At 35.0% G+C, this 72,089-nt stretch overlaps 4 protein-coding genes and 4 pseudogenes across 4 annotated transcripts; 6 read left to right on the top strand and 2 right to left on the bottom strand.

Annotated features, from left to right (window-relative positions):
• Nucleotides 1-19,664: 19,664 nt before the first annotated feature.
• On the top strand, nt 19,665-21,125 carry LOC120141438 (annotated as a pseudogene).
• Nucleotides 21,126-25,006: 3,881 nt separating this feature from the next.
• On the top strand, nt 25,007-27,591 carry LOC120141439 (calcineurin B-like protein 3). Its single transcript, XM_039156303.1, has 9 exons — nt 25,007-25,073; nt 25,602-25,827; nt 26,005-26,087; nt 26,210-26,269; nt 26,426-26,534; nt 26,722-26,774; nt 26,862-26,942; nt 27,039-27,151; nt 27,266-27,591. Exons 2-9 carry the CDS (start codon nt 25,704-25,706, stop codon nt 27,321-27,323), a joined length of 681 nt encoding a protein of 226 aa, XP_039012234.1. The 5' UTR covers nt 25,007-25,073; nt 25,602-25,703; the 3' UTR covers nt 27,324-27,591.
• A 1,533-nt stretch (nt 27,592-29,124) lies between these two features.
• On the bottom strand, nt 29,125-29,707 carry LOC120141421 (heat shock protein 90-2-like). Its single transcript, XM_039156298.1, has 2 exons — nt 29,694-29,707; nt 29,125-29,639 (listed from the first exon to the last, which is right to left on the bottom strand). Exons 1-2 carry the CDS (start codon nt 29,705-29,707, stop codon nt 29,243-29,245), a joined length of 411 nt encoding a protein of 136 aa, XP_039012229.1. The 3' UTR covers nt 29,125-29,242.
• Nucleotides 29,708-51,040: 21,333 nt separating this feature from the next.
• On the top strand, nt 51,041-54,042 carry LOC120141454 (annotated as a pseudogene).
• Nucleotides 54,043-54,091: 49 nt separating this feature from the next.
• Nucleotides 54,092-54,613, top strand: LOC120141422 (oleosin S1-2-like). Its single transcript, XM_039156299.1, has one exon. It carries the CDS (start codon nt 54,242-54,244, stop codon nt 54,611-54,613), a length of 372 nt encoding a protein of 123 aa, XP_039012230.1. The 5' UTR covers nt 54,092-54,241.
• Nucleotides 54,614-56,219: 1,606 nt separating this feature from the next.
• On the top strand, nt 56,220-58,181 carry LOC120141455 (annotated as a pseudogene).
• A 1,127-nt stretch (nt 58,182-59,308) lies between these two features.
• Nucleotides 59,309-61,405, top strand: LOC120141457 (annotated as a pseudogene).
• Nucleotides 61,406-64,644: 3,239 nt separating this feature from the next.
• LOC120141453 (cell division control protein 48 homolog C-like) lies at nt 64,645-69,381 on the bottom strand. The gene is made up of 10 exons (XM_039156316.1): nt 68,336-69,381; nt 67,550-68,166; nt 66,657-66,809; nt 66,261-66,377; nt 66,031-66,135; nt 65,869-65,934; nt 65,690-65,754; nt 65,414-65,615; nt 65,119-65,250; nt 64,645-65,021 (listed from the first exon to the last, which is right to left on the bottom strand). The coding sequence occupies exons 1-10, from the start codon at nt 69,315-69,317 to the stop codon at nt 64,974-64,976; spliced, it is 2,487 nt and encodes an 828-aa protein (XP_039012247.1). The 5' UTR covers nt 69,318-69,381; the 3' UTR covers nt 64,645-64,973.
• Between the last annotated feature and the right edge of the window lie 2,708 nt (nt 69,382-72,089).

Consider the following 72,089-nt stretch of genomic DNA (forward strand, 5'->3'; position numbering starts at 1 on the left):
GTTGTCCCTTTTAAGTGGGAGTGAAAGCGATGTCTTCGTGAGAATTTATTCTCCGTGTCAGACCTAGCAAGTAACTTTCGGGGTTCATATGCTTTATGTCTTCGTGAGAATTTATTCTCCGTGTCAGGCATAGAGAAATGTATTCCCTCGAATTGAACTCGATCCATTTTAGTCTGTGATGGACTAGGGTTGAGGGTTAGCAACCCAAGGGGGCACTAACAAGGATAATTCGGGTACCTTTATTCTTAGATCTGAAACCTTGCATATAAAAAACCTTAGAAACTCTTCCGATCCGAAGTCATGCCAAAATTTTGTCTAAAATAGGTGTACACACAGGAGAAATTAATTCTAACTTTCTTGTTTATTTATTTTCTTTACTGATTAAATTACATGTATATTTAAATTATTTAAATTTAGAAAAAGCATGTTTAAATAAAAATATTTATGTAAATGTTATTATTAAATTTCTTTATTATGTAAACTAATTTATTTTCTTTTTGTGTGTTCTTTATTTTTCTGTTTGCATAGCATCATACAGGATAAAAGGCATTGATCCTTGTGTTAATTGTCTCATTGGAAAGCCTTCATCTATGGATAAAAAGTGTTCAAATCAAATAATTCTAAACTCAGAAGTAAGACAGTGGGCTGAGGACTTACAAAGACAAGAAGGAGACAGTCTGCAGGATGATTATGTATCTGACTTGGCCAGTTATGCTCCAGTTTCGCTAAAAAGAAATGATATGCAAGATTTGCGAAGTATTTGGGAAAGTTGGGATTCAAATAAAAAATTGCAGTTTTATCAGACTTACGGAGACATCCCATATTTGCTATATGTTGAAGTTGATGATGAATTGCTCAGAGCCCTAATTCAATTCTGGAATCCAGGGTACAATTGCTTCACTCTCAATAAAGAAGATTTGGTCCCTACTATTGAAGAGTATACAACTTTGTTACATATCGAAGGGGCTTTGGAGAATCGAATCTATTCAAAGTCAATTAAAACTCAACCCTTTCGAGTTAAATTAGCAAAGATTGCCGGGGTACGAGAAGAATGGGTGGCATCCCGTACAAAACAAAAAGGAGAAAGCGAAGGCATTGCTTGGACCAACATTAAAGAACTTATTCAGATTCATCCAGATATTAAGGTACGGTTCGATTTATTTGCTCTGGGTATGTATGGTATGGTCATCTTCCCAAAAGTATTGGGATATGTTGAAGCTGCAGTGGTAGATTTGTTTGAACAGTTACCGAAAAAGATTAATCCTGCCTCTGCAATCCTAGCAGAGACCTTCAGATCGTTAAATGCTTGTAGAAAGATAGGAGGTGGACGATTTTCAGGGTGTACCCAGTTGTTATATGTTTGGATCCGTAGTCATTTCTGGAGGACAGAAAAAGTTTCATACCGACGCTTTAATACGGATTATTCACCATTAAAAGAATTTCTGGAGCAGGAATGGCCGAAAGAAATTAAGAAAGATATGTGGATTAATGCCTTTCGAAATCTGCAAAGCAATGACATTGTTTGGCGAGCCCCGTGGCAAATCCAAAGGGAATTCTTTTACAGATGTGGTGATTACAATTGGATAATGCTGCTCGGATTATGGGGAGGAATTGGATATGCACCACTTCTGGTTATAAGACAGTATGAAGGTCGCCAATTTGTACATGTCACTGCTGGATTACAATCATCTGAGTTCGCATTCCATAGCAAAAATTATAAAAGAAGTATCATGGAAGCCGTTACAGCTTGGAAAACAACTTTTTGTATCCGAGCTAAAGCAGCAAAAGAAATGCTAACTCCTGATTATGAAGAATGGAGATCTGTCAGAAAAAACGAAAATATTCCTCTACCAGATCAAAATGAGGATATCTCTATGGAAGATCGCATTAAGGTGGTTCCGTCAGAGATTGAAATCTTGAGAGCTGAGTTTGAAGCAGAAAGAGAAGGTTGGTCGAAAGAATTAGAGCAAATGAGACAAGATAAAGCTATGTTGGGGTTTGACATTGACTTTCATTCATCACAATGTGCAATGTTGAGAAAAGATAAAGAAAAAGGTGATGATGAATTCAGAGCATTACAGAAAAATTACCAGGAGTTATATAAATCCCGGAAAACATCAGGATCAAGCCAAGCAACAATACAGATGACCAGAGAATTGAACATCGAGAAAAGACGAGTTGAAGATCTGAAAGGAAAGAATAGCCGTCTACTCAAAAGCCTTGAGAAGGGAAAGCAAAAAATGGAAGATTTTGAGGTCGACAGAAGAGAGCGAATTATAAAACACAAGGCTGAACACCGCGAGATCATGAATGAAATGCAAAGAGAAAGAGATCGAGCCAAAGATTTAGAAGAAATGAAGAATGACATCTTTAATAAATTTGAAGGTGAGAAAAATATCATGTTCAAGGGATTTGAATCTGAAATGAACCAGTTGATTGCTGAACTTGAAGTCAGAGGCCAAAAGATGGAAGAATCCAATATTGAAAAAGAAAAATGGGAGCTGGAAAGGAAAAATTTCAACACCAGACTTGAGGTAGAACAGGAAGTGGCTAGAAATTGGATGCAAAGATGCAGAAACAAGGATGTTAAAATCCAGAAGCTTAATCAAAGAACGTAAGAAGCACGAACAAAACTCGAAGAAGATCTGGATCAGTCTAGAAACAAAAACTCAGAGTTTAATGCTTACATTTTGCAACTTGAAGAATCGTTGTTTCAAGAAAAGGTTCGTCTAGGACCTAATGATCTCAAAGAAAGTAATGAGGAAAGTGCTTCACTGCGAAGACGCATTAGAGATCTTGAAAAAATTCTGCACAATTGTCAAGTCAGAATCACTGAGTTAGAGCAAACTCTTGAAGGAATGAATGAACAATGGCAAAAGTCAACTGATTTCTATGTGGAAAGAAGTGAAGAAAGAAGTAATATGGTGTTCGAGGCCATGGTTCAAATGAGCGAAGTTGCTAGATATGTTGGGGAACTAGCTGTTGAAGCCAAAATAATTGAGCATCAAGTTGATCCAGTTTCTAAGTGCGGAAAGAAGGTGTCATGGTTAATGAAAGAAGTTATAGAGCTTAATAGGAAAGCTATGCCTTATCTGTAGTTATGAACTATTATAAAGAAACTTTTGTATGCCGATGAAAGTTGTTCTATGACAGTTAACTTTTTGGGATCAATACCTTTTTGCATACATACATTTTGCATACATTCATCATTCATTTCATAATTTTCTTTATGAATAATTTTATTATTTTATTATTAAGATAAAATTCATTAATTAAAATTTGGAAAAAATAATATTAAAATTTTTTTTAATCGCAGTTATTCTGGCCAAAAGAGAAATACAACATCACTACGGTACTAGACAAGCTACTAAGAGAATTATGGAGGATAAAATACAGCGTATTGAAGAACAACATCATAAAGAACAAGAAGAAATGAGAATGAAGCTGGAAAAAATTGAAGCCAGTATTGCAAATTCACAAGACAGTATGATGCAGAAAATAGAGGACATGTTTAAAAGGCAGGCTATCATTGGAAAAATGCATGAAAATCATGTATCTTTTGATCAAGAACCCATATATCCTCTAGGTTTTCCACCAGAACCAATTTATCACTCTGGTACTACACCTATACAAATTAATGCTTGTACATCTGCATTACAAGAAGCCAAACCACATGAAGATCAACAAGTGAATCCTGCATCTTCAAGCAAAAATCCGCTTATATCAGATGTGAAAATAGGGGATCTTAATACTGAGCATTTAATCCCAGATTTGAATGAGCTGAATGAGAAACAAAAAGTAAATGAAGAACTGACCAGACAGATCAAGAGCTTAGAAGAACGAATGAAATCCGTGGAAATAACTGAATCATTCTATGGGTTTGATGCTAGTGAGTTGAGTTTGGTTCCAGACTTAATCCTCCCCATCAAGTTCAAAGCTCCTGAATTTGATAAATATGATGGTACTACATGCCCTTCATCCCACATTACAATGTTTTGTCGCAGAATGGCAGGATATGTGAAAGACGAGAAATTGCTAATTCATTGCTTTCAGGATAGTTTGACAGGACCGGCTTTAAAGTGGTATACTCAATTGACCAAAGCCAACATTAGATCCTGGAAAGATCTGGCTAAAGCATTTTTAGCGCAGTACCGCCATGTAACAGACATGGTTCCTGATAGATGGACTCTCCAAAATTTGGAGAAAAAGAATAATGAAACATTCAGACAGTATGCCCAGAGATGGCGTGACACTGCGGCCCAAGTTCAACCACCTTTGTCAGAAAAAGAGGCCACAGTAATATTTGTTCATACATTGAAGGCTCCTTATTTAAATCATCTAATGGGGAATGCAACCAGAAATTTTGCAGATTTGGTCATTTCTGGAGAACTCATTGAAAATGTCTTGAAAAGTGGCAAAATTGAATCAAATGAATGGTCTAGTTCCAAAAGACCTACGTACCGTAAAAAGGAGAATGAAGTCAACAATGCAAATTCTTACAACAAGGATTCATCGAAAAGTGTTACAATAACCCAGCCAAGGGTTAAGAAAGAGGAAACAAACACTAATCGAGCAGATTCCAGAGGATCTCGAAAGGAAAATGAAAGGTTGTCTTTTACACCTTTACCAGTACCATATGCTGAGATCTATGATTCACTGTTAAAAGCAGATGTCATACGGCCCTATCCTTTGGTTCCCATGCAACCACCATTCCCTCCTTGGTATGATACAAAGGCACACTGTGTTTATCATGAAGGAATCACGGGTCATTCTATTGAAAACTGTTTGGCATTCAAAAGGGTGGTTCAAAATTTGATCAACACTGGGAAGTTGGAATTCAATACACCATCTGCATCAAATCATCCATTGCCAAATCATGGAGATAAAAACGTGAATGCAATTCAGGAAGAGAACAGAAAGAAAGCAAAAACTGACATTTATGAAATTAAATCTCCGCTTGTTTGGGTATTCCAACAGCTCTCTTTAGCCGGTATAATTCCACAACAATTCAGGCCAAAGCAGAATGAAGGCAAGAATTATTGTGAATATCATCAGGAGAAAGGGCATAAAATCCAACTATGTCCTGAATTTAGGGATTTGGTGCAAAAATTGATGAATAACCGAGAAATAGAATTCTTTGAAGAAGAACCAGGGAAAAAAGAAGATGATGTTTGCTCATCAGAGGATTCTAAACCTAGTCAAAGAATAAATGATCCTGTGATCATTAATGTGAAATCATCTACGGCGATTCCTGCACCAATAAAGCCAAAAGTAGTTATCACCACTCCTCTACCATTTCCATACAAAGATACCCGCAGGGTACCTTGGAATTATACTACCAATGTTTCAATGGTAGGAGGATCTGTTTCTCTAGAAAAAACAGAAGAGAAAATACAGAGTTTGGGTATAACATCGACGTCTGAAGCAGTAAGCGAAGTTGGTTTCTTTACGAGAAGTGGGAGATGTTACTCTCCCGAAACATCCAATGCTTCAGAACAAGTGAAAGCAAAAGGAAAAGCCATGGTAATACCTCAGAAGGTATTTGAGGATGAATCCCTTCCAGCATTTAATGAGCCTGTGACAGAAAAACAAGCTCAAGAATTTTTGAAATTTTTGAAACATAGTGAGTATAGTGTGGTTGAACAACTACACAAACAACAAGCGAGAATTTATATTCTTGATCTATTGATGAATTCAGAAGCACATAGAAATGCTTTGATGAAAATTCTCAATCAAACATTCATCCCTGAAGATATATCCCTCAATAAACTTGACAGAATTGTGGGACATATAGCCGCTGACAATTACATAACGTTCACGGATGATGAAATACCGGAAGGCGGAATGGGGTCAGTAAAAGCTTTGAACATCACGACACATTGTCATGGTCATGTGTTGCCAGGAGTATTGATTGACAATGGATCCGCTCTCAACTTGATGCCTCTAGTCACACTTCAAAGAATGCATGTGGATCAATTACACATGAAGAGTTATCAGAATGTAGTACGAGCATTTGATGGTACTCAAAAAGAGGTGCTTGGGAAAATGGAAATACCGTTGTTAATTGGTCCAGTCGTGTATAATATTGACTTTGTGGTGATGGACATCCACCCTACATATAATTGTCTATTAGGGAGGCCATGGATTCATTCAGCAGGAGCCGTTCCTTCTTCATTACATCAGAAATTAAAATTTGTTGTTGATGGACAACTAATATGCGTAGGAGCTGAAGAAGAAATCATTGCGTCGGTAACAAGTGATGTTCCATATATCGACACCAATGATGATGCTCTTGAATGCTCTTTCCGAGCTCTTGAATTTGTAAATGCAACCTTTATTGTAGAAGGAAGCAAAATTCCATATCCCAGATTGTCTGATTGCACAAAGATGACGGTACAACAAACTTTAGGCATCGGAGCTAAAGCTGGGAAAGGTTTAGGAAAGAATCTTCAAGGGATTTCAGTTCCTGTCAGTATACAGATGAAGAAGGATCGTTTTGGGCTTGGATTTAAGCCCAATTTTCAGCAAAAGAATAAAGAGATGAAAAGAAGATGTGAAGACAGAAAGGCAAAATTGAAAGGGGGAGAAATCCTTTGGGAACACATGTCATTCCCACAGTTGAAGACCATATTCAGATCAGGGGGAACAATTAATGTAGAACAACAGCTTGTTGAAGCCTTTAAAGAAGAAAAGTTGACGAAAGACCAAGACATAGTTGAAGAAGCTATGAATGGATTATTTATCAACATGATCATGAATGACAACAAGACTGGCAAATACTTGGATAAGATTCGCCCATGCTTTCCTGGAGAAACACTCAACAATTGGACTACTGAAGATCTTCCTATAGTTTTTAATATTAAAGCAGAGTAATATTCAGAACTAATCTTTATGTTTAGCTCAAAAATATGAAAACTTTTTGTTATCTTGTAAAAGAAATTATGTTAAATATAAGGAATTTTCTTTAAAATTTTCATATGGCAATCATTCTTTACATTTTCTTACATTTTTACATTTATTTCATAAATTTACTATATTCTTTCGGAAATATGTCCGACTTAAATTTGCAGGTGTCACCATGTTAATAGCATGTTTATTCCTAAATTTAATCCAGTGATAAATTTATAGCAGCATATATGTCTGGAAGAAATCAATGGGTGTGAGGATGAACTGGAATGTGATGTTCCTACTGAACTATTAAGATTGGTAGAAAAAGAAGACAAACAAATTCTACCCCACAAGGAAGAGGTTGAGACTGTGAATTTGGGAACAGATGAAGAAATAAAAGAGGTGAAAATTGGTACTACTCTAACCATCCAGATAAAACAAGAATTGATAAATCTCCTTCAAGAGTTCAAAGATATCTTTGCCTGGTCTTATCAAGATATGCCTGGTTTAAGCCCAGATATAGTGATACACAAGCTTCCAATCAATCCAGAATATAAACCGATCCAACAAAAGCTCAGACGAATGAGGCCAGAAATGTTGTTGCAAATCAAAGAAGAAGTGATGAAACAGATCAATGCAGGTTTCCTACAGGCATCTAAGTACCCAGAATGGGTAGCCAACATTGTTCCCGTACCAAAGAAAAATGGAAAAGTTCGAATGTGTGTGGATTACAGAGATCTCAACAAAGCTAGTCCGAAAGATAGCTTTCCATTACCCCACATAGACACATTGGTGGACAATACTGCAGGGCACGCATGGTTTTCATTTATGGATGGCTTTTCAGGATATAATCAGATAAAAATGAATCCTGAAGACATGGAAAAAACAACATTTGTAACCATGTGGGGCACATTCTGTTATAAAGTGATGCCATTTGGATTGAAAAATGCAGGGGCAACATATCAAAGAGCCATGGTAACTTTGTTTCATGACATGATGCACAAAGAGATTGAAGTGTATGTAGATGACATGATTGCCAAATCCCGAACTGAAGAAGAACATATTCAAAATTTGAGGAAGCTTTTCCAGAGATTGAGGAAGTATCAATTAAAGCTCAACCCCGCTAAATGCACTTTTGGAGTAACTTCTGGGAAACTTTTGGGTTTTGTAGTCAGCAAAAAAGGAATCGAGATTGATCCAGATAAAGTCAAAGCAATTCAAGATCTTCCACCACCCAATACAAAAAAAGAAGTTCGAGGCTTTTTGGGAAGATTAAATTATATATCTCGGTTCATTTCTCAATTAACTGACAAATGTGATCCAGTGTTCAAATTACTTCGAAAGAACAATCCTGAAGTCTGGAATGAAGAATGTCAAGAAACTTTGGATATTATTAAGAAATATTTATCCAATGCCCCAATTTTAGTATCACCAATGCCTGATAGACCATTAATTCTCTACTTGACGGTCTTCGAAAATTCAATGGGATGTGTACTGGGACAGCATGATGAATCTGGAAGAAAAGAAAAAGCTATTTATTATCTGAGCAAGAAATTTACTGATTGTGAAATTCGATATCCACCAATACAAAAATTATGTTGTGCTTTGGTGTGGACTACTCGAAGACTCAGACAATATATGTTATACCATACTACTTGGTTGATATCCAAACTTGATCCTTTGAAATTCTTAATGGAATCACCAGCTTTGACAGGCAGAATGGCTAGATGGCAGATGTTATTATCTGAGTTTGATATTGTATATGTCAACCAAAAAGCAATAAAAGGAAGTGTAATAGCTGATTTTCTGGCCAGTCGTGTATCAAATGATTATCAGCCTTTGAACTTCAATTTTCCTGATGAAGATTTGTTGTGCATATCCATGAATGAAGAAGTCAAAACAAATGATGCATTTGTAACTTGGAAGCTTTACTTTGACGGAGCATCTAATGCTTTGGGACGAGGAATTGGGGCAGTATTAATTTCTCCAGAAAATATTTATTATCCCTTTACAAGTAGACTGGAGTTCTTTTGCACCAATAACATGGCGGAATATGAAGCTTGTGTCATGGGATTGAAAGCAGCTATAGAAAGAAAAATCAAATGTCTCAAGATATATGGAGATTCATCGTTAGTGGTGTATCAATTGAGAGGAGAATGGGAAACAAAAGATCCCAAATTGTTGGAATACCGAAATTTTACCCTCGAATTAGTGAAAGAATTTGAGAGAGTTACATTCAATTATCTCCCTCGAGAAGAAAATCAAATGGCAGATGCTTTGGCTACATTAGCTGCTATGTTTCAAGCAACTAAGAAAGTTGATATGATGCCAATCAAAATGCAAGTTTATGAAATTCCTGCACATTGTTATAGTGTGGAAGAAGAGGTTGATGGTAAACCATGGTATCATGATATACTGCAATATATCAAAAATCAAAGTTATCCACCAAATGCATCAGAAATTGATAAAAGAACCTTGAGAAGAATGGTTGCTGGATATTTTCTTGATGGTGAGATTATGTATAGAAGAAGCAATGATCAAATGCTATTGAGATGTTTAAATACCAGCGAAGCTCGAAACGTCATTGAAGAAGTACACAGTGGAATATGTGGAACGCATGCAAATGGTCTTTCCATGGCCAGAAAAATAATGAGATATGGATACTACTGGGCTACCATGTACACAGATTGCATTGATTATGCAAGGAAATGTCATAAATGCCAGATATATGCAGATAAAATTCATGTACCCCCATCTCCTTTATATGTAATGACAGCACCCTGGCCATTTTCTATGTGGGGAATAGATGTCATTGGGGCAATCACACCAAAAGCATCGAATGGACATTGCTTCATCCTTGTGGCAATTGATTATTTTACCAAATGGGTTGAAGCTGCTTCATATACCAATATTAAGAGGTCCACAGTCTGCAAATTCATAAAGAATGAGATAGTTTGCCGGTATTGCTTACCAGAAAGGATCATTACAGATAATGCTCTGAACTTGAACAACAAAATGATGACCGAACTTTGTGCACAATTTAAGATCAAACATGCAAACTCAGTAGCATATCGTCCAAAGATGAATGGGGCAGTTGAAGCAGCAAATAAGAACATCAAGAGAATCATTACAAAGACCACTGAAACTTACAAAGATTGGCACGAGAAGTTACCTTTTGCTTTATATGCATACCGAACTACTGTTCGAACATCTACTGGGGCAACACCGTTTTCTTTAGTCTACGGGATGGAAGCAGTCTTACCAATTGAAGTTGAGATTCCATCGCTTCGAATATTGAGAGAAACAAAATTGGATGAATCTGAATGAATCCAATCTAGAGTTGATCAATTGAACCTTATTGAGGAGAAAAGATTGAAAGCTATTTGCCATGGACAGATGTATCAGAAACGGATGATGAAGTCTCATGACAAAAAAGTACATCCAAGAGAATTCCAAGAGGGTGATCTAGTACTAAAAAAGATCTTGCCTATACATAAAGATTTCCGTGGGAAATGGATGCCTAATTGAGAAGGGCCATACGTTGTAAAAAAGGCCTTTTCCGGAGGAGCATTAATCTTGGCAGAAATGGATGGAAAAATTCTGAGAAATCCAATAAACTCGGATTCTGTCAAGAAATATTATGCTTGAAGAAAAAAGGAAAAGAAAAAAAAAGAAAAAAAAAGAAGAGAAAAAAGAAAAAAGGGGGGTCAAGGTGAAAACTCGCAAAGAGCATCTTGTAACCAAAAGAAGGATTTGAGTTGAAAACCTGAAAAGGCGGCTCAAATGCAGGTTGATATTAGGCATCTGGCAATTGAACTCTCTTAAGATTTTGACAGTTTGGAAGAAATTTCACATCTATAAGCATTTCGACAACGTTTGAGATCTTCCAGACAAAAGCTTACATCATTACTCTAAATTGTGTCAACTTGATTAATTTAGAAATACTTATGCTTATAATTTGTTGAGACATTTGAATTTTTATCATTCTTATGCTTGCCATAACTTTGAATACAATTCTATATATTTCAAGTTCAATTTATTTGAGATTCAATTTATTTTTGGAAATTCAATTTATTCTTCTATGAATTAACATAATTTTGAAATAATTTAAAGATTTCTGAATATCACTTTATGTTAATACTTTTAAATACATGGAATACAAAGTAAGCAAATCATCACCATCTTGAACAAGGTCGAATTTGACAATTCTACTCATCAATTGCTCCAATCGATCACCATTCAGTTCTTGCATCTTTGTTTTCAAAGATATACTAAGACAGTAGAAGGCGATCTTTGCAGCACTGATTCCAGCAAAAAGAAACAAGACATTGATATCACTGGGAAACATGTCTCTATACAGATCCTTGTGTATGGTTTTTAAGGAAACCTAGAAGTATTTCCACCACATCAGGTTCAAGTGGAACAACTTTATTCCTTCCAACCCATACTAGATTCCATTTTCAGCACTCATCAAGAACATACTTCTGGACACTTGAAGGTGGCTCATTGTCATAAGCTTCAAGAGCCTTACAGATCCTTTCTGTCAATTTGGCACTTCCTGTACATGTTTATAAACAGTTCAACTTTGTTCTTGGATCCCATGAAAGCCATCATTTCTTTGTCAATGGAAAAGCATCAGCACATGGAAGAAGCAGAATAAGAGAAAATCTGTTCTTAATTGACAGAATTATGAATATAGCCCTTTTCAGTATAGTAGCATGGAAATGCTTCGAATCTACAAATTCTGGCTCTACATCGAATAAGCATTGTGATATCTTAGTCCAAACATTAACTGGAAGATGAATTTGCCAATAGCATCTTTTGGAAGTGTTCTTTGAGTTATCTGATCTGGTTTGGCAGAACCAATCATTGAATTGGGAAGATGAATGTGCTAATAGCATCTTCTGGAAGTATTCTTTGAGTTATCTGATCTGGTTTGGCAGAACCAATCATTGAATTGGGCTGGAAGTGTTCTTTGAGTTATCTGATCTGGTTGAACAGAACCAATCATTGAATTTAAAAGATGAATTTGCTAATAGCATCTTCTGGAAGTGTTCTTTGAGTTATCTGATCTGGTTGAACAGAACCAATCATTGAATTTAAAAGATGAATTTGCCAATAGCATCTTCTGGAAGTGTTCTTTGAGTTATCTGATCTGGTTGAACAGAACCAATCATTGGAATTAAAAGATGAACTGCATGATCGTCTTCATTAAGAAGTTTCTAATCAAGCTTCTTTTGCTTATTCCTTTCCCAAAAATCATAGCCCAAGTTTCGCCTTTGCTTATAACTGGGATCATTGCATAATGGATTCCCATCTCTTACTGGAAGAATTGTGTCAGTAACATTAGCCATTTGAGCAGCACATATAAAATTTGCCAATTTTGCAATTAATGAATATGGACCACATTTCTACAGGGCTATTTGAAGTTTCAGCCTCTGAGAATCCCATTTCTGTCAAGTATAACAGTTTATTCTCCTCATCAGAATCAGAATTCAAGATTTCTCGGTATTAGAAGAACTATCGATATCTGTGAAATTATCTTGAAAGGTCACTTCATAATCAGATGAGTTGTTATCAGAATCAACATGTTGTCTGAATGTAAGCTTTTCAAGAGCCTATACTATTGAGTTTTATTCTCAAGAGGTTTTGTGACATTATATCTACATCTACATTTGTCAAAGATGATAGATTCTTTGTTTTGAAGAAGAAAGATCTATTGGGTTTTTACAATTGAAGAAATACTCAATTCACCAATCTGAAATCAAACAACTTAACATTCATGCATCATATTTAGGCATTTGCAAAAATAGATGCATTTTCATTCATTTTTATTCTTGTTGAAATTTTAACAGGAATTTCAAAGATTTTAGCAAAGATTTAAATTCATCAATTGATGGATCAGCTTTTCCAGAGCAAGTTCATAATGAGAAGAACTCATCTGAAGAAGGAAGAAGAAGTTCATAATGAGAAGAGCTTGTTCAACCTTTTGCTCAAATCCATCATTTGATGGATCAGTATTTCCAGAGAAAGTTCATAATGAGAAGAACTCATCTGAAGAAGGAAGAAGAAGTTCATAATGAGAAGAACTTGTTCAACCTTTTACATGAATTCATCAATTGATGGATCAGCTTTTCCAGAGAAAGTCATAATGAGAAGAACTCATCTGAAGAAGGAAGAAGAAGTTCATAATGAGAAGAGCTTGTTCAACCTTTTGCTCAAATCCATCATTTGATGGATCAGTATTTCCAGAGAAAGTTCATAATGAGAAGAACTCATCTGAAGAAGGAAGAAGAAGTTCATAATGAGAAGAACTTGTTCAACCTTTTACATGAATTCATCAATTGATGGATCAGTATTTCCAGAGAAGTTCATAATGAGAAGAACTCATCTGAAGAAGGAAGAAGAAGTTCATAATGAGAAGAGCTTGTTCAACCTTTTGCTCAAATCCATCATTTGATGGATCAACTTTTCCAGAGAAAGTTCATAATGAGAAGAACTCATCTGAAGAAGGAAGAAGAAGTTCATAATGAGAAGAACTTGTTCAACCTTTTACATGAATTCATCAATTGATGGATCAGCTTTTCCAGAGAAAGTTCATAATGAGAAGAACTCATCTGAATAAGGAAGAAGAAGTTCATAATGAGAAGAATTTGTTCAACCTTTTACATGAATTCATCAATTGATGGATCAGTATTTCCAGAGAAGTTCATAATGAGAATAACTCATCTGAAGAAGGAAGAAGAAATTCACAATGAGAAGAATTTGTTCAACCTTTTGCTCAAATCCATCACTTGATGGATCAGCTTTTCCAGAGAAGTTCATAATGAGAAGAACTCATTTGAAGAAGAAAGAAGAAGTTCATAATAAGAAGAACTTGTTCAATAATTCTATCACAGAAGGAGATAGATTATCATCAGCCTTTCTGGAGAAAGTTCATAATGAGAAGAACTCATCAAGAGTTTATTCAACCTTTTGAATGACTCTATCACAGAAAGAAAGAGGTCAGCATCATCCCCAGCAGAAAGTTCATAATGAGAAGAACTCATCTGAAGAAAGAGAAGAATTTATTCAATATCTCCATTATGATCAAGTGAAGCCAAATGGATAAAAAATTTTATTATCTTTTCATCTTTGCCCTATTCTTGTTAACACAAGAATGAGCAAAGAGGGGCAGCTGAAGATACTAATTTTTTTACCCATATTATTATTATTATTATTATTATTATTATTATTATTATTATCATTATTATTATTATTATTATTATTATTATTATCATTATTATTATTATTATTAAATATATATTAAATACATATATAAATAATTAATTACAGGCCCAATTACAACTGGACCGGCCCAGTTACAACAACCAGAACCGGCCCAGACCCAAAAGGAAACCCTAAACCAATTTAGGGTTTCAGTTAGGGTTTCCTAACCCTAATCCCATGCCAGCCGCCTCTAGCCAGCCGCCTCAGACTGACCGTTGGATCTGGCAAGATCCAACGGTCCAGATGGCTCCAGATGGAAACCCTAGGGTATGATACCCTAGGGCCACACGGCCGCCGCTGCTGCTCTCGCCGCCTCCGCCGCTGCCACGTCCCAACCGAAGGCTCCAGAAGCTCCAACTCCAGCCGTCCACGCCATGGCTACGTGGTGAGTCACCACTGGTAGTCCGGTGACTCACCGAAATCCCCTCTCCGGACCGGTCCGATGGCCACACCGGTGGTGGCTATAAAAGCCACCACCCGAACCTGAAAAAAAAAGGAAAGGAAGAAGACAGAGAACAGATCCCAGAGATACAAAACAAAAAAAAATATACAAAATACTACCAACGATCTCAGCAGCAAAGAAACAGAAAAGAAAGAAAAAGGAAGAAAAGAAACTTACCGAGGAAGCCCCGACCACCGGATCTCACCGGAACCTTCAAAACACCGAAGGTACTTTTGTAGATTCGCTCTAATTAGGAGCTTTTTAAGGAAAAAGAACACCGGAAACGTCCTTAGGACGTCCCGATCTATCTAATGGTATAAAAATAAAATTTTCCGGCCACCGGATGCGGTGGCCGGCGATGACGGTCACGGCGGCAGACGGTTGCCGTCCGGTGACCGACTTCCTTCCGATGAGGGAATCTAGAGAGAGGTCAGAGCTCTCTCGGCTTGAGAGAGAAAGAAAAAAATGAAATGAAGGCTGGCCCTTCGGGCCAGCCGGTTTTGACCTTATATAGGCCTTCCCGAACGGCGTCGTTTTGGGAAGGACTATGCGCGTAATTAGACAATAGTTAAACCCTGCCTGCCGTCCTCCTAACTTGTAAACTTTACATTTTAGTCACTAAATCGAATTTATAATATTTTTAATTCAGTCTTCAAATTTCAATTTTATTCATTTTAGTCCTTTATATTAAAATAATATATTTAGGATAAATAACAGATTTAATCCCTTAATTTTAATAAATAATATTTTAATCCTTAGTTTATATTTTTAATTTATTTTATTCTAATATCCGAATTTTAGATAATTTTATTTTAGTCACTAAATAAATAAAATAAAGAAATAGCATGTTTAATCCCTATAATTTTGATTAATTATAAATTAGATTTTTAATTTTATTTTTACTGTAATTTAGTAATTTATTTTATATGTTTTCATTTGTTTTTCTGTTTTTTTAAAATATATTGTTTTAGTGGTATTTTTATTTTATTTGTTTATATTTTTAAATATTTTCATGTATTCATAAATATATATATAATAAATAGTAATTTTTAAATATTTATTTTTAATATTGAAGAAAAGGACAGTCTTAATACAACTGGATGTCCTATTCTGATATTTTAAAATTAAAAATTAAACAATATTATTTAAATTAATATTTATCAATATCAAAGAAAAGAGCTGTCTTAAGGCACCTAGAAGTTCTTTTCTGATATTTTTAAATAAATAAATATTTTTTATATAATTTTGAAATAATAGGATTATAAATTAAATATATTTTTGAATTTTTAAATTTTAATAATCGAGACAATTTATAATTAAAAAGTACCAATTTTGGGCGTTGTAGGGGTGCTAATCCTTCCCTAAACGTAACCGACCACGAATCCCTTTTTATTATTAAAAAGAACGAATTTTTGGTTATAAAACGCAGATCAGTTCATTTTTTTTAATTGATGTTTTCTTAAAACTCTTTTAAAGAAAATAATTTTTAGGTATTCGACCTACCTAATCCAAAAGGCCGATGGCGACTCACAAATTATTTTCAAAATTATTTATTTATATTAATTTCCCTGCCAAGTATAATATTTCGTGTCCGGACGAAATCCGGTTACGACACACTCTATGGCTGTAAAATCAAGAGGATATCTAACGGCATAAGAGCTCTAAAATTATAAGGCAGTGAAACCGGGGAATGAAGTTTACTTGACGGAGTTGCTCTTCAGCCTTCTCCTTCCTTATTCGTTCCAGCTCAGCCATAAGAACTTCTCCGTCATCCTCATCGTCGTTGTCACTTAAGAGTTAAGAAAAAAATTAAGATCTTTAAAAAGTGTAGAAAAACAGCATTATCAAGAAGTTACCAACAATAACAGGGATAATAAATTGATTTTGAAAATGGCTATTCTCCGTCCCTTGAACTCATGGCCATTATAAAATTCTCATGTTGTTATTAATTGGTCAAATGGTCAAATTCACGTTAAAATAAAAGGACCAATTTTTTTTAATCCATCTATTCTTTGTGACAATGTAAATTAAAGATGCTGAGCTTCACATATTCTTAAATACATTGCAATTTCCAATCATTTGGAATGAATTGCAATTAGAAAAAACATATTAATGTTTCTTAGAGGTCATGGGTTCGAGCACCAACGATTGTAGTAGGATAATTGAGTGTTTATTGTCAAATTGTTGAGAATATTTATAACATATAATACTTTGTAATCGCCTAAGCTTAATCAAAAAGAAAGTTAACCTATGGTGAGAAAAAATGACTATTTTATATGATTGGAGGCTAAGTCATGAATAATCAGTTATAAGTTAATTTAAAAAAATAATAAATTAGAATTCATTTTGTTATGTTAGTAGTTAAAAAAGAACATTATTTTCTATTGAGATTTTGAGTTCAAACAGTTAATTTCACAGAGTGTATAATATATATACCTTATAATTAACCTAGACTATTCCAAAAAAAACTAATAAATTAAATGATAAATGTTCTTTTAAGGCCTGAGTTATAGGGAGTGAAACAAATTGATTATCTATTATTAATTTATTTCCTATAATATAAAAAGTTACAAATATTTCACCATTTTAATAAAAATATAATAATAAATGGCTCTCAATGTTTATATTTTTTTATAAATATGATCTTTATTATCCTTTAAACAAAATTTCAATATCCTTCGTGTTTTTAAACTTTTTTATAGCGTAGGGACTAAATTGATATATTTAATAATAGAGGGATCAATTTAATCCATTTTATATAATACAGGGCGTCACAAGTACATTAGACCCGATTAAAACGTGTAAAGTATGTGTTTAAGCTTGTTTGAGATAACAAAATAAGTGGAAGCATGAAAATTTTCTTGCACCAACGAGAAAGATTGTGTAGCAAAATACATTTCTCATGATCACCCAATCCCAACAATTTAGATATAATTTGTTTATTTTTAAATAATAACTCCAAAAGACACTCAATGCCTCTAAAACGATAAATTTGTTTATTTTTAAGGAGCCATCGACATATTATTAAAAAAAATTAATGAAATATAATTTAGTTTTTTATGGGTTGACTCATTTATGTTTGTGTTTTGTCCACTTTTGGTCACCGATTTCAAAAAACATAAAATCTGATCACTTTCGTTTTTAATTAATTAAGATATTGTCACTTTCGTTCTTATTTAATTAATATGTGGTCATCACGGTTAACTGTTGTTAACAATTAAAAAAATATGTGACGTGATAGTTGGTATAATCACACATTTGGTCCTGTTATTTACATATTTTCTCAATTTAGTCATACTTTTAAATAAATTTTAACATAAAAAATATATCTTTAAATGAAAATAAAAATAAAGTATTTTTAAATTCAGTTAATACCAAAATATATTTAATAATTTAATATAAAAAATATTTTTTAAGTTAATATATATAAAATATTATGAATTTAAGTATTTTATATACTAAGATACAAAATATATACACTATGTTATCCATTTTAGACTAACCAATGGTCTTGGCTTATTGGTTGGATACATGCTTAGTTTCCTAAGTGACCAAGGTTTAATTTTTTTTGCCCCAATTTGTTTTCCTTTGTTTCTTTCAACTAGAGGGTAACACATGCCACTCTTTGATTAGTGGAAATAAATATATTAAATTAAAATAAAGTTAGTCCTCCAACCGAATGGTGAGACGTGACATGACATGTGGTATCATTCAATTGGATGATTAAATTTATTTTAATTTATTAAAAATATGAGTGAATTGAGAGAATATATAAATAACAGAGATCAAATGTGTGATTATATCAAAATATTTAACTACTATTAACGACAGTTAGCTCGGGGTGACCACATCTTAATTAAATAAAAACAAAAGTGATCATATCTTATGGTTTTTAAAATCAATGACCAAAAGTGGACAAAAAATAAACATATGTGATCATCCATGTAGTTAACCTTTTTTAATTCATATTTATGAGATTTTTAACATCTTGGAAATAATAATATTTCATTTAAATACTAGAATTCAAATAAATTCAAACTAACAATAAATTCATTTATAAATTTAAACTCTAATAATTTAAAATTTATAAATATAAAACTCATTTAATGGTTTCAATAATAAAGAAAAGTATCATTCTTCTTAGAGATACAAATTTTAACAAATACATCCATAAATTATATGCACCATAAATAAACTAAAAAAGCCTAAATAAACAATTATCTTATAATGATTGTAAATTATGCAAAGAAATTATAAATACCAAACCGTTGAGGTTAAACTGGAACTGTATTCCTTTATTTGTTTATTTAAAAAAAACGCCCCCGAATTACCGGACAATACGAACCTCGTTTGCGCCAAATGATCCCTGTCACCTGAAATAATTATATCGTGTGGGAACGACTTGGTGGGATTTGGACCTGGTGGCCACGCCAAAAAGGGTAAAAAATTGTTCTCAACTACTGTTCCCGCCAAGATTCAATATATTTTTCATGAATATATTATTGAAAAACAAAACAAAAAATCTGTTTACCGCTTTGATAATTAAAGCTTCTAGTTATGATTAACTCAAAGTTGAAAATATCTTTTGCCTTTATAAGGAAACAAAAGAGGGAAGGAAGAAGATTTGCTGTTGAAGAAGCAGTGCTTTGCTTTGCTTACAGAAGACACAAGAACCCTCAGGGAAGTTAGGCCAAAGGTTAGCTTTCCTCCTGGTTCGCCTCTTTCTTTTCACTTGAAATCAAAGCAAAGGTTCTTTTTTTCTTCTTCTTTCAGTTGATTTCACTTTTCATCTCCCCTTTGTATCCTTCTATATATATCCTTCAATACCCACCTGATTTTTATAGTTTTTGTTTATGTTTGTTGCTTTTTTTTTTTGGGGGGTGGGGTTAGAATTATTTGTAAAAGTGAGGGTCTTTGTTAGTTTTTGTGGGTTCCTTTGCTCTCTGGAGATGGGTTTTTTTATTAGTCTTGATTTGGTGGGTTAAGAGTTTGGTTAGTGCCTCCAGATATGCTAGCCCACCTGGTATTTGTTTTCTGAACTAGCTTCATATATTGATGTTCATCAGTTCCATATGATTTGTTCTCAAGGATTACGCCTAAGTGTTGGTACCATATAAATTTTGTTTGAGAGTTAGAAATTTGGAATCATGAATACCAGATACTCTCTTCAACCAGATCCATTGTGTAATTCAAGCACAGCAATTCCATTTTCATCAAATCCTCCTGGGGAAGAACATAGGATTGTTTTAGGTACACGTAATAGGTTTCCTCGTGCCCCGTCTTCTTCAATCTTGTTAAGAACGGCGATGAGGATATCTAGGGCGAGGTGGTTTAACTTCTTGAGAAGAGTTTTTCATTACCAAAATGGATCAAGGTCTGATCTTGGTTCCAACCCTTTTAATTCCAGTACTTGGATGATGCTGCAGTTCTTGGCTTTGGTTATTCAAATAAGCATCATTTCATTCACCTTGGCTATTTCAAAGGAAGAGAGGCCTATTTGGCCTATGAGAATATGGATTGTTGGATATGATATTGGTTGTCTCCTTAGTTTGTTACTTCTTTATAGGAGTTATCATCGTCTTCACCTATCTCAAGCAGATCGTTTTGGCCTTTCCGACATCGAACAACAAAGAACAAATGAAGAATCAAGGTAAGCTTCTTATCACTTGATCCAATCTTGCTGTTATCCTTCATGGTTTCATAACATAATGTAAGGTTTAATGTTGTCAAAATAATGAGTTGATCAATAGAAAATTTGAGACAAACCAAGATTAGGGAAAGTAAAACTTCTTTGTTGTCTATTAATGGAGATTATAGTATGCTCACGAGCTCACATTTGATGAATAGATGCCGGACTTCACTAGAGCTGTTCTTTGCAATATGGTTTGTAATAGGAAATGTCTGGGTGTTCGATTCTCGATTTCGATCCTTCCATCGAGCTCCGAATCTCCACGTACTTTGTATCTCATTGTTAGGTTGGAATGCTCTGAGCTACTCTTTCCCATTCCTGTTGTTCCTACTCCTATGTTGTTGTGTACCACTTATCAGCAGCCTCGTTACAACATGAACATGGGTTCCATTGACAGAGGAGCATCTGATGATCAGATCTCCAGGCTGCCTAGTTGGAGATATAAAGAATTCAACTCCAGCCTAGAGCTCGATCATGATTCGGACTGCAACACAAGCCGGGCAAATGAAGATCTGGTAAGTCATATACATGTACCATAAATCATGCTCAGTTCTAGCTTTTCTTTCATCACAAGGAGTTGTTTCAAAGAAAATTAGGTTAATCTTGCAGGCCAATGAGTCTTTTTCTTTGTTTATTGTGGTTGAATATGAAAAAGGAGTGCTGCATTTGCCTAGCCAATTATAAAGACAAAGAAGAAGTGAGGCAGTTGCCATGTTCCCACATATTTCACCTCAAGTGTGTGGATCAATGGCTCCGAATTACATCTTGCTGTCCTCTCTGCAAACAAGAACTGTACACATAGACAAAGAAACATATAAACAATATTACTTCAAATACAAGTACGTGTCCAACATAGTAATGTTTAATTTTTAATGAGTTTTCTCAGTATACTCTACCATATTCTGAAATGGGTCGGATGTGGACATTCTAAGAAGAACCAAGAGTTGGAGCAACGTAAGAGATCACACCAAAAAAAAAAACTTCTTTTTGGCAATATTTACCGAAGGTTACTTGAGTGAGTTATTTGTACAGTGTTCCTCACCAGTAACCAGAAACTTACTCATGTATCATATATACTCTGGATGAGAACATTGAAACAGAGTTTTACCTCTATTTAATTACATTCAAGATTTGATATCAGCAATTTTATACATATGAAGGGTTAGAAATTGAAGTTCATGCATATTTTTACCCTGTCAACCATGCTAGTTTTTACTTGAACAATCAATAATTATTCTAATACTAAAACACAAAATAATAACAACGGTAGAACTTGCCCCCACTAAATAATAGTAACAATAATATGATTTGTTGTAATAGTATAAATTACTACATGTTATGTAATTTAAGCTTCGTTTGTACTGTGACAAAACTTTTCAAAGCAAAATTTATTCTCCTTGTTAATTTTTTAACGATGACTAATCAAAATAAAATTAAAACTAAACTTAGATATAGTTTCGGAAAAAAAAATAATTGCACAACCAAAATGAGATAAAAGTATAGTTGAATACTAAACATATAGTTTACCTAAAATCTATTTTAAAATTAATTGATTAGCCTTGTCAATTTATGTTAAGATAAATAAATTTAAAATGAGAAAATAACCTCAGTGACCAAAAATCCCAGATAATATACGATTTTGACCAACTTTTTTTGGATTTGCGAAAATGACCAACAAAATCGCAATGCGATCTCTAATTCGCATTGCGATTTTCCATTTCGCATTGCGATAGTCTACAGTTGTCGTTGCGATTTTGATTTTGTTTCTTAAGAATTTTCTCTAAAAAGATAGTATCCGCGCGGACGTGTCAAAGACACGTATTTCCACGTCCACGTCCACGTCCACGTCCACGTCCACGACCACGACCACGACCACGACCCGAGACGGACGGACAGCGGCGGCGGCGCGCGAGAGTCCCCCTTGTTCTCTATCACTCAACAAGGAAGTGGGAAAGCCAAGCCTTAAATACCATTCCCAATAGTGTTTCCAATACTATGTGGGATTTGAGCATTACCAACACTTGTTCCCAATACTATGTGGGATTGAGCCTTAAATAGTGATATTATTTTTGACTGTTTTGCTTAAAATTGCAATAATCGCGATTGATTGTAGATTGACTTTTAATTATGACATATTTAATCGTATAATACTAATGCAATTGGTTGTTGATTCAGTTGTTTTAAGGTGCATGATTGTTAATTGTTTCCTGAATAATCACATTGTATTGAAAACAATTGTTGGTAATGCTCAATCCCACATAGTATTGGAAACACTATTGAGAATGGTATTTAAGGCTTGGCTTTCCCACTTCCTTGTTGAGTGATAGAGAACAAGGGGGACTTTCGCGCGCCGCCGCCGCAGTCCGTCTCGGGTCGGGTCGGGTCGGGGTCGGGGTCGTGGTCGTAGTAATACGTGTCTTCGACACGTCCGCGCGGATACTATCTTTTTAGAGAAAATTCTTAAGAAACAAAATTTTTTTTTTTAACTATCATAACGAATTTGGAAAATCGCAACGATAACTGTAGACTATCGCAACGCGAACTGGAAAATCGCAACGCGAAATGGAAAATCGCAACGACAACTATAGACTTTCGCAACAACAACTGTAGACTATCGCAACGACAACTGTAGACTATCGCAACACGAACTGGAAAATCGCAACGCGAAATGAAAAATCGCAACGCGATTTTCAACTATCGCAACGCGAAATGGAAAATCGCAACGCGGTTTTCAACTATCGCAACGCGATTTTCAATTATCGCAACGCGAAATGCAACGCGAATTTGCGATAGTGGAGATCGCAATGCGAATTAGAGATCGCATTGCGATTTTGTTGGTCATTTTCGCAAATCCAAAAAAAGTTGTTCAAAATCGTATATTATCTGGGATTTTTGGTCACTGAGGTTATTTTCTCATTTTAAATTTATTTATTTTTATTCAAACCTTTAATATGTATGAGTGTAAATGAACATAGCGATCGGTGAACTGTTCGTGAATCATTCATTTATGTTCGTTTGTTAAGCTAAATAAACGAGTATGGACAAAATTTTTTATGTTTACCTAATAAATGAACGAACGCAATCAGAGATGTGTTCGATTCGTTTATGTTCATGAACGAGCTCGTTTAAAGCTTGTTTATGAGCTCATTTATAAGTTCGTTTATCGACTTGTTTATTTATGTTCATGAACAAGCTCCTTTATCCAGTTTTTCTTTTATTTTTTTACATTTTAAATATTGATGATGGTTGTGACTAAATTGAACACATGATAACAATTGAAATTTAAATTGTGAATTTTAAAGAATTTAAGCACTAATGGCGTAATTTTACCATTTTCTTTAGTTTGAAAGGGAAAAACTAAAAATTGAACATATAAACAAACGCTAAACAAACACTAAACAAATATTAAACGAACATGTTTGTGAACGTTAAATGAACATGTTCGTAGAGATGGAAAACGGACGGGACGAGTGATGATACCTCTTCTCTCATCCCTATACCCACTTAATATTTTCGTATCTACCATCTGCCCACCAGCCACGATGGGTAAAATATTTAAATCCACTCCTGCCCACGCGGATACATTCTCAAATTCATCCCCACACCCACCACCTAACTGGATACTCACCACCCATTATGTGACCGTTTATATCCACCCATACCCACTAATTTGATATAGAAAAAACGATATTATACCTTAACATTTGGTTAAATTACATGTTATGTCCAATAAAATCTTAAGATTTACAAAATAATCTCTAAAATCTTACCTAAATTCATAATGGTCTAAAATTTATATGGTGGGTAGTTAGTGGGCAAGCAGATCTGGGACGAGCGTTACAGTGCGGGTGGATGTGGGACGGATAATGTCTCAAACCCATCACCTACTCAATACCCACTAAATTTATACCAATCCATGCCCTAATTGGAGTGCGTATGGTGCGAAATCCACGAAATAGTACATGTTTGTAATCTCTACATGTTCGCGAACATATAAACGAGCTCGTTCACGAACATTAAGCGAATATGTTCGCGAACAATAAATAAACGAATACGAACACCTTCAAAAATAAATAAACGAATACGATACTAAAAATTTAAACGAACATGAACACCTTCAAAAATAAATAAACAAATATAATACTAAAAATTTAAACGAACATGAATCGAGCATAAATATTTTAAAAAATAAGTAAACGAACACGAATATAAACTTACACTCCCTATAATTATGTTCTTTGTTTACTTTCAAAAGAATATATATATATATATATAATATTTTATATTTTAATATTAATTAAGATTAAAACTATGATATAACATAAATTTGATTGATTTTACATTTTTTTATTAAATATGAAAAAAAATATTTTGATATGAAAAAAATTAAAATTGAATCTGACTAATTAAATTACAAATTACCATGATACCGATAAAGAATTCATTGGTGAATCAATAATACAATACGGCGCCGTAGTAGGTTCCCTTGTCCTGACGAGTGATGAAGCTGCTCTTGTCAAACGAAAAAAGCAACCTCCCTATCAAAGTATCAGCATCAGTTGCCACGTATTGTCAAATTTTGGTAAGTATCTATTTTTTATTTTATTTTATTTATATATACATTTTTATTTTCAATTAATTAATTAAAAATATTCTAATTTTTTTCCATGTCTGCGTATATATAAATCATTAAAATCTCCAGCTCACTCAATCGCCATCTCTATTTTAAGTCACTGCTGGTTTCACAGATTTCCCACTATACCCATTCACTCTCCCCAAGAAGAGGTAATAATTAACATATTTTTGGTTTCATAAATTCGTTTATTCCCTCTGTTTGTTTTTCGAGAAATTTGAGAAGAACGTATTTTGAAATCTTTGTTAGCTGAAAGAAAATAGTTTAATTTATAATTTTCCATGCTTTCGGTAGATCTTGATCAGGTTTGGTTAGATTGGATCCTGGTCATGTTCAATTTGTTATGAAGGCGTGATTTTTTAGGTTTGAATTGGGCTTCTTGATATATTTTTTTCTTTTCTTTATTGGAATCATCTGTTCGATATATATGCATATCTTTCCAAGTTCTAACTGTTGCAATTTCTTGAGAAAAATAAATCTTACTGATTTGTGATCAACCTGGACGTATGCGAAATTATTTAATTGTATGATTATTCTTATTTTTTCTCTCGTGTTCTGTATTTCTTGGTTTTTGAATTTGCTGTATGCATTGTCTGATTGTATTGATTATATGTAATGAGTGAAAAAGGGAGCATTACATAATTTTCCTCGGATATTTCATGGTTTCATTTGTGCAACAGATATTGTTTTGAGTTTGAGGACGCTAAGCACACTGATTTTCACAAATCAGGCTCGGACTTTTCGGTTTGAAGCATACAGATTTTGGTTGAAATCTTGGTTTCATGTTGCAGTGCTTAGACGGATTGAAGCATTTATTTGCTTCTGTATTACACTGTTGTGATATTGATTTGTACAAGCAACCCAAAGGTCTCGGGGATCCTGAACTTCTCGCAAGGGAGACAGTTTGTATGTTGTCAATTTTCATTTTCTTTTCTTTTTAGGTTATACTGTTAAGCTTTTACTCTATTGTTAGAATTTTAGCGTCTATGCTTTTCCATAATTTAACTTCTTCTTCGGATTTTGCCTATATTATTTTGGTAATTCATTTTACTGGAATTTGTTGTTTTGCTCACCCTGATGCAGTTAGTGTAAGTGAAATAGAAGCACTTTATGAACTCTTCAAGAAGATAAGCAGTGAGGTGATAGATGATGGGCTGATTAACAAGGTTTCTTTAATTACCTTTTTTGTACATTTTATTGTGAATCAATGCATTTTGTTATGTTTGTCGAGTTTTTGAACTTGGATGGTCCTTTTAGTATTTGCTTTTGTTTATATTCTATTTGGCAGGAGGAGTTTCAACTGGCCTTATTCAAAACAAACAAAAAGGAGAGCTTGTTTGCTGATCGGGTAATTTTTTTATTTCATGTTAGTTATTATTTTCTTTTCATTATTGAGAAAAGAATTCTTGTCAATCTCATCATGCCAGTTATTCGTAGTATTTTAGCACAAATTATTAGCTTCTTGTCTTGAGCTACATTCGACGTATTTCTGATTTCACTGCAGGTGTTTGACTTGTTTGATACAAAGCACAATGGAATTCTAGGTTTTGAAGAGTTTGCTCGTGCTCTTTCTGTCTTCCATCCAAATGCTCCTATTGACGATAAGATTGAGTGTATGTGCACAATATTTTAAGTTGTCTGCAACAAGTCCTCTATTTGCCTATTTGGCCATCACACTAATCGTTTTAACTTGTTGGTTGTATCTAGATAACTAGAAATAAAATTATGAACTTAAGCATGTCAGCTTGCAGTAACTAGGTGCTTTGTCTTCTCTCAATTATTATATTTTTTCATATGCAGTCTCTTTTCAACTATACGATCTCAAGCAGCAAGGTTACATTGAGAGACAGGAGGTGCGTGCTGTGATTTTGATTTGATCATTTTTGTTTGTTGTTTTCTTTTTCTCTATTTGTCTCTTTATATATATTTTTCATTTATAGGTTAAGCAAATGGTAGTGGCTACACTTGCCGAGTCTGGCATGAACCTTTCAGATGATGTTATAGAAAGTATAATTGACAAGGTAATAACTCAATCTAATTTAACTGAAGTTGTATTTCTTGTAATTTTTTTTCTTCTGTCTAGTTTCTACATGTTAAGTTTCGGATCCTTTTGACAGACTTTTGAGGAAGCTGATACAAAACATGATGGGAGGATTGATAAGGAAGAGTGGCGAAGTCTAGTTTTGCGACATCCATCCCTTCTGAAAAATATGACCCTGCAATACCTCAAGTAAGTTCCAAATATACTCTGTAGTGAGCGAAGTTATCAGCTGTGTTATCGTAAGACTTACGGAAAGTGATGTGTGCTCAACTTCAACTGTTATTTGATTGTTTCGTTGAACAGAGATATCACCACGACATTCCCGAGCTTTGTTTTCCACTCACAAGTCGATGATACCTGAAATCAGCAATTGGGATAAAGCTTTCATTTGGACTTATTTCATACGAGGCTTTGGTGGCAGATTCAAATATATGAATTGGAGAAGAGTGAGTCTCTGTGATGTTCTGGTTCATTGGTTAATTTTTTTTTCTTCTTCTTGTGTGCATCCATATTCAACCATTGAATATTCTGTTGGTTCTTCTTCTTAGTGATTTTGGTTAATTCCAGATGGTCTTAATGTAAAAAAGAATTGTGGGGCCATTTGAAAAGAATTTTTCAATTTCTATTCTGGAAATGGAAATCTTTGTTTGAGAATGTAAAAGTTGAATAAGGCAAATAAACAAATCAGTAGTAGTTTTAGTGAGATATCAAAATTGGTGGTTCTGATAAGTAACATTTTGAGGTTTTATTATGTTTCCAAAAAATTATGAGCTCGACTTTGGTCTTTTCCAAATATGAGCTCGATTTTGGATATATCTAGAATCGATCTTCTAATTTGCCAACCGGGAGCAGTTTCATGGTTTTTGTTGAATAGATCCATTGATTTAGCGGTATGTCTATTAGCCATGTACTCATAAACTAAAAGCCTATTGGATTTTTCAGTTAAAATCCGATCAAGCTTTCCAGATTGAAATAATGAATGCTCCCAATTGTCTAAACTCCAGTCATGAAGAACTTGTTAACCAAACCAAAGCCGACGAAATGCTTCACCACAACTTCAGAACCTGAATGTAAGTTTCCATGAAAAACAGACCCGAATCCATCTTCACCGAGCTTGATGCTAGAACTCTTTGTAACATTCTTCAACTATTCTCAAGAGAATCTAGTTGGCATTCCCCGGATGCTGTCTGGATAATCTTCCTCAACTTCTTGAAACCCTTTTCTAAATCCGAGGGGGGAAAAAGAAAGCGCAGATCAGGAACTCAGAAAACATAGCCCCGAGAGTTGAGCCCACAATAGTAGCGTATACTGAATAATCATTTGCTTGCGAGTGAAAACGTCTACAATAGAATTGGGAAGGATCTGAACCCATATAGACAGCGGATTCACCATCACCGTTATTTGCAAATGCATACATACCTTCTCTCGATTCATGTAGCAATCTACTGGCTCTCAGTTTCTGCCATGACACTAACCTTCGGCCACGGACTGAAATGTCTGTCAGCTGGTCGAATGACTGCCGAACAATGTGGTTGGTTTTTCAAGTGGCAAGAGGTTTCCCTCCGTGCTCAAGGTTAACCTCGATACGGACTTGCCTGTAGACCAAACCCAAGTATTGTTAGCATCTTTCAAGACAAATTTACCTTCAGAAGTGAGCTCCAACAGTGCCTGACCCTCGACTGGATTGTTCCTACGTACGAGAGGACCATACCAGTTGGGGTCGGGGAGATATCATACCCTAATTGATCACTACAGCTGGTGTTGAAGATGGAGACAGCTAGTAGGCAATTTTCAGCGTTACTGTCTGTGCAAAGTTAGATGAGGGAGCGTTTCGCCACGAATTCGGGCCAATCACAAACGATGGATAGGGTATGGTTTTAGCGTCATCCAAATTTGACGAGGGAATGATTAGTAAAATCAAATGCGAGCTCATTATAAAGTTGCTACAGGCATTCATGATCACAGTTCCTCTAAAGAGGCAATAGCTTTCCGTGGAGGAGTAAATTAGCTGCAACAATGGCGTCAAGCTTGACCGAACTTAAACTGCAAACTTCTCTTGATGGCAAAGATGATAATTTACTAAAATTTAGCAACTACTCCAGGCAGTTCACCTTATTAAAACTTGATTGCCAATAACAAAAGCACAATGAGCATTATGAAGAACTAAGAATCTATAATATTCCAAAATATAAGAACATTCAAAGTTCTACAGAATTCCCATGAAACATTAGAGCCAAAAGATGTTATCAGAATAAAATAAAACCATAACATTTTATAATATTAGTCGACTTCCTCCATCTTGGAGCCCTCGGCATCAACATAATCCAATGGAGGCATCTCAGAATCAACCTCAGCATCCCCTGCATCCTCATCAATGCTCAACCCGAGCTTCAACATCCTATGGATTCTGTTTCCAAAGGTGTTCAGGTCATCGAGACTGAACCCAAATGTGAGGAGAGCAGTCCCAAAGAGCAGAAGAACAAGGTCTTTCACAGACTTGTCGTTCTTATAAGTATCAGCTCTCTTTCTCAGCTCTTCCATGATTGGGTTCTCAGGATTGATCTCCATTGTCATGTTGCTCGACATATATCCAGCCATACTGTCATCTCTCAAAGCTTGGGCTTTCATAATTCTCTCCATGTTGGCAGTCCAACCGTGCTCACCTGTTACCAAACAGCTAATGAATAAAGAAATGCAATCCCTTCAAAAGAATCAGACGTATAAAACTAACAGAGTTATACACATAGTAATTGGATCTGTCCAATATATATATATATATATATATATATATATATTCCCATCATTTTTTTCTTTCTAGATATATTACAAAATGGAAGAAAAAAAGAATATTTAATTGATTTCCTAATTTCTTTCTTTCTAGATATATTACACAGTGGAAAATTAATTTCATGTTATTGCTTTAGTTAGACTAAATAAAGATACGCAAAGCACATTTTTAGGATCATTGGATAAGAGAAATTAAATGTTGAAATGAAATCCCTTCAAAAGTTTAGAACATAAAAAGTGGAGGATCACCATGAATGAAGAAATACAATCCCTTCAAAAGAATCAGACGTGGAAACTAACTAGTCTTCCGAAGGGAAAGAAGACAATTAGGTGCAAGTGGGTATATGCAAAGAAAGATGGATTTCCTGACAAGAATAACATCCGCTACAAAGCAAGATTGGTGGTTAAAGGCTACGCTCAAACGGAGGGAGTTGATTATAATGAAGTATTTTCTCCAGTTGTAAAACATTCCTCCATCAAAATTTAGTTTTTACTCAAAATTTGGTTTTAATCTTCAATGTTCTTTGACATTTACCCACTTAATTTACATTCCTTTCATTTTAATCCCTTAATTAATTTTTTTATATATATATACATACTTGCTAATTTTATTTTTAATTTATCACTTTTTTAATTTTTCTCTATTTATATACGTTATTACCCATATATATATATTTATTTTCTTTGCATTTTTATTATTACTATTATATTTATTATTATTTTTACTATTATATTTCCTTTATTCTACTTATTTATATTATATATGTATATTTTTTATTTATATTATTATATTTTTTACTTTCTCTTTCTTTTATTATTCTTGTATTATTACTTGTATTATTTTATATTATTTATTTTGTTATATATATATATATATATGCATATGTTCTTTTTAAATATTTTAGTTTTTATACCTATTATTAATATATATTTGGTTTTTTTTATTTTAAGTGTTATATTTTATAATATTATACATATATTTTTCTATTAATTTTCTATATTTTTTATTATCATTATATTATATTTATTTTCTTTTTTTATTGATATTATTGTTGTTATATATACATTTTACTATTATTATATATATATATATATATATATTCTACACAAGTTAATTATATCTACCTACTTTGTCCCCACCCTCATCATTTTTTCTTCCTGTCAATTATACTTCACCAAACCTTACTTTCTTTTCTTCCCTTTTCGGTGTGATTGTTTTTTTAACTACTTATTATCATTATTAGTATTGTTACTATATATATATATATATATTGTAATTATCTTTATTTGTTTTTTTACCATTATATGCGTATATGTTCTTTTCGTCATTTAATTTATTAATTTATATATATTTAGTTTTTTTATTTATTATATATATATATATATTATTCGTACTTTGTTATTATTATTATTTTTTATTTATTTTCTTTTTAATTTTCTTTTTTATATATATTTTATTATTTGTTTTTTTACTTATTATTTTATCTTTGCTTTCTTCATTTTATCATTTTACTTAATTTGTTTTCTTTTCATTTTAATTTAATTAATTAATTTCTTACCATTTTATCTAACATGGCTTTTTTACTTTCTTAAGGGTACATTTTCAATCAATCAAATGTAAGTTTTGGATCGTTATTTTACCTTTCAATTTAAACTTTCAACTTTCTTAATTAAAGACAACTGAAAATTACATAGTACCGAAAGGGCGGTTCAAGGGTGCTAATCCTTCCTTGACCGTAACCGACTCCCGGATCCGACATATCACTGGTAAGACGCAGATCAGGTAAGAAATAAGGTATTCGATAACCCACTTTTCGTAAAGTAAATGATCGGTGGCGACTCCCAATCTATTTTTCACGTCGAAGCCCAATTCCGGAGCACAACCGAAAGACGGTTACGACAGCTTGACGACTCCACTGGGGACACAGGTAAGTGAGTCAGGCTAAGGTAATTTCCAGTTGTCTTTTTAATGAAAAGGGTAAGTTTAAATTTTAAGATAACATTTTGATCCTTATTACTTACTTTTGATTATATTTTCGAGTAAATAGTTGTACTGATCGTTTTTTAATGATTTCAACCCTTAAGGATTTTTCATCCAAAGGCTCTATACCCGAGCTCCGAACCCGTTTTAAGTGGGGGTGAAAGCGACGCCTTCGTGTGAATTTATTCATCGTATGGGCCTAGCAAGTAACCTTCGGGATTCATATACCTTATGTCTTCGTGTGAATTTATTCTCCGTATGGGCGTAAGGGAATGTTTCCTCTCGAGTTTAACTTAGTCCACACAAGCCTGTGATGGGTTTAGGACTAAGGGTCTGGTAAGCCCAAGGGGGCACCGGCAAGGAGAACTCGAGTACCTTTTTTTTAGAACCTAAACCCGGAGACTATAAGGAGTTAGGGCCTACCCCAAAACCTCGTTTTAAACCCTAAGATGCCTAAATTATTTTCTGCTTTACTTTCTGTTCAAAACATGTGAACTAGAAATTTATGCGGTTAAGACTTGTTCAAAATCAACTTGCGGGATAGAGATCATGTCCGGGTAGAAATAATAAGCATGTGGGGTAGATATCATGTGGGGTAGGACTTTTATTTTCATGATTGCTTTGATTATTATCTTTACCTTACTAACTCTTTTCATTTTTTTTCCTCTCTTTTATTTTATTTCCATCATCTGCATCATTCAAAAGAGGTGTTGATCCACCAAAAAAATGTGTTCGTTAACCATAAATAATCTGCATTAATGGACAAAGGTGTTGTAATACAGGAGATTAAAAACCCCGAGGTACGACTATGGTCCGAGAAGACTCAGAAAGAAAAAGGAGACAATCTTCAAGGAAGTTATGTGTCAGAGCTTGTTAGCTATGCCTCTATCAGCCTAAAATAGAACAATGTGCAAGAACTTCGAGACATCTGTGACAGTTGGAAGAATGATCGAAAAAAGAAGTTCAGTCAGCGGTATGGTGACATTGCACTTTTGCTTCATGTTAAGACCGGTGAGCCCTTAATCAGAGCCTTGGTTTAATTCTGGAACCCGTGATACATTTGCTTCACTTTTAACCAAGAGGACATGGTACCTACCATCGAGGAGTATACTACACTATTGCACTGTGAAAGCATTAAAACTGGAGCGAGCCTACATCAAACACATCAAGAGTCAGCCTTTCAAGAATAGACTGGCCAAGATTGCAGGGGTTGATGAAAAGTGGGTGACTGACCGACTCCGAAACAAAGGTAACGGGCAAGGAATTGAGTGGATCCACATAAGGAAACTAATGAATGACCACCCTGATGAATGGAAGACTATAGACCTTTTTTGCACTAGGTCTGTATGGCTTGATCATCTTTCCGAAGATTTTGGGATGCATTGACGCAGTCGTGGTGGAACTGATTGAGCAACTTCCGAAACGAGTCAACCCAACACTAACCATCTTAGCCAAGACCATTCGGTCTCTCAACCATTTCCGAAGAGCTGGCGGATGTAGATTCATTGGATGTGTTCAGCTCCTTCAAGTCTGGATTCACAGCCACTTCTGAAAAACTAATAGGGTTGCCTACCGCCGATTTAGCACTACGTATTCACATTTGAGAGAGTTCATCACCATGAAATGGCTTGAAGGCGCTTCGAAGGAAAAATGGATGAATGTCTTCACACATCTTTAGGACCGGGATATTACTTGGAGAGCCCCCTGGTTGTTCCTCAGTGACGTTCTTTTCCGATTTGGGGATTTTGACACTATGTCCTTACTTGGACTTTGGGGTGTAGTTGGGTATGCTTCGTTGTTGACACTTAGATAGTATGGGGCACGTCAGTTTGTCCCAACAACATACAGATTATCTACATCAGAGTTTGTGTATCACGGTGATAGTTATAAGAAGAAGATCAAATAGATAGTCGAGTCATGGAAGAAAGTATCCTGGATAGGTGTTGTGGCTGCTAGAGATATGCTCACTCTGGATTATGTGGAATGACGAAGATTGAGAAATAATGATAACATCCCGGTGCCAGACTGTGAGGATACACGAACCATGAAGGAGCATCTCAGGCATGTCCCTTCTGAACTTGAGATAGCTAAGGCGGAGTTTGAAGCTGTGAAAAATGAGTTAAAGCAGAAGGTCAGAGAACTTGAAGTCGAGCGCTATCAGTGGAAGTTAGATGCCGACTCTCAGAAAGATCGAGCAGATAAACTGGAAAGAGAGAAGAAAAGAGACCGTTTTGAGCTCGAAGATTTGAGAAAGGGGTATCAAGATGCTGTCAAGGATAACTCCAAGTTGAAAGTGTCCTCTGAGTACTGGAAAGATGAAGCCCATAGCCTGAAAAGAAAATTCGAGGGGACTGATGAGAGAACTTGGAAGGAACAGATGAAGAATGCCGAAAGGCGCTTAGTAGACAGTCAGCATCAAAACCTACGACTGAGAATCCAAATGGCTGATCTGGAGAAACAACATGAGAGAGATGGTAAAACAATAGCTGAGTTAGAAGCTATTGTAGATGGATTCAAAAAGAAAGCGAGCGAGCTTCAGATAATGCCCTTCGACGGGGGTTTGCAGTGGCATTTCTGTTGGGAGCAAGCACAACAAAGGGTGAAGGCCAGAGACGCAGTCATCCAAGACTTCCTGGATCAAGTACAGAAGGCAGCTCACCATCTACATGGCCTGACAAGGGAAGCTGGAGTGGTTCGACAAGGCTTACTACCAGTGACAGATGAAAACAGAAGACTTGTCAACCTGCTGGAAGTTGTTCGGGGTCTAGAGGATTATCCGAATGTACCTTTGATTATTTTTATGTCTCTTACAAGATAAAACATTTTTGTCAAAATAAGGATTATTTATAATAATGGACATTTTTCTGGATAAATGCCTCGAACATTTCATGCATTTTTTTTCATTTTGCGTTTTGCATCTACATTTCATTTTTTTTTTCATAAACATGAAATTTCTTCATGGAGGATTCGATGAAGTGGTTTTAACCACATGACACCAAATGGAAGCAAGATTGTAACATCAAAAGAAAAAATTGAAAACAATACAGTGGGAGCCTGATCAGCTGATTATAGGACAAAGCATGCCAGGATGATCTAAGAAAAGAATCCCCATATCCTAATAGCTACGATGTTGAAGCTGTTAGCTGTTACCACATAAGAAGCCCCAAACATTCCTCTGAAAACTGTAAGGCGCTTGCCGAAGAAGGGGGCATGGCATATACCATTTGCACTTAGAGGATTGTTTTGTTTGAACACGTCTTTGATCTTTTATATTTGCTTAATCTTTTAAATGATTGAATTTATGATGTTTTCTAAGGTGGAGCAATTGAACAAATTTTAATCTTTAGTTCTTCGAATATTAAATGAATTAATGATTCTTTTAATTCTTCAAGAATTATAGATTTTTGACATATGAAAAGATTAGACCTTTCTTACCCTGTCTCAAACCCCAGAATAAAATACCTTGATTCTTTGCCCAAAACAACTCGTGGTCATTACCAAAAGACGAAATTTTGACATTACCTCCTTTTGAAATTCTTGAACAATTGGCTTTATCTTTTTGATACACTCATACCTTTCTTTGAGTCAATTAGATCACACCACTGTCTTTTTTAGACTAAAAAATAACCTTTCTTACCATTAAAACCCAAGGCATTGACTTGTTCATTTTAACATGAGTATTCTTCTAAAGAACCAACTTGGGGCATCTCGCGGGGAGCCTGAACATTGAGACATCTGGGAAAAAAGAAGAAGAATTCATTCAAAATAATTCTATCATACATTAATTACACTGTTTTCACGTGAATATAATTAATCTTGAAAATCTATCCCCCTGGGGATACCTCTTCTGTGAAGATTTACATGTATGAAATGATTAACGGCTTTCTTTCTTTATCCCTTCACAACAGGAGAAAAAATATATCCCTTGTGTCCCCTTTTGAGCCTGTAGTATTTTTCTTCTGATTCAACCCTAACCAAGGATCACCCTCCACATTGGGGGGGGGCAAGGTGGAAGAAATATGCTCACATGAACGAAGACATTGATTCAGATGAGATACCAAAAGGTGAACCAAAGGCCAAGTACGAAGATTCAATCAGAACAAAAAGGGCAAAAACAAAAAAGAAAAGAAGCAAAAAAGAACAAAAAGAAAGAACAAAAATCAAAAAGAAAAAGGGACAAAAAAGCACATGCAAAGATTCCCTAAAGACAAATGGTACATCAAGCTTCAAACTATGAGATTGATCAAGCACAATCATTCCCGAATCACTGAATCACTTCACTCGAAGATCATAGAGCATCAAGAGAGAGAAACATTTTGAACAAGATTGAAGGCATCAGAATGAATTGATCCTTGGTTCAACACCCTAAAACACTTGTTTGGGCCTATTTATCATTTTCTTTCATAACCATGAACCTTGGCCTACATTACGTGCCTTAAAAGTCCCTTCTAATCATACATGGATTTCTAAACAAAAGAGAATATCTTCATATTCATCCCCCCATCAGGATTAATCTTTGTTTGCAAAAAACAATGTAATTAATGCATGGTAGAGAAAAATAACAAAGGGGGGTTCAAGACGTAAATCCTGAATAACGTCTTGAAACCAAAAGAGGATTCGAGTTGAAAACCTGAAAAGGCGGCTCGAATATAAAAATTGTGTAACTGAGGCGATCACACAAATTCCTTGATACGACATCACACAACCCGAGTGTGACCACGAAGGTTGGGAGTCAGAGAACACTTCCAGTAGAGGAGCATGCAAGCTACCCCATCAAACCGTTGTGCATCAAATTCTAAACCTATGAGCATCACATGTCAAACCTTTGAGCATCAAATGCCAAACCTTTGACCAAACACAATAACCTGAGACTTTTTTATCATTTCCTTACTCAACCATTTCCCAAAGATAGCTTTGATCTTGGCACTTGTCAAATAGCTATAATTTATTGAAGGATTAACATTGTAATTAATTCTTTGATATCCAATGAACTCTAGTTTTATGATTCGTCTCAATTGTAAAACCGTGAAAGGGACAATATTTTCAAAACTTTTGATATTTTCAGAACTTTGAAAATAAAGGAAAAAACATTTTTTTCAAACAAGACAATCTCTCTAGAATGGATCTTGGTAAATGACATGTGACTCTTAGACACAAAACTCATGCTCAGAATCAATTCTGAAACAAAAAATGAGGAACATTTGGGGCATTTTTGAAGATTCAACATCAAATATTGGGGCATTTTTGGATATTGGGGCATCATTTGGGGATTCAACATCCTAATGCAAATTATCAGACCTTTTTCAGGAGATAAAATATAACCAATTTATGTTACATGCATCTTATGCATACATTTTAGAGCATCATATTTATCATTTTCCACATACATAATTTTTTGCAGCTTTTAGAGTCAAGTTTCGACTTCAAGACGAAGGATACTCGATTCAAAAACACCTTTAAAGATTCATGTTGGTTGTTTAACTCACCAGCAAGAAGCTACACTTCGACCAACTCGACAGATTGAAAGTTTCTCTCGAAACAACATAATTTGCTCGAGAGTGGAGTTCAACTTCACGAAGAAGGGACAGCTGCTTGTGAATAAACAGTTTCCCAATTTCAGAGTCAATTTCAACTTCACATTGAAGGATATTGGACTCAAGACAACGCAAGTTCAACTTCACGACGAAGGGACCGCTGGTTGTCAATAAACAACTTCCTAATTTCAGAGCTAATTTCAACTTCACAGCGAAGGATATTGGACTCAAGACAACGCAAGTTCAACTTCACGACGAAGGGACCGATGGTTGTCAACAAACAACTTCTCAATTTCAGAGCCAATTTCAACTTCACAATGAAGGATATTGGACTCCAGACAACACAAGTTCAACTTCACGATGAAGGGACCACTGGTTGTCAACAAATATTTTCCCAATTTCAGAGCCAATTTCAACTTCACATCGAAGGATATTGGACTCAAGACAACGCAAGTTCAACTTCACAATGAAGGGACCGCTGGTTGTTAACAAATAACTTCTCAATTTCATAGCCAATTTCAACTTCACAACGAAGGATATTGGACTCCAGACAACGCAAGTTCAACTTCACGACGAAGGGAGCGCTGGTTGTCAATAAAAAATTTCTCAATTTCAGAGCCAATTTCAACTTCACAGCGAAGGATATTGGACTCCAGACAACGCAAGTTTAACTTCACAACGAAGGGACCGCTGGTTGTCAATAAACGACTTCTCAATTTCAGAGCCAATTTCAACTTCACAACGAAGGATATTGGACTCCAGATAACGCAAGTTCAACTTCACGACGAAGGGACCGCTGGTTGTCAATAAATAATTTCCCAATTTCAGAGCCAATTTCAACTTCACAGCGAAGGATATTGGAGTCAAGACAACGCAAGTTCAACTTCACGACGAAGAGACCGCTGGTTGTCAATAAACAACTTCCCAATTTCAGAGCCAATTTCAACTTCACAGCGAATGATATTGGACTCCAGACAACGCAAGTTCAACTTCACGACGAAGGGACCGCTGGTTGTCAACAAACAACTTCTCAATTTCAGAGCCAATTTCAACTTTACAACGAAGGATATTGGACTCCAGACAACGCAAGTTCAACTTCACGACGAAGGGACCGCTAGTTGTCAATAAACAATTTCCCAATTTTAGAGCCAATTTCAACTTCACAGCGTAGGATATTGGACTCAAGACAACGCAAGTTCAACTTCACGATGAAGGGACCGCTGGTTGTCAATAAATAACTTCCCAATTTCAGAGCCAATTTCAACTTCACAGCGAAGGATATTGGACTCCAGACAACGCAAGTTCAACTTCACGACGAAGGGACCGCTGGTTGTCAACAAACAATTTCCAATTTCAGAGCCAATTTCAACTTCATAGCGAAGGATATTGGACTCAAGACAACGCAAGTTCAACTTCACGACGAAAGGACCGCTGGTTGTTAACAAACAACTTCTCAATTTTAGAGCCAATTTCAACTTCACAACGAAGGATATTGGACTCCAGACAACACAAGTTCAACTTCACGACGAAGGGACCGCTGGTTGTCAATAAACAATTTCCCAATTTCAGAGCCAATTTCAACTTCACAACGTAGGATATTGGACTCAAGACAACGCAAGTTCAACTTCACGACGAAGGGACCTCTGGTTGTCAATAAACAACTTCCCAATTTCAGAGCCAATTTCAACTTCTCAGTGAAGGATCTTGGACCCAAGACAACACAAGCTCAACTTCACGACGAAGGGGCGGCTGATTGTCAATAAAATTTCATTCAGAGTTAATTTCAACTTCACACCGAAGGATATTGGACTCGAGACAACACAAGTTCAACTTCACAACGAAGGGACGGCTGGTTGTCAACAAATAATTTCCCGGTTCCAGAGCCAATTTCAACTTCACGACGGAGGATATTGGACTCAGAACAATGCTACTTACTTGGATTTCAACTTCACGACAAAGGATATCCAATTTCAGGCTCAACTTCACGACGAAGGGGCCACCCGCGGTTTCAACTTCACGACGAAGGGAATCATGCACACAAGCACCATCCATCTTTAGATTGGATTTCAACTTCACGACGAAGGATATCCAAATCAAAGAAGGAGTATCTGTCAACAAAGACCTTCGAGTTCGACTACGCTCAGCTCCAAGGCATATCATTTACAGCATAACTCAAGGCTAGAAGGGTTATCTGCCATCAAAATTGTCGAGTTCGATTCCATTCAGCTCGATGACACATCAATCGCACTACTTTCCAGTTGCAGTCGAGGCTTTCAAGTCTAGAAGAGGACCTGGGTTAACCGTGCTTTAGTGACAAACAACCATTTTCAAGCAAAAGCTATCTGTCAATGAAGATTTCTCAGTTCGATTCCGATCCAAGGTCTTTAAACCGAGAAGAAGACCGAAGGGGCAACGAGAAGCCACGTGCTGATTCAAATTCCGAACTACGGCTTCAATTTATATCATTTCAAGATGAACTCGGCTTCACAAACGGAGGAGTCATCCGTAACTCAATTCGACAAGGAGTTATTGAAATATCAGAGTCAATTTTCAACGATTCCGATCCAAGGTCTTTAAACCGAGAAGAAGACCGAAGGGCAACGAGAAGCCACGTGCTGATTCAAATTCCGAACTACGGCTTCAATTTCATATCATTTCAAGATGAACTCGGCTTCACAACGGAGGAGTCATCCGTAACTCAATTCGACAAGGAGTTATTGAAATATCAGAGTCAATTTTCAACTCCACCGAACGAAAATTGTGTCTTTTAATCTTTGCCCTGTCCCCGTTACACGACTATAGGCAAAGAGGGGCAACTGTCAACACACCTTTTCGTCCTACTAGGATTCAAACTCCTAAAAATAGGATAGAATTTTGCTAGGATTCAAACTCCTAAAAATAGGATAGAGTTCTACTATGATTTAAACTCCTAAAGATAGGATCCACAAGGACTATAAATAGCCATTGTAACTCACTATTATAACACACGATTTACAGACAAAATACAGAGGAAAACACGGAAAATACAAAGGCAAAGCTATTGTAAACGATTCGAAGTAATAAAGGTGAAAGCTTTTTTTTATCTTTCGTTTGTTTCTCTTTACTCTTCACTTTCATGCGTTGTTAATCGTGTTTTCTTTGGAGAACCCCAAAGACAAATGTTTTAGCCGATGACCCAGAGGGAGTTTTTTTGAAACATTGATTTCAGATCTACGCTCCCTAGAGGCTATTTCGCAAAAAACAAATTACATTTTTGGAATGAGAGTACGTAAATCTATCAAAAAAATGAAAACTTATTTTAATTTTGCTGGTTTTAATCTTCAATGTTTTTTGACATTTACCCACTTAATTTACATTCCTTTCATTAATCCCTTAATTAGTTTTATATATATACATACTTGCTAATTTATTTTAATTATCACTTTTTTAATTTTTCTTTTATATACGTTATTACCCATATATATATTTATTTTCTTTACATTTTTATTATTACTATTATATTTATTATTATTTTACTATTATATTTCCTTTTATTCTACTTATTATATTATATGTATATTTTTTATTTTATTATTATTATATTTTTTACTTTCTCTTTCTTTTATTATTCTTGTATTATACTTGTATTATTTTTATAATTTATTTTGTATATATATATTATTATTTTGTTATATAATATATATGCGTATGTTCTTTTTAAATATTTAGTTTTTTATACCTATTATTAATATATTTGGTTTTTTTTTTTATTTTAAGTGTTATATTTTATAATATATACATATATTTTTCTATTAATTTCTATATTTTTTTATATCATTATTATATTTATTTTTTTTTATTGATATTATTGTTGTTATATATACATTTACTATTATATATATATTCTACACAAGTTAATTATATACTACTTTGTCCCCACCCCTCATCATTTTTTCTTTCTGTCAATTATACTTCACCAAACCTTACTTTCTTTTTCCCTTTTCGGTGTGATGTTTTTTAACTACTTATCATTATTAGTATTGTTACTATATATATATATTGTAATTATCTTATTTGTTTTTTTTACCATTATGTGTATATGTTCTTTCGTCATTTAATTTATTAATTTATATATATTTACTTTTTTATTTATTATATATATTATTCGTACTTTGTTATTATTATTTTGTTTTATTATTTTCTTTTCTTTTCTTTTTTATATATATTTTATTATTTGTTTTTTTACTTATTATTTTATCTTTGCTTTCTTCATTTTATCATTTTACTTAATTTGTTTTCTTTTCATTTTAATTTAATTAATTAATTTCTTACCATTTTATCTAACATGGCTTTTTTACTTTCTTAAGGGTACATTTTCAATCAATCAAATGTAAGTTTTGGATCGTTATTTTACCTTTCAATTTAAACTTTCAACTTTCTTAATTAAAGACAACTGGAAATTACATAGTACCGAAAGGGCGGTTCAAGGGTGCTAATCCTTTCTTGACCGTAACCGACTCCCAGATCCGACATATCACTGGTAAGACGCATATCAGGTAAGAAATAAGGTATTCGATCAACCCACTTTTCGTAAAGTAAATGATCGGTGGCGACTCCCAATCCATTTTTCACGTCGAAGCCCAATTCCGGAGCACATCCGAAAGACGGTTACGACACACAGATATAAGCATTCTTCTATATTAAAGGTTATTTGTACTCTTTCTCTCTCTTTGTAATATTTCCTCTATTAGTGAAATATTATTTTAGTAGTGTTCGATGACGTAGGCATAATTTTGGCATAACCTCGTTAAATTTTGGTGTTCTCTTTTATGTCTATTTAATAGCTATTGTCGGGTATAGTTGTTGTTAATTATTGTCCTATTAAAATTACTTGTCTTGGTAGTACTGTCTAAGGATAGTGGGTTTTAAGAGGGACCATTATGACCCCTCCACTCTTTCCTGGGAATCTATCTTGGGGTGATTTTTAGTACAATCGTTTTCACACTAGTCACCTATATAATAATTTTCAAGGTGAATTTGTTATTTTTAGTGGAAATTAACCCGAATTCCACAATACACATTGTCGTAGCTCATTCAACTTGAGACAATGTTATGGTTGTTGAAACCAGTTGTTGGTCTTACTGTAAGCTAGATACGTGAAGAAAATGTTTTAGCCTATGATAGAAAAGAAGAAGAAAATATCAATTGCATTGGTATTGAATGTCTAATATCAGTTACACTCTCGCATCCATCTTCTTCGTACATCGGAAACAGTCATCCATTAGACACTACTACTTAACCACTTCCGTCAAAATCATCACGAACCCACAAATTTCCCCAAAAACACCAAGCCCAATCATTATTCCTCATTCACCCGAATTACCATTGAGCTAAATTCCCACCACAACTCACTAATAATTATCATCATCCTTAGTAGACCACCACCATTAGAGTATAAACACGAGATCCTCACAACAACTCGAAAAACCACATATTTTTTTCTTAATGAAATAATATCAAATTATGATTGAACTTCATCTCAAATTTCAATTCACAAAATAATTTAATAAAAATTATTTTTTTAAAATAATAACAAAAATAATCGGAATTTAAAAATAGTATAAAAATATTTAAAGAAGAAGAAAAAAAAAAGAAATATATTGATCGACTCAAAACCAAGATTTTTAACAAATCATCAATAATATCTTATTTAAAAATGGTTGAACTTTTTTTAGAGTTTGTTTAGAGATATTTAAATTATTTTTGATGAATTTAAATCATTAGAATGGAAGATGAGAATGACATTGATTCATAAATAATAATGAATATGATTTTTTTCCCTCTAAGACTTCGTCTTGATTAATTTAGACTGATCCAAGTTAATACACTTGATTTTGATGGACAAATCTTCTAACAAGGATTTTCTGCATACACAAGACTTAAATCTAAAATCTTACGTAAGTGATATTAAACTACTTACCATTTGAATAAACTTGTTGGTTTGAATATAATTTCTTTAATAGAAAATAACTTCAGTGACCGAAAATGCCTTATAATATACGATTTTAACCAACTTTTTTTGGATTTACGAAAATGACCAACAAATTCGCAACGCAATCTCGAATTCGCAACGCGAACTCCAATTTCACAACTCAGTTTCCAAATTCGCAACGCGAATATGTAAATCGCAACGAGAATTTGTATTTCGCAACACAGAAGTCAAATTCGCAACACATAAGTCAAATTCACAAAGCGCGTTTATTTTCGAATTCGAAACACAATATTTATTTCGCAACACAAATATAAACAATATAATCGCAAATCATAACCTAAAACCCTAAATCACAACTCAGTCACATCTCCATCTCTCACTCTTTACGGCAACATCCGTCCCCATCTCCGACAAAATCCGCCCCCATCTCCAGCGAAATCCATCTATCTCCATCTCTCAGAGCCACCCTCACAACCATTCACGGTCAGAAATAGAAAATCAACCACCGAGGGTTAGTTTTTTAATTATTTTTATTTTGAAAATTTTGTATTATTTTTAGATTTTTCATATTTAAATTGATGATAAATTTACTGGTAATTTCAGTAATATATTAACCATTTCACTTAGATTGCTTAGTAAATTCATTCGGTTGCTACCAATACTGCTAAACTATTTCATTTTCGTGTTGCAATTTTAAGTTTCAAATAGTCTTCTGCAAATTGAAACTTGAATGAATTGCATTACTTCAACCAAAAAACAAAGACAAATACTAACTTCACAATGTTATCTAATGCATTTTGTGAACTATGATAGAATAATAACTTGGGTGAATATCGTGCAAGTTTGAAACATATTTGACTTTGTTTTCACTGTTTAATATCATGTCTGTTTATAGTGTATAATTTGTAGTTTTTGGTATATCTAACTTGGTATGCTTATTGTTTTTGTAGAATTTTTTTTGGCTTCATTGACCTTAAGGAATAAATTAAGCCTAGTCACTACAATTGCGTCGACGCTTACACCTGTACAAAGAAAATTATTTGAGGATACTTGCTTCGGGCCATGGCTGAAAGTACAACATCCGGGTAAGGATGCTATGTTGACCCATTTGTTTCTTCAGACCATGACTAACGATCTACCCGAGAGGATACAACGTGGTGATGAAGAGATATGGTTTCATTTTCCTCCGGCGTATACTTGTTTTGGGCGGGAGGAGTTTTGCTTAATCACTGGTCTACGTTTCAGACACGATGATGTAGGTCGGTACACTAGTCATATCGCCCGCCCATCATGGTTATCTCGGGTTTTTCCTGAGCTGGCAAAGGCGAAGCCGAGTTTACACGTCGACGACTTGAAGAGATTATTTATTAAAGATGGTTTTACTCGGATGGATGATCTCGATGTTGTCCGAGTATGCCATTTATTACTTTTGCATGCCGGCTTTTTAGGCAAAGAGGCCAGACAACCTATTTCTGAGGACCTAATATTATTGGTAGAGGACCTAAATGCATGAAACTTGTTTCTGTGGAGTTCATATCTATGGAAAGCTACCTGGAAAAAGTTGTCGTGGTTCCAAATATACTTTGACAGACTTTATTTGGGCATTTAAGGTAAGAATTTCTATATAATGTTTCCAAAATTATAATTAATTGTTTAACAATTACTAATGTTTGTGTATTATATTGTTTGTAGATTTGGATATTTGAGGCTTTTCCCAGCATGCAGACATATGCAATTAAAAATTCAAATGATATTCCTAGGGTTATTTCCTGGAGGAGGATCCGACTGTTGGATTGGGAAGAGTTACTACCATATACGACGATAAATGATGTAAGTTAACACAAATACTACCATTTATAAACAAATTATTACTAGTAGACATTTAACTTTGTTTGAGCTTTTATATTGTTAGGAGGCCAACTATCTATTATAGAGGCTGACACCCACATAGGCTGAGCTTGCCATTGATTAGTGGCAAGCTAGTAAGCATTTTTTTGATGGCACGGATGATGAGCAGCCCCCACTTCGAGAGCCATCACCTCACCCAGAGCCATCACCTTATCGAGCCGATTATACACCTCCACAACGAGAGCCATCATATATTCAATCACATCATCGAGCCTCTTCTCCACCATCACCTCATGATAGGCGACCGACAAAGATGCCACGATATTTATCTCCCTGTTCTCCAACTCCACGGGATGAGTTAGGGGAGTTACGTGATGAGGTCAATGCTTTGCGTGAGGAGGTTGGTACTTTACGTGAAGACAATGATGCATGGCGTAATGAGGTACGGTCTTTACGTGGTGAGGTAGAGGTTTTACGCGATGACAATGGTGCTTTACGTAGTGAGGTATCTACTTTACGTGATGAGGTAGCCGCTCTACGTGAGATTGTTGCATCATTGCAGAATGAGGTTCATACTCTACGCAATGAGGTAAGTTTAATTAATACTATACTAAAAATGCAAATAACCTTTTTTCGGCATTATTTATTTGTTTATTTACTGATTTATGTATTAATTTATTTTTAGCGGCCCGATAAGGTAGATGCTTTACGTCAGATTTTTCTTGCATGATGGGGTTCACGCATCAGACATCGTGCACATGCCATTACGTCTCTATTCACCCCAATAGTGCTAAGACTCCATAAGAAGAAGCCCGAAGCACTTGTCATCGTTCAAGAGGCCTCTCCTATCGTTCAAGAGGCCCCTATCATACTTCAAGAGGCCCCTGTCATCGTTCAAGAAGTCCCTCCCACCGTTCGAGAGCCCGATTCACATGGCATAATATGTCGACATATTGATAAACCCCCTCACGTGCCCGACATGATGGATGAGAGTTGGCTTTCGTATGAGTTACCGGTCAGTACCATTCTGGTATCTGAAGTGGAGAGAAGAACACTACCAGACACAATTCTAGATAATGTCCTTTGGGATAAGACCGCATTTGATTTTTATCTACATGAGCGGAGCCAGGGGTGTTACGCTGACATATGTAAACTTGACGATGATATGCATTTGTTTCTTGATCGGTCTTGGTGGGGTGTGTTATTAGGGGTTGAAGACAATGGCTATTCGACGGGGGGGGGGGTAAGTCTTATATTCTTCTTATATTGCATTTTGATTAATTTTTTTAAATTTATGAAATTCACTAATATATGTATTTTTTTAGAAAACAGCATATTGATGCATGGGTGTCACGTCTTCTGATAATAAGGAAATTGAAGAAAATAAAAATACGCGATGGACTATTATGCCGACGTGTTTTCACGTAGCTCACTTGAAGGATCAGAGAGACACTTCATATGTGTTGAGTAATGGAAAAGCTAAACTTTATCCTGCGTGGTGGGAGGTCGATAAGGTTAGTATTTATTTTTGAATATTTTAAAGGTGTTCATAAATAAAAATTTGATGTGCGCAATTGAATTATTATTTATGATTGCAGGTGTTTATCCCTGTTTTGGAATGTCATCATTGGCTTCTCGTCGAGCTTCAACTCCCATCCCTGAAGACAATGGTATATGACAGCATGTTGAATTACATATCATTGTTTGATTTGAGAGATATTATTTGTAAGGGATGGAGCGCTCATTTGGCTAAATACTTAGATACGATTGATTATTGGACTAATTCGGGAAACAAAAAGCCAAAGAAGTTCAAAATTACAATGATCAGAGACGAGACCGCGCCACAACAAACGCAGGGAGCCAGAGGGGATTGTGGTCCTCTCGTATGCATGTGCTTGGAACGTTTGACGACAGGAAATAAATAGTTTCTACCTCCCACAGATAGGATAGAGGTGCAGTAGGCTTGTGGTTTCGACATTTTATGGCTAGAGCGATATATGCGAGACGCTGCCTACCTGCATCCGCGTGCTGAAAGCGTGCATAAACAACACAAATTGGTAAGTTTGAGCAAGTGTTGTTAACATATATACTCTTTGTTGGTTTGAAAATGTTTGGTTAAGTACCTAGATAATTTGTTGTTTGTTGGTTTTAGATGTGTAGAAAGTGTTGTTTGAGCAAATGTTTGGTTTCTGCATGTTAATCCTGATCCTGAAGTGAGCTGCGTTAAATTGATGTATTTGTGCATAAACAATTGTCTGCGTGAAATTTATGTATTTGTAAAAGTTGATTTGTAAAGTTGATTTGTTTAATTGATGAGGAAATAAGAATTATTTTTTGCTTGTTTAATTGATTTGTAAAAGTTGATTTGTTTAATTGATGTGTAAATAATTATTATTTTTTGATTGTTTAATTGATTTATAAAAGTTGATTTGTTGTTTTTAAATTTCAATCTGCATTATGTTGAAGGAAAAAAAGACATGTTGAAGGTACACTTTCACAACGCGAAAGTCAAATTCGCGTTGCGATAGTTGTGAAAGTTAAATTCGTGCTTGCGATAGTCAAATTCGCAACACGAAAGTCAAATTCGCAACGTGAAAGCCAAATTCGTTTGCGTTGCGATTTTCGCGTTTCGAATTTGACTTTCGCAATAATTCGCAACAAAAAATCTGATAAGTGATAACAACTGAACATATCATAGCAATATTCAAACTCAAGTTACTAATGAATGTCTAACTGAAATGTATGCATTCACATATAAAATACACATAATACAACGTTTGCATTTAAAAATCACTTAAGTTAATAAGTCCCAAAAGGTGAAGCCGGTTGTGATTGAGATTTTGATTTTGATTGCGATTTTGATTTCCTTTTGCTTGGCACCATATGTGCTTTGGATTTTGATGAGGATCCATATTTGGGTAGAGGAAAAGATGATTGTGATGGCACTGGTGATCCACAGGTCAACTTTGTATGACCACTTTCCTTGCACCGGCTACATGTCGAAATCCTCTTCTCTTCACCCTTAGACGGTATACGATCGTGATTTTTTGGTCGGCCAGGAAGCATGCTATCCATGACTGGTGGCAAAACTGTTTGTAAGTCATCTGGTATGTCCCACTCAGAAGGATGTGGAATAGGGTAGATAATCTCGGCATAAGTCTGTCGATATACTTCTATAGTGTAGCAATCCATAGCGTATGCACTTGAATCATCTTGGTTTAGATGAAGTACAACTTTTATAACATGGCCATACGGATAACCAGATGTTTGCCATTTCATACAACTACATGTCTTTGCATTTAGATCGACAAGCCCATTTAAGTTATTATCCAATACTTCAAACAAAGTGTTTGAACATGGTTCAACTCTCTATCAAGTTGACTTCACAACACGTTTCGTTATCTTTTTTTCAGTCCATGGTGTAACACGATGTTCCAATGTTCCCGTAAGCTATTGGCAGTATCCCATTGTTAGCATCCATAGCTACTGCTAATAAGTTTACTCCAAGGTATCGACCTTTTAAATGTGCTCCGTCAACTACAATAACTGGGTGCATACAAGTAATAAACGAACAAATCTACAAAATAATATACACAAGACATAATCATTTAAATGTGAAATACATGTAACTAACAAAAATGAGTCAAAAAAATATATTGATTTACTAACCGCAGCACCAATGGCGATAAACAGCAACTCAAAGCGTCCATATCTATCTGTTTTGATATGAGTTACCGACCCATGATTTTTCCGCTTTAAATTGTGATAATAAGGCAGTTTCCAAGGCATAACATTTGGCTCTCCAAGCTTAAGAATATGAGATACTAATCTTGAACCTAGCATTCATGTCAGTCATAATTTCATGTCCCCGATATACCCTGCCATTCAAAAATATTAACACGGCCAGAAAACCACCCAACACCTTTCTGTTTGCCTGTCTATGGTGAGGAAAAACTTGGGTTCTTGAACATGTATGTTTATCAATAAAAGTCCTAACTTGAAACATTTCACAATCTTTTATCCTCTTTGCAATCAAACGCCACGTACAGTTTTGTCAATCATACACTTGTTTCGAAAACGATCTTTGCTTGGTTGTTAACTTTTAGTTGATAGCCATCTTCCACACATTTCGTATACAAAGCTATCTTCAAGTCTTCCTTTGTATCAAAACAATCATCTTCTTGATACGAATAACTTTGTGTAACAATCAACTGCTATCTTTACCAACTCTTCTTCCGTATCTGAAGTAATTCTGGCATATTCCAGTTATACTCCCGTGACATTTTCTTCTTTTTCTTTTCTTCGGGGACTTCTTCTTCTTCTTTTCTTCTTCAAGGTTATATAAATTACAGAATGGATGTTCAACATGTTCATTCACAGTCGTAATTTCCTCCTCATTATTATCAATAATATCTTTCTCGGCAACGGCTGTTTCATCATCAAAATTTGGGTATTGACCAATATCAAAATCATTACACGCAGTGTCTGTTTCTTCTTCTGAAACATCATCAAAATTTGAGTATTGACCAAGATCAAAGTTCGGGTATTGACCAACATCAAATTTCGAATACTGGCTAGTACTCACAATTTTTTTGTTGGCTCATATTCGTCTAACTGGTCAATACGAAAATCAGAATTTTGTGCTGAAAGTTGATTGGGATTTGGATTAGGAAAAGGTTGTAGGTTTTGAGATTGTGTTTGATATTGTGTTTGGTATTGGAAATGTGGTGAAACAAAATTTTCTTGGTGATGAAAATGTGGTAGAACCATTAAATTTTGAGGTTGATAACAATGTTGTACATTGTGAGCACCATAAACTGGGGTTGAAGAACTTAGTTGATTACTATCCGCTACTGACCCAACTTCACTACTTCTAGGTTCAACAACATACAATGTAACATCATCTTCTTGCGAAACACTAATGTAAGCAATGAATCGTTCAACATCTTCATTGTCGGTTAACAAATAAACTTTACCTTTTCTCTGATAAGATAGCCTAAATCCACTTAGAGGCTCTAAATTCAATTTCTTTGCAACACGTAACATTAGAGTTTCATAAGTTAATTTTTTTAATGACAGTTTTAGTGAAGATTCATGGGTAAAGACATATATTGTAAACACCATGAACATTCTCCCATGACCTCCAAAACACAAATATATCCAAACATGATCAACATTAGAGATTTCATTCTACAAATTGTAATTAATTTACTAAACAAACGAGCTATAAACTACATATCATCACTAACTTAGAGAAAAACATACCTTTATTAAGTTGATAGTTAATAATTTGGGAGAAAAAACATTGAAAAATTATATAGAAATAAAATTATGTAAAAAAAATTAGAGATGAGGAAGGATGTCGTTGGATATAGGAACGGATGTCGCCGGAAAGAGTGATAGATGGAGATAGAATGAGTTGCGATTTAGGGATTTAGGTTATAAGTTGATGCTGCTGCGTAGTTATATACCCAAAACATTTGTGTTGCGAAACTAAAACCTGTTGTGAAATTAAAATTCGTGTTGCGAATTCAAAAATCGAGTTGCTACAACAAAATTCGCGTTGCGAATTCAGAAATCGAGTTGCGAATTTGAAATTCAGTGTTGCGAATTTGAAATTTAGTGTTGCGAATATGGAAATTGAGTTGCGAAATTAGAGTTCGAGTTGCGAATTTGTTGGTCATTTTCGCAAATCCAAAAAAATTAATTAAAATCGTATATTATAAGACATTTTCGATCACTTTCACTTTCTTTAATAGTTTAGTAAGGAGTTTATGTATTAAAAAAATGTTTTTTTAGGACATATGTGGGTTTGATTTGAAAACATCAAAACGGGTAACAAAATGGATCCTCCAACCCCGGAAGTACCAAAAGTAAAATCCTTTAAACGGTGTGTCCAAAAACCTCCGTAAACCCACAGTTTTTAAGAACTAAAGAGGAGAGAAAGCCAGAGAGAAGACGCAAAAAAGAAACAAAAAATGTTTCAAAGCAGAGTGGTTGCTTCAATTCTAAAGAGAAACAAAGCTATACTCAGTAGCTTAACATCCAATCTCAGGGGAACCTCTTCCTCCCGTTTGTATTTCATATTCTTCTGCTTATGCTCCGATTGCTAATTCATTTGCAAGGAACTCCTTTTATGGCTTTAGATCTCTTCCGAAGGTTCCTTTTTTTCTTCTCAATTTCGATTCTTTATTTACGTTATGGACATGGGTATCCTTTCCTCTTTTCTTTTGCTTTAGATTTCGAATGAATCAATTGTAGTTTAGCTTATTTTATTGTTGACAAAGGATGCGATTGGGTTGATTTCTCTCTTGTAGTTTATTTTTTAAAGATTGTTGTTGAGAAAATGGAATACCAAGTGACTTGGATCATCCCATTTTTTTTTGTTTTGTTTGATTAAACTTTTGAGATGAATGATGGGAATTCGTTTAAATTAAAAAATTTCATCCTAAAACCACGTTATGAGTTTTATGGAAGCACATAGGATTGGTCTTTGATTCTATCATAAACGATGCGTTCCCTGTTCTAATTTAAATAATTATTAGGGATTTTGTGCAGTCTTACCTTTCTATAGCTATCAAGAGGCTACATTTATCTTTTAATTATCTCGTCTGGCATAAATACTTGAAGGTGAAAATGGTGTTTCAGCTCCCCTTTTTTGCATTATATGAAAGAATGTTGTTTCTGCTGTATATTTTCTCTTAAAATTATGTAAAAGAAAAATAATTATTTGCTCTCCAAATGTTTTGTGAATGTCACTAAAAGGGAGTTCTTTTATTTGTTTTAGGATCATCATGTGTCGTCTTTCAGGAGAATGTCCACTGTGGCCTCTGTCGGCGCTGAGGAGGGATTAAAGCAATTAGTAACTGCAGGTCCGCGTGCTCAGAAAATGGTGGGGATATGGCTTTTTGGTTCTGCTGCATGGGTCTTTAGTATGGTGGTACTAGGTGGTGTCACACGACTAACACGATCTGGTCTTTCAATGACTGATTGGAAATTCACTGGGAACCTTCCTCCTCTATCTGATGAGGATTGGCAGCAAGAGTTTGAGAAATACAAGCTGTCACCAGAATACAAGCGGTATGAGAAAAAATGTGGCATAATGATGTATTCGCTGTTATAATTGTAGTTTCACTTCCAAGTATTTGTAGTTTGAAGCCCTAGGTAAACTTGTCTCGTAAATTATATTTTACCTGTTATTTAGTTTTATTTTAAATAACCTCTATCGTGCAGAGTAAACAAAGGGATGAGCATTGAAGATTTTAAGTTTATATACTGGATGGAATATGCACATCGAATGTGGGGGAGAGCCCTAGGTGTCATGTTTGCATTGCCATTCTCATATTTTCTTCGTAAGGGATATATTACCGTGCCTCTTGGACTAAGGCTCTCTGCCCTTTTTGCTCTTGGTGCTGGTCAGGGTTTAATCGGTTGGTGGATGGTTAAAAGTGGATTAGAGGTGAGAAATAATCCAGATTCTCCTAATTTAATTTCACCTTTCTTGGTAACTTTGAGTGCAAATTAGTATTGTTCACTGCACAAATAATTTCTTCATACAGGAACCTGCTTCTGAATATGTCGAGCCACGAGTGAGCCCTTATCGACTTGCTGCTCATCTTACTTCAGCATTTGTTATTTACGGTGGCCTGTTCTGGACTGCACTTTCTGTTGTAATGCCTCAACCTCCTGCTGAATCATTAACTTGGGTTCAAGGGGCTGCCAAAGTCAGGAGACTTGCAATTCCAGTGAGCCTTATTGTAGGCATTACCGCTGTTTCTGGAGCATTTGTTGCTGGAAATGATGCCGTATGTAATTATTTTTGTTCATTTCTTGCATCTCTTCTTTCACAATAGCTTTAAATCTTTTCTGCCCTTGCCGATGAGCACTTTGTGTATCCTTTCATTTCCAGGGCCGTGCATACAATACCTTTCCAAAGATGGGAGATGTGTGGGTTCCTGATAATATATTTGAGTTGAAACCAATAATCCGAAACTTCTTCGAGAATACGTCCATGGTGCAGGTAATTTGTCTTCTATAATATTTCCTGGCGATTGCACTTGGTCCTCTTATAGTTGCTTAGATAAGGGAAACGATTTAAATGCAGGCATCAGTTCATTTATACTGGGTAATCTGTTCAAAGTATATCTGTGAAGCTTGAATTGTCACTTCAATTCAATTTTATTTTACATTGATTGAAGACAATGATACTTATAGTTTTGATGCAGTCAACTCGAAGAAGCTCCATATACACACGCATAGTGCCCTTTTAAACTGGGATTCCTTTGCACTTGCTCTGCACTAAGATTTGCATGGCTTGAAATTGCATGAACGTAAAAATAATGCATGGAGTGCCAATTTTACAACTATTTCGCTAACGGATGGTATACGTATTTCTTGTTGCAGCTTGACCATCGTATCCTTGCAACTACCAGTTTGATCTCCATTTTTGGTTTATGGTGGTGGACCAAAAGGCTGGACGTCCATCCGGCTATTCAATCTTTGGTCGGAGCCTCTTTTGGCATGGCTGCTCTTCAGGTGACTCTCCATTTCGACCCTGTTTTTTCATCCGATAGTACTTGTATATATGACATATAATAAACTCTATTTTTCAATATTACAGGTAACATTAGGTGTCTCAACACTTCTATCATATGTGCCTGTTTCACTAGGCACTGCACATCAGGCCGGGGCCTTGACCCTTCTAACACTGATGCTACTGCTCACTCACACCGTGAGGAAGCCATCAATGTCGCTTCTGAAAACCCTGCCACAGGTTGCAAAGATAGCTTGATATCCATTTTTCGAGGATATTACATTAGATTAATGGAACAGATCGATTTGTTATTCGATCCTCTTATTGTTCTGTATTAATCTTCCATTTTCAGACCCTGAGTTCATTTTGTAAAGACCTATGTAATAAAGAAGAAGTTAATTGAAAATCGTGGGAATTGTTGTCTCATGTGCCTCATTGACTAACCTCATGCAAACCACTTGTCGTTTGAATGGCATAATGGCCGACACATGGAAGAGCCAAATACCTACACGTAGGTTCCAAGAAACACCTAAACAGCACGTCTTTTTAGCCAGACTTGGGTTATAAGATCAAAGAATCAATCACTTTCTCAAGGTGGAAAAATAGAAAACAGAAGTGTAGATCAATGGGAGAAAGGCTTGAACAACAGCAGAGTGGGAGATCAATGATGTTGGCAGCAATTGTTGGTGTGGCCCTGACTGCACCGCTGCTGGGAATGATGGGATTCAGCTTCTTGGCAGCATCAACACTGCTATTTATAAGCTCACCTCTGCTGCTACTGTTCAGTCCTCTGCTGCTTTTTGTTGGGTTGGTTTTCATGGTTGCTTTGGCCGGTTTCGCCATTGCTGCAACCATGGGTTTTGCAGGTGTATCGGCTCTAGTATGGATGTATAGAGAGATAAGAAGAAGAAGTAGTTTAGGAGCTGGTTCCAGTAGGGGTGGGTCGGTTCCAATCAAGTATTTGCACCAAAACTGGCAAGAGATATCAACCATCTGAACCACTGCTCCAATGTTCAACTAATGAGAACAAAGATCATTGCCTGGTCTGGTCTGGTCTGATAATCATGTGTGAATGTGTTGTGTTTGATTTGAGTTTTTTTTCCTGTTAAAAAATAGAAATAAGTTGGTATAATGATATTATGTTGAAATGTAAACAAACTTTGTAATTTCCTTTACATATTCAGAATTGAATGTTTTGTTTTATTATATATATACACACACACATTTCTTGTCTGGCTCAAGACCTGTCCCAAGAACACAAAACATTGAACATGGTTGTTTTTTTCCCTTCCTTGAATATTTTCTAAATTTAATTATAAAAATATTTTTATACACATTTGCGTAATTTTTTATCTTTGCACTTTCTTTATAGCTTCATATTTTTCTTCAGTTTATACTATAATATATTTATTGGTAATGGTTTAAAGGTTTGACTCAACGTTGCTTTAGGTATATTTTTTTAAATTTGACTGAACAACTTTCTTCTGGGTGCAGCCATTAATGGATATTTTTTTTGTCATATTAATAATTGAAGATGTTGGATTTGCACTGTTCTTTGTCCTCCTCGAGTTCTGCTTTAGCCATTAATGGGTGGCAGTTTCTTCTTCTTCTGTTGCAATCAATTGTTCCTTGCTGGTATCAAGAAGAATTAACTGTCACACCAATAAAATCTAACAAAAAGTAACAGTAATAATAAAAATAAAAACTAATTAAAAGTTAGATTATTGTATTATAAATTTTAAAAATTAAATGACCAAAATACAAACGTTCTAAAAAGTTTATTATGAAATATTAATATACTTTTATCTTAAACTTTAAGCCTTATAAAAGAAACAAAGAAAAAACAGGCACTTCAAATTACTAGGAGAAATTACACTAAGAAAACGGAGAATCAGAACTTAGCTACGCTACATATAATCCCGTAAATAAGAAATGGGAATCCCTCTCATTCGTACGGTCTCGTTGTTGAGGGTTCTCCTCCTTACCAAAAGGAAAAAAAAAGTCTTTTTTTCTTTTGGGGGGAAAGAAGAGCATTTTGTTTCCTATTACTAATTATAATATTTTTTTGGGTATTTTGATTCACAGACATTTCGAGATTTCAGAATGTTCGTAATAAAGGTCAGTTCTTTCTCTGATCCGTTGATGTTTTGGCTAGTTTTTTTTTTGTTCCTTTTGTTGTTTGAGATTGTTTATTAACCATCCTTTGATGTTAATATTTGAATATAATGTGTGCTATTGATTGTTTGGAATTTGAATCTGTTAATTTTTTCGTGTATTTGATGTTGTTGGCTTCTGTTTGATGCATAGAAGTCATGGAAATAAAAAAAATAGTTTGGTTTTATTATAGTATTAATTGATGGATGAGTATGCTAGGAGAATCAACTTGAAAGATGAGATCTTTATTTGGAATGGTATTACTTTATTACAATTTCAAGGTATTGTATGCTTACTTGTTAACATTATGCATTTTTCTGGGAGCAAATTTCAATTGTGCTGTTGTTTAGACATTGAGGAATTAAGAACCAAGCACGTGATATTGTAATGCATTTCTATATTAATGGCTATGGTGAACTTTTTGCTCTTTTGATAATTGATGGGTGAAGATGGATTACAAGCAGCGAGTTGGAGTTCAATCCCTCGTTGAGGTATGCTATTTTTCGTTCTAATGTTTTACCCTTCTTTGTGGTCAGGGTATATAGTTTTTGAGTTGCTAATTATTCATTTTTTTTATTGTTTCTACCCTGCATTTTGTTTTAATGATTGTTGTGGCACAGATGGGATCAGTAGACAATAGGTCAATGCTTGATCTCGATGATGAGTGCCTCCTCTCCCCTGGAAAGGATGTTCAAAAAATACAAATACCATTTACTGATCAACAATTACCACTTCCTGATGGTTTCCTCGTTCTTTATAATAAAATGATAAGAAACCGTGTCTATGGTAGCATAAAGACCGTAGTTTTTTCTAATAAACTCAACTTGCTCATGCCTTTTGGGCCTCTAGCAATCCTGGTTCACAGGCTGACAGCCAATAATGTGAGATTTTTTTTTTGCTCTTTGCTTGCTTCATATTATTTTTCATGTAAGGAGTATAGTTGCGAGGTGGATTGCAGGGGTGGGTCTTCTTTCTAAGCTTACTGGGTATAACACCTTTGGCAGAGCGTTTGGGTTATGTGACTGAGTATGAATTCATTTTCTTTCATTGAATTTGTTCTTTTGGTGCTATCGATTGTTTTATTGGCATTTAACATTGCCATTTCTTTTGATTGAACGTAGGCAGTTGGCTTTTTACACTGGACCTACAGGTACTTATTATTCTTAATTGTTATGGATTTTTTAAAACCCTCTTTTAAAAATTTTATCTATAAATTTATTGTTATTAAGGGCCTTTAATATGTTGAGATCAATTGCAGTTGGTGGTCTTCTAAATGCTACGTTTGGAAATGCAACAGAACTGATTATTTCGATATATGCACTGAAAAGTGGAATGACGCGTGTTGTTCAGCTGTAATTGTTGGGCTCAATTTTGTCAAACATGCTTCTTGTTCTTGGGTGTGCGTTCTTCTATGGTGGGCTCATGTATCGTAGAAAGAATCAAGTTTTTAACAAGGTAAGGATACATCGGTATGTTGCCTGCATTAATTTCCGCTATTTTTCTGTCTTGTCGCTCTAAACAAACCTAAAGTTTCATCCAGCCCACAGGCATTGTCAATTCAGGACTGCTGCTGATGGCAGTCATGGGTTTACTATTCCCAGCTGTCCTCCAGTACACACACGCTGAACGGCAAGTCAGGAAGTCAGAGTTGGCTCTTTCAGGATTTAGCAGTTGTATTATGCTTGTAGCCTATGCTACCTATCTTTTTTTCCAGTTAAGGAGTCGAAATGATTTCTATTCCCCTATTGATGAGTTTGGTTATTGTTGTTTTGGCATCTTTTGAATATGATAAGTACTTTGTTTGCTATTTCGCCCCAAAAGTATTTATTGAAGAATATGAAGTGTTGTGGCAAATGGTATGATATCAGGAAGGAAGTCGCAATGGGGAAGCCTCAGATACTGAAGAGGATGAAGCTCTGGAGATCACCAAATGGGAATCCGTGATTTGGCTTACAATCTTGACTGCTTGGATCTCCATTCTATCAGGCTATTTGGTGGATACGATACAGGTAACGATTTTTTTTCCGGTGATTTGCATTTCTAAAATTATATTCAGAAGGATATAGGCTGATTACTTTTACCGTCTTTCTCCTTTCTGATTGTTGTTTATCAGGGGGCATCTGAGGCATGGGATTTATCAATTGCATTTATCAGTGTTATCTTGCTCCCCATTATTGGAAATGCCGCAGAGCACGCAAGTGCTATCATGTTTGCCATGAAAGACAAGCTTGTAAGCTATTCTCTAACTTTCATTTCATAGAATTTGTATGACATCTAATTAATAAACTTCTTTTCAGGATATAACATTGGGAGTGGCGATAGGATCATCAACTCAAATTTCTATGTTTGGGGTTGGTCCCGTACATTGGATGTGCTCATTGTCTATTAATATTACATTTTGTTTTATATAATGCCATGTAATGTCGGAATAATTAGGTGACCCGATTGACAAAAATTCAAAAATAATGATCAAAATAAAAAGAAATTATAGTTAGGTGATAACTGATATAATTTACCTAATTTTGGAGTTTACCGCCACTAAAATCTTAAAATTTAATTTTTCTTACCATAAAATCTTGTGTCCTTGCATGCATGGTATCATAACTCCCACGTGTGCAGGAAAACGCCTCTGCTCATTTGCTGGCGTTATTGTCAAACTTTTGCTGATAAATCTGGTTAAACTAATTCGACTAAACGACCTAAAATTTTATTGTTTTGTTCATTTAATCCGTGTTATCGATGAATAATAAAATTTTTAAATATTAATTATAATTGTCTCAAATTATTTAAAAGGAAAAAGAAATCAAACCTATTGTTGTTACATCAAAGACCTCAAACATAGGTGAGATGAAGATAATCAACTTCAGTGAGCTATGTATTATTTAAAATTATATTAAGATTTTAAGTTGTTCTTGTTGTTAAATGTTAGATTTTCCTTTTGAAATTTTTGGATTCAAATTTTGTCAAATATTTATTAATATTAAATAAAAATATTTAAATAAAATTTAATAAAAATAAATGTGGCTGTTTTTTAGGGATAAAATGTAGGGTAAATTATAAATTTGGTACCTGAACTTTACTCTCTCTCTCAATCTTATTTCACTTATTGTACTTTAAATCTTTTCATTATTCTCATTTTACTTAATGCATTGGATTTTTTTGTCGCTCAAACCGTTAAATAGTTAACGACGTTCAAATGAACAATTATATAGATACAAAACAATTTTGTTTTGGCAAAAAAAATTAAAATGACGTCATTTTTAATGACATTAAGAAGTGACAAAATAGGACAGAAAATAAAATTCAGTGACAAAAAATTTCAATGTATTAAGTTCAATGAGAAATTTAAAAAGTTTTAAAGTTTAGTGAATAAAATAGGAGAGAGAGTAAAATTAAGTGATTAAATTTGTAATTTACCCTAAGATATATAAGGTTTGTATAGTTTAGGGGCATTATTGTTAAAAGCAAACATTAGGTAGGGAAAACAGATAAATGGTGCATTAAGCCAAGTTTAAAAAGTCATTTACATGTGCTGTTTCAGCGTCAAAGAGCGTCGAAGAGAAGGTTCTAGAGCCGCCGCTGGTTGTGGTTTCATTTCAAAGCTCAACCCTTGGCTTTTCCATCTTTCTTAATTTCAAGATATGGGTATGCTCAGTACTTCAATACTTCCTCCTTCAATTGTTAATGGTCGAACCATTTTTTCTGTTTTCCACTCTTCTTTTTCTTCTTCTCTTAAAACCGTTGCTAAAGCTTTAAGTAATTGCATGCCTGTAAAGGGAAGCCCAGAAAATTATGACCGCTTTGATAAAGTTGATGAATCTCTGAATTTGTTTAATAAGATGATTCAGAAATGCCCAAAGCCTTCGATTGTGGAATTCACTAAATTATTAGGAGCCACTGTTCGAATGAAACATTATGCTGCTGTTGTTTATATGTGTAGCCAGATGGACTTCGTAGGAGTTCCTCATGATGCTTATTCTTTGAGCGTCTTGATTAATTGCTTTTGTCAATTAGGTCAAACTGATTTTGGGTTTTCTGTTTTGGGGAAAATGATAAAGATAGGTGTTGAACCTTCTGCTGTAACTTTTTCCACTTTGATTAATGGACTTTGTAAACAAAGAAAGATATCTCAGGCTGCGAGTTTGTTTGATGGAATGGTTGAAAAAGGGTATCAACCTCATTTAATTACTTACAGTACAATACTTAACGGGTTGTGTAAGACTGGTGATACCCGTAGAGCTGTTAGGTTTCTGAGGATGATGGAAGCAAGAGGTTTCAAACCCGATATTGTAGTGTATAATACAGTTATCGACTGTCTTTGTAAGTGCGGTTTGTTAAAGGAGGCTCTAGATCTCTTCTCTGAAGTGAAGGTTAAGGACAATAGACCAAACATAATTACCTTCAGTTGCTTAATTCATGCTATGTGTAATTTGGGACGGCAGGAGGAGGCAACAAAGCTTTTGAATGAAAAATGATGGATAATAATATTTCTCCTAATATAGTTACATATAGTATATTGATTGATGCGTTTTGCAAGGACGGGCTTATTTTTCAAGCTGTAGATACTATTCACACAATGAGAAAGCAAGGCCTTGAGCCTAATGTTGTCACATATACTACACTGGTTGATGCATATTGCAAGAAGGGAATGGTTTTTGAAGCTAAAGATATTGTTGATAAAATGAGAAAGCAAGGCATTCAGCCTGACGTTGTCATGTATAATATATTGGTTGATGCTTATTGCAAGAAAGGGATGGTTTCTGAAGCTGAAGATATTGTTGACACAATGAGAAAACAAAGCATTGAGCCTAATGTTGTCACGTATAGTATATTGGCTGATGCGCATTGCAAGAAAGGAATGATTTCTCTGAAGCTGAAGGCATCGTCGACACAATGAGAAAGCAAGGCATTGAGCCTAATGTTGTCACGTACAACACTCTTATGCAAGGTATGTGTCAGTCTGGGAGAATTTCAGTTGCATGTGAACTTTGGAGAAATATGTTTGCTTTTGGACAAGTTCCAAATCTAGTGACCTGTTCCATTCTGCTGGATGGTTGCTGCAAAAGTGGTAAACTCGAAGAAGCATTGAAAGTTTTTCGAGCAATGCAGAAAAGTGGGTTTGAGCTCAATATTGTCTCATATACTATCCTAATTGATGGCTTGTGCAAAGCTGGCCATATCAAAGTTGCAAAGGAAGTATTTCGTGAACTCTCAGTCAATGGTTTAAAACCCGATGTTTACACATATGCTGTAATCATTGATGGATTCTGTAAAGAGGGATTGCCAGATGAAGCATACCAATTGTTTAGGAGCATGGAAGATAATGGCTGCTCGCCTGATAGATGCTGTTATAATGTAATGATCCAAGGGCTTCTTCGAAACAACTACACGTCTAAGGCAATACAAGTTGTAACAGAAATGGTTGGTAAGGGTTTTTCTGCAAATTTATGCACTGCCACCTCATTCGTCGACCACATAGTGATAAATCAATCTTGATTTGAAATGTAGCAAAGATAGTGTAAAGATCATCAGTTGCATATTGAATCAATTTGTTCATATTGATTCAATATGCAACTGGATAAACACTGGATGGAATTTGTTCATATTCAAGTTGGAAGTTGTTGGAAACTACACCATGTTATGTTAAGATAGATAAAAACACTGGATGGAAATGCAATTTCAATGTATAGATCAATTTACTCCTGAATGTTCCAACGTCTCCTGGTGCAGATTCATATCTTTTTGTATTCAATAAATCTAACTTTTCTTGATACGACTGATTTAATATTTTAGTCACCAAATTGAAAAAAAATAAACATAAAAGTGTTGAAGGTAATATTTTATAATTATGGACCAAATTGGTAAAAGAACGTAAATGTTGAGGACTACAGGTATTTTTATCTCAATGATTTGTCTGTCATGTCATCCTTTCACTAAAAATAATTGACTTGGTCACTGAGATAATACAAAAAGATTAATGAAATAACAAAAATATAATCTTTTGGGACCGAAAGATGAAAAAGGTAATTCTACTATTGGCTTGAGTTTAACCTCAAAACTTATAATGGTGTCACCTAAAGCTAAGAACGGCAAACGAAATAATGGTATAATTTAAAATCTTAAGACAGAAATATATACAAGCAATTCATTGATTAATCATGCAGTCTCCATTGCCACCAAGTTCTTCAAGCAATTCTGTCGAGTGGAAGTGACATGTTTATGTTCTTTAACTGAGATGACCCCTTTTTTTCTCCACTTCCCTTGATTTTATGGATATATAGTTCATTTTTTTCGTATCACAGATTTGTATGACGTCATGTGCTTGTAAAAGGGAGTATATGGACCACAACAGGTTGATAATATATCAGACATGACATGGGAAAATGTATTGGTATCTATATTGATTGTATTAATAATATATGCACTTGTTCCTTTTTACATGGAAAAGGCAAAGCTGTGCTTAAGGGAAAAGATAACAGTAGTCGGAAAGAGAGTATTTTTTATTAAAAATTAGAGTTTTATTAAAAATTTAAGTAAATTTTATGCTTTTATGCTTCCTTAATGAATGTCTTAATAGAAGATATGATTTATTGGACTTGAGGTTTGTTTCGTTTTTAAGTATGTAACTCAACAAGGAATTTCCTTACTTGTCCAATTTCTAATGAATCAAGATAACCATTCGTTCCGGTATAAATAGTACTTATCTGTTTTTTCAATGTAAGAGGGGCTGATTAGGATCCTTGATTAATAATAAATTAATAATAAGATAAATAAATTATTTTTTTTGAACTACATAGATCTATGAAATCGGTTACTATATCCTGAATTGCTCAAAAGAGAGAAAAAAAATCGTAAATATTATGTGATTAGTTTAGTCAGTGTCAAAAATATAGAATTTGAGTAGGCAAAAGAAGATTGAATCAAAATAATTCCTTTTTTTAAGTAAAGTTCTATTTTGGTCAGAGGGCAATATGAATGGTATATCATGTTCCATCAACGCACTAAACGGGTTACACAATATATCTGGTGTGGAAGTAGGCCAACATTTCTATCGGCAAATAGGCAAACACTCATGTGAGCGGGAGTAGACGAAGTGGAAGGTCAGCTTGAGTAACGCAAACATTAACGAGAATCCAATACCCCGAAAACCCAAGGACCATGAGTGGGGCTCCGACCATAACATAATCGACAAATCCAAGATGTACTTCTACAAGTAAAGGGAGATCGAATAGATATTGGGTGTGTTCGAAAGGCTTTGAATCGATCGACAAGCCCAAGCCCAATATCTTGATTTCGAATGGCAATGCACCGCGTACCTATATATATATATATATCGTCCGCTAATACACGGCCAATTAATGTTTGGATAAAAATTCTTTCCGGAAGCGTCCTCTTTTGAGGACTCACGGAAATCCCTCGAGTGGTGCCACAATCTATTCTACGTACAACAATTTGTTCAACTACTTCAACAAGTCTGCGCGTAAGATATTCAACATCTGATATTCGTATGGCGGTATCCACAACCCCTTTTCGGGCTCCGTAGCAAGAAATGATATATTCTCTCATAACTACTAATTGGTGCACTTGAGATGCATTTCCTCTAACTCCTGAAAAAGACATTATATGGACTGGGTTAAACAGGTCAATCATATTAAAATTAGGATTCATTTCTTGTCGCAAATATTCACTTGTAGCATACCATATCTCAATAGATTGACGTAATTTTTCTACCGCGTGTACATTCCCAAAATGATGTCTCCTCTTTGAATCATTTTTTGAACAATGGAGTTCATGAAAAAAATTAAGCGCAAGAAAAATCAACTCTCTCCCTATATTATATATATTATGAATCTATTTTATAATTATTTTATCTTTATCTCAACGAACATATCAAATCAGGAATTCCTTTCATTTTTCTGGTATTCAATCGGATTAGAATATGTAATATCATAATAATGGTAGAAATTGAATTATTATTGTCTACAAAACTCCGTACGGCTAAATGACATTTATCAATTCTTTTCTGTATCTGTTTATTATAAATATATAAATATAAATTCAAAATTGAATATAATTTTTCTTCTTCTGTTCGTACGCATTTCATATTCAAACATTCCATATGTATTATATGGAGTTAGATAAAATTTCATGTGATTCAGTAAACAGAATAGAAATTCAATTCCATCATTATTAAATGATTCGTATGATTCAATGAAGAATGAGATTTTTTTATAAGCGGGAAATTCAAAATGCTCGGGGATGAAAATGGGGAAATGTCTACAATACCTGGGTTGAATCAGATACTATTTGAAGGATTTTGTGGGTTCATGGATCAAGACTTAACAGAAGAACTTTATAAGTTTCCAAAAATTGATGATACAGATCAAGAAATTGAATTGAATTTCAATTATTCATAGAAACATATCAATTGGTGGAATCGATGATAAAAGAAAGGAATGATGTATATGAATCACTTACATATTCAAAATGGGATTCAGATGAAAAAGAAAGATCAATTCATTACGAAAAAAAATAATTTTCAAACAAATTCATTATTGAATCAAGAATATAAACTAAACCAAGAACAAAAAAATTTGAAAAAACATTATGGATATAATTTTTTATCATATAAATCTATTAATTATCAAGATAAGAGGGACCTGTACACTTATGGATCACCATTCCAATTAAATAAGAGGGAAGGAGTTTCTTATAATTACAACATGAACATTGATAAACGAAAATTGTTTGATACACAAAGAGATATCCCTATCCATAATTATCTAGGAGAAGACAATATCCTAGATGCTATGGGAAAATTTACGCATAGAAAGTTTTTTAACTGGCGAATTCATCAACGGATTCTCTATCCTATCTTTTGTCATCTAACTTAATTTATGTTCGTTATTAGGATAAGAAGCCGGTTAGAAATCCTTTATTTTTTAATTTATTTTATTTTTTTCAACCCAATCGCTCTTTTGATTTTGGAAAACAAATATCTTTTCTTTATCAATATACTGCTTCTTCTACACATTCATGTCTAATCCCTAAAGGGAATAACTAATTTGCAAGCTAAACGTTCTTATTGGACCCATTTTGATAATAATTACTTTTGAAGACTGCTTGATCAAAGGTGCCACCATACTAATCATTATGATTTATCGCTCCAGTTAACGGCACACGTCAATGGGATGTACCTCTTATCAACCCGCTTTGAAGCTCTCTGACAATGCCTTATAGAACTGTTTTTGCTGTTCCAAGATGATATAAACAGGTTAATTAACCAGTCCCCGCTATCAAAGAACCTTTTCATCAGAAGCCATGATTTAGTGACAGAGTAAATTATACCTTATCGGACACCGATGGTGAGATCTTATTCAGTGCATGCTCGAAATGCAATGTCTTGATTGTCCATGAAGCCTCAGATATCCCTGTTGAAGTCAGTTTCTCTTCCAGTGCACCCATGGCTGCTTCATTCATCTGAATATCACCATGCAATTAAAATTTCACTATTTGGTTCCGGAATTAAGGTTTAATTACTTGAACGTCAAACAGGTACATTAGTCTCAAGAAAAAACAGTTCTTGCATGGTGCATACTTTATAGTTCCTAGAATTTCAATGTAGAGAAAAAAACAGGCATACCAGTGCAGAAAGATCAGCCCCACTTAAATTATCACAAGCCTCCGTTCGTCCAATTGCACTCAAATCCACATCGGCGTCTATGGGTTTCTGCCTAGCAAGAGCTTTCAAGATCAACCCACGTTCGTCAGGACTGGGAAGAGGTACATAAAGAAATTTACCAAATCTACCAGGCCGTAAAACAGCACGATCCATCACTTCAGGTCTGCCAAAACCAAACAGTGTAAATAAATGATAATTGATGGTCTTCATCAGAAAAACCGAAACTACATATTCTACCTATTAGTGGCACCTATAACATAAACACCGCGCCGCTGATCCGATCCATCTAACTCAATGAGCAACTGAAAATATGACAGATGCTTCCATGTCACTGTTTGCAATTTGTAATTTTTTATATGGAAAGATAGGAAGTGGTAATCAATTCGCTTGGAGACAGCCATAACATATTAACTAACCTGGTTCAGAAGTCGTTCAACAACCCATCCACCCTCTTTCCCTCGCTTTGTGGTCAAAGCATCCACCTAGATAAGATCAGAAAGACCTAAAAAATTAAAACCTCACAGCAGGAATGTTTTCTCCAGAAAATTTTCTTTTGTTTAGAAATCAAAACGGCAGACCTCATCAAAGAAAAGTATGCACGGAGAACATGTCCTAGCACGGCTAAACAATGTCCGAACTGCCAGCTCACTTTCTCCAACATATTTATTCAAAAGTTCAGGGCCCTAATCAGAAAAGGAACTCGTGATCAATGAAAGCACAAACACAGAGAAATTAACTTAATGTACTATAGACCCAGTTAACATCATAACAGACAGAAAAGCAGTTGAAATACATGCTGTAAGCTGACCTTGATGTGAATGAAATTGGCTCCAGCCTCATTAGCTACAGCCTTTGCAATCAACGTTTTACCACAGCCTGGTGGTCCATAAAGCAAAAATCCTGTCTCCAAGTCCACTCCGAATTCCTGACATTGTGAATAACACAAAGATTTGAAAATCAATACTATAATAGCAAGCTGACTAACAAAGTAAATACTGCTTCGGTTATAGTTGCTCTGAGCTTTCAATCAACTACGTTGGAGGTCATGGAAGACACGTTCAACTAATTCTAACCAATTTCTCATGGATGACTTTCTTCCATTTATCACATTAAGATGGCCCTACAATAATATAATTCTATGTTCAAGGGTTTTCTTTCCTTTTTTTCTGGATACAGGAAAGAGGTAGAAACAATATATAATTACCGCATATTCCTCGGGAAATTTTATGCGTCTAACTATGTAACGGTCGAATTCCTGCCTTAGGAAGTCAAGACCACCAACATCCTCCCACTTAACATTTGGAATTGTAGAGAATCCCTCTCTCCGTGATGAGGGCTGAACCATTTTAGCTGCTTCCTGCAGGTAAAACGTATTTAAGCAAATATATGGGCATAACTAAAGTTCATATAAAAATTTCTAGCATAAAAATATTACTAATGCATAACAGACATAAATATACCAGCTTTGCTTCAAACTACTAAAAGCATCAATGGAAGTTCATTAGAACTCTTAACAATGGCAAGTGGCAACTATACTATATTTAGGGCATTTGATGTGGCTAAGAAAATCAGCAATAAAACAGTAAAATTATGACTGAAATACAAATGGGAAAGATGGAACTCAAGAACAACTTAGGGTTATAAAAACCTCTAGTTTTCTATTAATTCAAAGAAAATAAATAATGACAATTACTTTGGCCATAAATCCTACAAACTATTTATAGGCTTGCTTCCTGGCAAGTAAAGTTTTAATCCTAGCCCTAGATTTAAACCCCAAAGATGAATAATAATCCTAAACCTAGATTTAACCCTAAATCTTATAATCCTAGCTGTCTATCTACATCTCAAATTAATTAATAAGACTAAAATACTAAAACAACATAAAAGTAAAAGCTCTTGCATCAGCATTGACAACCACTTAACTTTTATACTTACAAATAGGGAAAACGCATTTAGAAATGACAATACAATTCCATTTCCCAATAACTTTTATAATATAGCATATAGAACGAAAAGCCACTAAACTATGCATACACAACAGCTTGCTTTTTGTCATATAAATAAATGAAAACAAATAAAAGTTACACCCTGAATTACCTCAAAATCAGCCATAGTGATTGTTAGTTTTTCCATCTCCTCGGGCAACCAAGGCTGCCTCCACCACTGATCAGCTTGCTCCTCATCAATAGATTCTTTAGAAATCACATGCTTTCTCTGGTCTATGATCCTCTTCATGGCAAGATTACCAGCCTTGTTAGCTAAGGCAGCCAAATCCGCTCCAACAAAACCTGGTGTAGCCCTTGCTATTTTCAAAAGATCAAAAGACCCTTCAAGCCTAAGATTTCGTGTAATCACAGAAAGAATCTCACACCTGGCATTTTCATCCGGAACACCAAGAACAATCTCCCGATCAAATCGTCCAGGCCTCCGTAGTGCAGGGTCAACAGCATCAGGTCTATTGGTAGCTCCAATCACAAGCACATAGCCAGGCTTGGAATCAGAGTTCTCTGAACTAGAATCCTTATCATTTGGTTGCAAAAGTCTGTGAGATTCATCCATACAAGTCATCAACTGTGTGACGATTCTCCGCTCCATCTCCCTCTGCATATTTTCTCTTTTAGATGCAATGGCATCAATCTCATCGATGAAAACAATTGAAGGAGCAGTCCTATATGCTTTTGAGAAGAGTTCCCTAATATTTTCCTCTGATGCACCTAATACATTAAATATGAAACATAACTATCAGCAAACATCTCGGATCACGGTTAAGGAAATTTTCATTTATCACACTCTATACAACTCCATGATAACGCTGTGAACTCATGAAACCTAAAAATCATATTCAGTAGGAAGAGTCAGATAAAGAAAACAGAAGATGAATACCCGAGACACCCGAAACCACCTCGGTAGCTGAAATTTTATAGAACGGAACACTAGTTTCATTGGCAATGGCGTGGGCCAATTTGGTCTTGCCGCAACCAGGTGGGCCATGGAGCAAAATTCCAGCCATTGGCCTAACTCCCAGCCATCGTGGCAAACGTGGATGATAAAGAGGTACTATGACTTCCATCATCAACTCCTCCAGCACAGCTCCCATCCCACCTAAATCCCTAAACCTCGGCCCCTCTTTCCCATTAACCTCCACAGCATCAGCAGCAGTAGCGGCCTTAACCGAAGCCTTTGCATATTTTTTTCCAGCTCCAGCTTGATTGATCATATCAATTTTATCCTTATTTTTATTAGCTGCAACCTCCATTTCGATATTTTTTTCTTCAAACTTCGATTTTGTGTTGTTGGATTGATTGTAACTGTGCCGTAGCATTGATTTCGTTAAATCATACTTGGGTTCCTCTTTTTCTCCATAAATAACATCTTCCGAAGTCGGAACTTCATCATCTACTTCTTCCGATGAAGATGATGAGTCCGTTTCCGAGCTCGAGCATGAGTCATCGCGCTGAATCCGTCTCCTTTCAATGTGCGACTCTTCTAAACGTTGCAACCTTTGCTCAGTCACATCGGTTCTCTTAAGCTTCTTCCGCGAACGCGAAAGAGAAGGCGAGGAAGAAGAAGCTGCAATGGCATGCTCATGTCCATCACTGTCATCATCGAATTTGAAAACAGAATGTGAAGAAGGCGTCTTTTGGGTGTGTTTGGAAGAGGATTGGAGGGCTTGTTGGACGGCCCTGGTGAAAGGTTGTTGCTTGATGCGTTTGTAATCGGGGTAGTTAGTTCGAAGGTGGTCGACGATTTCATCGACGGTGGAGTATGACAGTTGACAAGATTGGAGTCGGTGGCTGAGTATCCTGTGGTTAAGAACTGAGGAGGAAGCGGCAGGTGAGCGGCCGCCACCCATTCTTCTTCCCATTGTTTTGTTTCTCTGGAGAATGCGGCAGAAGTAAGCTAGAAAAGACAGGAGATTAATAAGTTAGGGTAACGTTGATTGTCATGTTAACAATCAATTAATTATTTTATATTTTTTATAATTAAAAATGATGAAAAAAAAGTCGTATAATCAAGAGAGACTATTTATGTATTTTACCCCTGCTTATTCAAATCTTGGGTAAGCTAAATATATAGTTAGCCAACTATTCTTTCAGTTTTGATTTACTCACCAAATTATATATTTTTAAATCATACTTAATTTTGATTTTATTTTGGTCATTTGCTATTAAAAGAATAACTTGTCATGTAACACCCTGATCCGGTCTGAATCGAAGTTCGGAGGATTAGAATATTACACAAAACCACCAAATTGTCTAATCATTTGTTTTTTGAAAATATTCAACACATCTATAGTTTAAACATTTGAAAAAGAAATTATAAATCCAATATAATGAGTTTACAAAATATGGGGAGCTACCAATAGTAAGTCTCCAAAATACGTAAGTTCTTAATAGAGTTTATGACTCGAAAATACACAAGAACATATGGCAGTACATGCCCACCACAATACTTGAGATGTATTCTAATAAATAGTAAAGTCTGGAAATCCTACAACCTGGTGATGAGCTCCTTGAACTGGTACCTAAGAACCTGTGCACGAAAATACATTATGAATGTTGATTTCACAAGCTCAATGCCACACAAATAACACTGTTATAATACATGCATCCAATAAATGAGCATGCTACATGTATATTCATGAATACAAGAGTATATTCAACACACAACACAAACAAGTATCATGGTGTAATTTGGGGTCACTGTAACATCATAGAACTCGCGCCCTTTTTTGCTTACTAGAGGCACCTTAGGTGAGATATGGGTCAAATATCATTAGCATCTCATAATACCATAGGCTAGGTCCAGGTTACATAGCATCGACACATTCCCAAACTATTATATTCATCTCGAGTACTCGGAACGTGTTTGGGTCACCTAGCATCAGCACAATGTTCAACTAGCAGTTTAAGCGCCTGAACACTAGTTTGGATATATTTGGATAATCTCTTATTCATCTAGACTATCGTCGTACACAAGCAACTCGGGTGCCCTCATTATTTTTTGGGCATCAAACAAGGCATAAGTCTTATGGAATCTTACCTCATAATGATCTTATATTATCACACAATTTTTAATGTTCTCACTTGCAAGCTTATAGTAAAGTTCCCCTCGATCGTAATCATTTCTCAGCTTCCTAGAACAAAAAAAGCTTATAGCCTTAAATTTCACGATGGCACTGATACTCAACCTCATGGTATGTATACTTCTTCCCCTTAGGGATCGACACTTTCCTGAGTATCGATACCAAAATAACCCACTGAAATTTAAAGTAGCCCTCAGTATCGATATCCTCACCTAGGCTATCAGTATCCCCAATTGTATCGATATTGCCTTGAGTATCGATACCCCTCCTAGGCTATCGATACTCCCCCAATGGTATCAATATTGCCTTGAGTATCGATATCAAAATTTCATTTTATGTTTGTAAAATTATACAAGTATCGATACTTTTACCTAGACTATCGATACCAACCTCTATAGTATCGGTACTTGCCTAGGTAATGGTACCAAAATAGTCTATTGGAATCTGAAATGATCTACTAGTATTGATACTAAACCCCGAGTATCGATACTCCATGAATAATATCAATACCACAAGAACATGTCGATACTCCCTCGTAAAATCCTCTAATTTTAGCCTTTTTTACCAACAATATCGATATTTTTCATACAGTACTGATACCTTCAACCCAGTAAATTTTGTTTCTCTTGTAAGAAACCTTCCAAATCACTCCTAAGGTCCTCCCAAGACCCCTAAAATGTGTTTAAAGCTTATATAGAGTTAAAGGGTCATAAAAAGTCGTTACTTTGTGCATGAATAACATTAAATACTCATTTTCATGCCAAGATGCAAGTTTTAAAAGTAGAGTGACCAAAATACAAGCGCTCTAAAAGTTTGGTGAACATTTATGTAGTTTACCTTTAAAAAATATTCATATTATTAGTTTTGTTTACTTTTTAATGGTTAGTCTTTAAAAAGGAATAAAATGTAACTCTAGCACGAACTAAACAACTTCAGTGGTAAAGAAATTCATTTTTATCTCTTGAGGTCCCGAATTCGAACATCACATATGTAGAAATATAGACATTTATTATCAAATGATTGAAAGCATTTAAACAAATATTACATTAAATTAATGTCATATTAGAAAAACATAACTCAAAGTATGTTCTTGAAAAAAAATTGATGACCATAACAAAATTGCGAGAATAGTTGTATGACTAAATATTTGGTTTACCCTTAAATCTTTCTGTCAAAATTTAAGAAGCCATTTACATATGCTTTCTTGATGTCGAAGAGAACAAACGTTGTTGTCGTCTTGTCGCACTCCATTTGAGGTTTCATTTCAAAGCTCACCCCCTTGCCTTTCCATTTTTCTTAATTTTAAAATGTGGGTATGCTTATTTATTTATCACTTCCTCCATCAATTGTTAATGTTATAACTTTGTCCATTTTGATTAATGGGCTTTGTAAACAAAGAAATATATCTCAGGCTACGAGTTTGTTTGATGGAATGATTGAAAAAGGATATCAACCTCATTTAATTACTTAAAATACTATACTTAACGAGTTGTGTAAGATTGGTGATACCGATAAATCTATTAGATTTCTAAGGATGATGGAAACAAAAGG

This window comes from Hibiscus syriacus, unplaced genomic scaffold, assembly GCF_006381635.1.
Source record: "Hibiscus syriacus cultivar Baekdansim isolate YM2019G1 unplaced genomic scaffold, ASM638163v2 tig00110809_pilon, whole genome shotgun sequence".
Lineage (NCBI taxonomy): Eukaryota > Viridiplantae > Streptophyta > Magnoliopsida > Malvales > Malvaceae > Hibiscus > Hibiscus syriacus.

Coding starts and splice junctions, on each gene's coding strand:
- LOC120141453 (XM_039156316.1), bottom strand. CDS start 69,317: ATGGGAAGAAGAATGGGTGGCGGCCGCTCACCTGCCGCTTCCTCCTCA. Junction 68,167..68,335: donor GGTGGTTTCGGGTGTCTCGG/GTATTCATCTTC, acceptor TTAATGTATTAG/GTGCATCAGAGGAAAATATT. Junction 65,022..65,118: donor CACCATCGGTGTCCGATAAG/GTATAATTTACT, acceptor ATCTTGGAACAG/CAAAAACAGTTCTATAAGGC.
- LOC120141439 (XM_039156303.1), top strand. CDS start 25,704: ATGTTGCAGTGCTTAGACGGATTGAAGCATTTATTTGCTTCTGTATTA. Junction 25,828..26,004: donor TCTCGCAAGGGAGACAGTTT/GTATGTTGTCAA, acceptor ACCCTGATGCAG/TTAGTGTAAGTGAAATAGAA. Junction 26,535..26,721: donor TATTGACGATAAGATTGAGT/GTATGTGCACAA, acceptor TTTCATATGCAG/TCTCTTTTCAACTATACGAT.
- LOC120141422 (XM_039156299.1), top strand. CDS start 54,242: ATGGGAGAAAGGCTTGAACAACAGCAGAGTGGGAGATCAATGATGTTG.